Source organism: Pipistrellus kuhlii, unplaced genomic scaffold (assembly GCF_014108245.1).
Source record: "Pipistrellus kuhlii isolate mPipKuh1 unplaced genomic scaffold, mPipKuh1.p scaffold_m20_p_4, whole genome shotgun sequence".
NCBI lineage: Eukaryota > Metazoa > Chordata > Mammalia > Chiroptera > Vespertilionidae > Pipistrellus > Pipistrellus kuhlii.
The window spans coordinates 10,867,543-10,926,692 of NW_023425540.1; the positions used below are offsets into that span (position 1 = coordinate 10,867,543).

Here is a 59,150-nt window from a genome sequence, read left to right on the forward strand (position 1 = left end):
CACAATAGCAGTATCTTCAGACAGTGACACGTGAAGGCTCCTAGTGAAATGGCCACATTCCTGCACATCCAACCAGCCCCATCCATGCACCGAGTCCTGGTCACTTTTTAGTGCGCCACCTTTAAAGATGAACCACAGCCAACGATCTCTAGACATATGAGAAAAGCCCCTCATCTGTACAAAATCAACCATGAAATCTCAAGAGTGAAAATTAGACAAGAAAAAGAAATGAAAGGCATCCAAGTCAGAAAGAAGGAGATAGTCGTACCCCCAAGTTTATTACAGCATTATTTACAACTGCCAATAATATAAAAACAACCACACACATACACACACACACACACACACACACACACGGTTAATAGAGGCTTGAAAGCTTTTCTTGCTGTAGAAGTTTCATATAGAATATATTATATACATTATATATAATGGAATGTTATTCAGCCATACAAAAGAAGGAATTCCTGCCATTTGCAACAGCATGGTATATGGTGGGTGGAAGGATGGTCAGACCTTAGAAGCATTTCACTAAGTGAAATAAATCAGACAGAGAAAGACAAATGCCATTTGATTTCACTTACATGTGGAATCTAATCAAGGCAAGCTCATAGATACAGGAGTACAATGGTGGCTGTTGGGGAGACGTTGACCAAAGGATACAAATTTCCGGTTATAAGGTGAATAGGTTCTGGGGGTTTAATATAATCAACTATCATTGATAAAAGAATAAACCTTAAATGTTCTCACCACAAAAATAGGTAATTATGTGGGATGATGGAGTGATAATTAACACTATGCTGATAATCATTATGCAACATGAAAGTGTATCAATTATCACACTGTACACCTTAAACTTATGCAATGTTTCGTGGCAATTATACCTCAATAAAGCTGGGGGAAACCTACAAAATCTCAGTCATTTACCAAAACAAACATCTACAAGGTTATCTGAGAGGTTTAACCGAGTGGAAAGTTGAATAAAAGTTGGGAGGAAAAGAGTTGGTTGAGAGTGAGGAAAGATAATGTCAGAGAGGTAAAGAAAGACAGAAATAAGAGGGGGGGGAAATAATTCCTAATAGAAGGAACCAAAAAAAATGCACTTTACAGTGCCTCTGAACTACTGTAATATTCTGCAAAACATTTTATCATAGAGAATTTTTCACACTCTTGTGATTTTCCTAACTGCTCTGAGCTAGAATTCTTTGGATTTAAATAAGCTTTGGTTTTGACAAACACGGAGGGGACCATACATGGATCTCAGCCAGGAGTTTTTAAACTTTGATCTATGGGACCCTAGAGGAAGGAAGATGGGGTGTAGGAAGAAGAGGGGAGCAGCAGTTGAGGCATCTCTGCTTCCACAGTGTGGGTTTATTTTTATTTTACCTCCTAGAATTCTGCAAATGATTTAATATGAACCAAGTTCAAAAGCCACACACCCAAGTGCTATATTGGTGCCAGGCTGTCAGGAGAAACAGGAGCCACTCTGGGACACCTCCAAAGTTCATGGGCAGGTGCCATGCAAGATACCAAGAGCCTCAAGGAGACAGGCTCACGAATTCACAAATTTCCGGAGGATAAGCAAATGCAAATTTGGAGCAAAGGTCCCGTTGCAAGCTCGGTTCTTTCATTTCTCTCCATAACAACTCTGCTGCTTTAATTACAGGTTGTGGATGGTTATAGCAAGGAAGAGAGCAGAAAGGTTAGAAAGGTGCCTGTTGAGAGATGGGGGGTGGCAACCTATACAAAACCTCATCCAAATGTGCACCTTGCACCTGGGCTTCCAATATTTCACCACTGACCCTTAGGACGCAAGCATGGAACTGGAGGCCAAAGAAGTATTGTATCCCAGTCTCCACAGCTATCCCTCTCCGCGTTATTCCAGGCAGGAACAACTGCTCAATTTGCAGGACCAGAGCAAAATGAAAATGCAAGTTTACTTGTAAGAATTTGAAGACAGCAAGGGCAGAGCATTAACCAAGCACAGAGCCCTTGGAATTGGGTTGTCCTGTACTGAGGTCCAGGGGCCATGGCCCTGCAGTCAGCCCTCATTGCAGACCACAGGGGTACCCTACCAGTGATGGGGAGAGTGGCAGTCTGCTAGGAGAGTGCCTAGAGACTGAGCCCCCTCCCTTTTATACGAATATAATCCATCCTAGAACTTTGCTTAGCTTATCAAATAATTGCACAAAAATAGCAAGTAAATGTGAAGAATAAAAGTAACTAAAAGAAGCCACCTTTTCTCCTCCCGTATTTCAGAAAAATAATCAAATCTCTGCTGCCTGTGCCCTGCAGAGAACGTGCAGGGCAGAAAGGAACAAACTACCCCCAGCCTTTAGTTTTAAACTTTCTCTCTTAGGAAAGCCACCATCTCCCTTTAAAGAAATGCCAGGCACCTGTGAAAAACAGACAGGTATTCCGGGAGGCGGAGGGTTTCTCCCCAAAGAAATTCCTAAAATCCACATGGGCTGTTGCCTGCTTAGACCAAAAGGAAGGTGAATAGTTCACAACTACTTCTTTGTACATCCCCAAGGCTAGGTACATATTTAACTATAATGGCACAGTTTACGTGCGAACATGAATTTTTGCCCTTTGCTCATCGCCCATAGCTGAGAAGCTTGTGTTGGCGCTGGGTCACAGGGGCACAACTTCGGAGTGGCGAGGCCCTCCAGTTCTGGGGTCAGAAAGATTCTGTACTGTTCTACCGTTTTCAACCCTGTTCTACCGTTTTCAACCCGGTGATCTGAGTGAGTTGGTGGATTTTGTTGAGCCTCGGTTTCCTGCTCTGTACAATGGGGATAAGAGCAGGTGAAGCAGGTGAGGATTAAATGAGATGGTACATGTATAACTCACCCACACTCTGCACATCGGAAACAACTCACAAGTGCTGAGAACCAGTTCCAGCGTGTAATAATCACAAGAGTTTCACCAAAAGGGGGGTGAAGCTTGGGGAGCTCAACAAAGTTGAGCCACATGTAGTTTACCTGTTGGAAACGGCTACAAAGCATCTCTCCCAAACCTGAATGGGATTGTTAGCTGCCAGACAGCTCAGGGCATTTGATTGCCTCCTGTTGGCTAAACACCTGAACAGCTGTAGGCTATTCCCCGATACTGACTATCTCTGTAAACCATTTGATACTCTACCCTTTGAAGTGTACATTTCCATCTTGCCTTGGGACAAATTGTGTTTAATAAAAGCACGGGGTCCTTGGTCAAGGAGGACAGTCTTCTAGCTCCTTCAGCTGAAGCTCCTCCGACCCTCAATGCCTCTCAGAAATATCTTTCATCCACGGACTCCTTAATCATCTATGAGCAGCCCTTTCCCCAGATTGCTGAACCCTTTGTAAGGCTGGGGAAAAGGATCCCCGGCGACAAGGGCACTCCTTCTGATGTCAAGCTCTCAGAATCAACTCAGGAGCGAAAGTCAAACACCAAGTATCCAGGGCTCTGGGATGCTCAGTTCTGGCTCCAGGGACCCTACTGAGAGTCCTGACTTGAAACTTTCCCCTGGTTCCTCAGCCTCCCACCCAACTATATATGGAGATATATATGCATATATCTCCACTGGGCTCAGCCTGGACCTACGACACTCGGCTCAGGCTCCCCTGCTCTGTCCTCTGCCTCTCCAGGTCTCTACCAGGCCAGACTTCCCAAAACACAAGACTGCAGATCCATCCACAACCCTGTCTGTTCCTTATCGCCTTGGCCTGGTGTAAAGGGGCTTCCATAGCAGACTCCACCTGGTGAGCCGACCTTATTTCTTCCTCTACTCCTCTACTTCCTCATCCTCAAGCTCCCTTCCACAGGCTGGGCATGCTCCCTGCTGTGAGCACTCCCAGCACTCCTGCCTCCAGCACTGCCCCGCTGGGAAAGTCCTTCCCAGACCCCTGCCTGCCCACCCGGACCCACAACTGCTTGAACCTATGGGTGGCGCCTTTGGAAATCATAACTTCTAGAAAACATTGGAAAGAATGTCATTTAGCTTAGGGCCCTCCGCTTTCCTTTAATTCATGTGGAAAATATTAACTTGGATACCTAATGCACTTCATCATAACAAAATAAATTACAAATAGATCAAAGATTTAAAGTTCTTAAAATCTATCAGTGTTGTTGAGGAAAACTTGCACAAATTCCCTTATGTTCTCAAAGTAAGGAAGGCCCTTTTATGCATGACACAAAATTCAAAAGCTATAAATAAAAGATTTTTTATATCTGAATAAAGAGTATTAAAATTTTCTGTATGGCAAAAACCAGCAGTGCTGATATATGCTTGCAGCACTATGGCAAAGGGCTCCTATAAATCAGTAAGAAAAAGTGCAGCCACGTAATATAAAATAGGCAAAGAACATAAACAGACAGATCATGGGGGGGATTGCTTTTAAAACTATAAAAAATACCCAATATCATCATTTGAAAATACAAATTGCAAACTACAATTGAATATTATTCTCCATTATTAGTTTAGCAAAGATAAAATTTTTATATAATCATTGTGTTGGCAAAAGTACAAGGAGAGAGGCATCCTTGTAAATACCCTTTTATCTCATGGCTGGAGATGCAAACTGGTACAGCCAGCCTCTTGGAGCAGCAATTAAGCAGCAGTCAATTAAGATTTAAAGTTCTCATGCCCACTGACCCTGCACTCCTCCGCTCATTGCCGCTCTGGGTTGTCTGCTGTCAGCTCTTCATCACCACCGCCCCCTTCTAACGCCTCTGCATCACAGCAGAAAAGCAAGGCCCGCCAAAACCGGTTTGGCTCAGTGGATAGAGCATTGGCCTTTGGACTGAAGGGTCCCAGGTCAAAGGCATGTACCTTGGTTGCGGGCACATCCCCAGTAGGGGGTGTGCAGGAGGCAGCTGATCAATGTTTCTCTCTCATCGATGTTTCTAACTCTCTAGCTCTCTCCCTTTCTCTTTGTAAAAAAATCAATAAAATATATTTTTAAAAAGAAAGAAAAGAAAAGCAAGGCGCTCCATTCCCCAGAAGCCTTATCCCAGGTGACTGTGTTACTCCCCGGAGGAGAAGCCTTTGCAGACCAGACGCAGAGAAGAGCCGCTATTATGTTCCACACACAGGTGGAGCCAGACACAAACATGAAGTTGGATACCTAACACACTTCATCATAACAAAATAGATTACAAACCAATCAAAGAGAGAGGGACCATTGCTCCTGGTGAGCTCTGGAGAGCCACCCACACTATCCTGCACCCAGGGCCTCGGTGAGAGCATTGAGAGCCCTGGGAACTACAGGGGTTTCCCGGTGAGCTTGTGAGACCCACCCACTGTGGTGCTCTGGCTGAGGTTCCTTGACTTCTTCCCTGACCTTCGCTGCCCAGGATCTGCCAAGGATGGTTAAGCCCTCACTCCCTTCAGAACTACATAGACTGGTTTCTGCTTTCCTGCATCTGACACATTTATCCTTGAGGAATATATCCTATGGATGTACTCACCCATACATGAAACCATGTATATACTCCCCAAAATTAATTGTTTCTAATAGCAAAAGATTGAAAATAACCTAAAAGTATAGCAGTGGTGGGCAATTAAGGATATTATAATACACGCATATGGTAGAGGTCCATTTCCCATTAAAAAAGCACAGTGCTTCATGGATCCTTATGGACTGATCTTCAAGGTGAAAAAAATATCCAAATTAGTTTATATTGTATGCTACTATTTGAATAATAAAGAAACGCACAGAATATCACCAGGTATTTACATCATAAGAAACTAGTGACATGGGTACCCTTGAGGAAAAATTAAGGAATCTGAAATGGGAAGTAGAACTACATTACCCCAAGTATCCTTTTTATTCTTGAATATTCCATATATTTTAAAAAGAAACTGCTAATTAGTTAATATCATAATCATTATGAAATGCCAGAGAGGCATCAATGAACAAGACACCAATATTTCTTCCCTTTTCGTCTTCCTGTTTTTAATTTCCTCCTGAAATTTAAAACAAATTAGAAATAGGGAACTTGAGCTTTTTGTTAGCATACTTTAATATAATATCTATTTCACCTTTTTTGAGGATTAATTTTCTACATCCATCTACATCCATTTAGAATATAAAGCTCTTTCCTTGTACCCCAAAAGATGAAGTAAAAACAGGATTGAGATTTAAAAGTTTCCTTGTGTTAGTCTAATATAGGATTACTTAAAGTACAAATGCTTGCACTTTATCTTATTGAGCAGAAGTGACTACTGTCTTTTGGTTGATAAATTCTAGAGATTGATTTGACTGTTCTCTGATCTCTCTAATTAAAAAAGGATCAAGAAGAGGGGGCACGCTGACTGCTTGAAAGTAAAATCCACATTTTTAAGCTGGCCACCATTCTCACCCTTATCTAGAAATTGGGAGTATGAATAAATGCCTTCCAATGAATGGTAATTATTTGAATTCCAATAACACTACTGAAACTGGAACTCCAGTTCAGTATAATTAGCCCCAAAAATTCCAGCTTCAAGTCACGATTCACCAAATACAGTTGCTATTTTAACTCCTCCTTCTTTAGACCTCTGTTATATAGGGTGGGCAAATGTAGCTCTACAGTTGTGAGTACATGAAATGCAGTTTGTATTTGTATTATTATTTATGAATTATTGTATTGTTTTCTATAAGAACAACTATAAACCTACTTTTGCTCCACCCTGTATTATGTATAATTTCTATTATTATTTTAGTGTCATATCAGCATAAAAATTGGCCATTCACCAATATGTTAAAATATATTTGGGTGCCCTTTTTAAAAATTTTATTATTGCTATTATTAATTTCTGGACAGTGATAAAAAGAAACCTCCAGATACTTCCTGGTATCTCCACATGAAGACCAGGAGACATCATATATAATGTCTCCTATCTTCCCAGTTACATGTGTCAATAATTCCCTTCTCCCCATTTTTTACTTGAGCAGTTTTGTGCTGGGTTTCTCTGCGTTCTGACATTTTACAAGAGTCCCTACAGTGCTAATCACATCTTACTGCAGAGCCAATAGTATATGCAGCTTTGAGCCACGCTAGTAACTCTCCTCCTAATCAAGTATTTCCTCCTGACACTGATTAATCCTTCTACAACTCACTTCAGTGTCTCTTCCCTCACACTCACTCTGCCTTCCAGCCCTCAAGTCCTTTCTCCAGTGCTTCCCTGATTACCCAGGTGAAATTGCAAGAGTCAGAAATTACTTCTAAGGAATTTAAGAAAAAGATATGTTACAAGGGATTATGGGTTGAATTCTGTCCCCAGCACCTGTGAATGTGACCTTATTTGGAAGGAGGGGCTTTGCGGATGTGATCAAGTTAAGATGGTGTCATGAGGGGGAGCCCTAATCCACTATGTCTGGTGACCTTATAAACAGAGAACAGACACAGAAGAAGAGACAGGGCAAGAATACAACGTGAAGAGACACAGGGAAAATGGCAAGTAATGCCAGAGGCAGGAACTGGAGCTATGCATCTCCAAGTCTAGGAACTGCCACCATCACCAGAAGCTGGGAGAGAAGCATGGAACAGATTCTCTCTCTCAGAGCCCTCAGAAGGACTGGGTCCTGACAACACCTTCATCTTGGGCTGCTGGCCTCCAGAACTCTGAGAGGATTTATTTCTGTTGTTTTAAGCCAGCCAGTCTGTGGAACTTCTTGACGGCAGCCCAGGACACTAATACAAAAAGGCAGGATCACATGAAGCCAGGCCTCCTTCTTTGTGCCCATCTTCTCCCCTCTCTACACCTGCTTCATTCTTCCTTCTCTCACTACAGACATTCCAGAGGGACAAGACCACTCTGTCAGCAACTCCAGGCTTTGTCTTTTACAACCTTTGCCTCCTGAGAGAGACTGGCTCAACTCTAAGCCCTCAGTCAGAAATCCTGGGGAAGGGCCAGTTTGGGTCAAGAGCCACCTGTGGCAATCAGAGGATGAAGGATCACACTGCACAAAATGACTGATTGAGCAAATGTAGCCAAAGACAACTTCCAGAAGAAAGGAACAAAGCTTTGATTTAGACTAACAGTCCATCTTCCCCCTCATACGCAATTCTTTCCAAGAGTTTCTTCAAGATTTACGTTCTCTTACACACACACACACACACACACACACACACACACACACACACCCTTCAGAATCTCTCTTTTCTTAAATATTTTTAGAGAACAAACACCCAACCATACAATAGACAACACTTCAGTCTATACTATAAAATATTTTAAACTAGCCTTAACTCCCTATTATAACAATGCACCAGACAACACTCTTAGAGCTTCTCAATGAGTTATTGGAATTGCATGGGGTAAAAGTTCCTGGAAATTGCTTTATTCGGAAAGGCATGCAGCAGGTATTCCTTAGGTCACTGTACAACTGGCCCTTGAATAACACCATTTCATTCAACATCATTTCAATGTAACATTTCAATGCAACCTCTTGTTTATGTCAATTAGCCTGTGGTAAAACGGGGTTCATATACATTATTTCACTGCAGTTCCAACAGCCTATTGATGACATTAAGTGAGGACTTACAGTATCTTGATTTTATAAACATTTACAATCTCTGGGCTGCCCATCCTGTTCCTAGTTTGTGATGTACTTTTAAGCTAAACAAGATCTGAAGATTCGTTGATGATTCTGCTTTCTTGCTGTCAACTGTTCGTGCAGATCTGTTGCAGCACCAAGTGAACAGAACTGACATGGGTTTGAGGCCGAGGCTTGCTCTAATCCATGATTACATGTAACCCTTGCCTTACTAGAGGCAGCTGCGTAGAGAAGCATAATGGTTTTGCTGACAAATTACCATTTGTATAACCATTACCATTGCTGACAAATTAACTTAAAACATGTTCTTCCGACATTATTTAATAGCATCCCCTTTGAATACAAAGGACAAATCGGTGTTTAATGGCCAACTCTACTTTTTCATCTAAGAAAGGACAAGCTCCAATATGTTAGATTAACTGATCATATTACACAATCAAATTCTCTGATAATTTTGGCAATTTTCCCTACCCTTATTATTTATTGATTAGATCAGTCAAGATAAAAGAAGTTATATCACAATAATAAACAGTTTCCAAACTCTCAAAGGCTGAAAACGTTATTTCTTGTGACTATTGTTGATTAGCTAGGACCCTGCTCCATATCATCTACATTCAGGGACACAGTTTGACAGACTCTCTCCCATCTGAAACACCACAGATGCCTTGCAGAGGGAAGGGGAGTTGGCCAATTGTGCATTAGGAATCCTGCCTAAAAGAAGCACCTGTCATTTCTATTCACGTTTCATTGGTCAAGTAAGCCACATGACCATGCCTACCTTCAAGGGCTCATGGATGTACAATCCTACCATGCTAGAATATTGGCAAACTTCTAAAGAGTCCTAATAATAACTGGAATCCAACTCTCTCTAGTTGCCAACTAACCCTCTTCGTCTTTTTCCCCCTCAACAAAATTCACTTATTTCCTCCCCAAAAGAGACAGCTCAAAAGTTCCATACAGTCAGGGGTAAATACCTCTGGGCAATGCACCTCTCTTCATCAAGAGGTGCTTTGATCTGCTCAGGCTGGCATAAAAGAATTACCGGGTGGTTTGAACAACAGAAATTTATTACACAGAGTTCTCGAGGCTGGACATCCAAGATCAAGGTGCCAGCAGGATTGATTTCCCCTGAAGCCTCTCTCTTTGGCTTGTAGGTTCCACCTTCTCACTTTATTCTCACATGGACTTTTCTCCTGTGCATTCCTGGTATCTCTTCCTCTTTCTATAAGAATACCAGTTCTGTTGCATCCTTAGGACCTCACTTAGCTTTAATCACCTCTTTAAAGGCCCTATCTCTAAGGATAGTCTCACTGGAAGGTAAGGTTTCAACATTTAAATTTGGGGGGACACAATTAGTCCATAACGGAGGTTAACACAGTGACTAAATGGGGCTTTATGTGTTGGCTTTTATTCTGGAAACTTACAAACTAATAAGCAAATTATCTACCCCCTAAACACCCAATGTAAAAGGATGAAGGAATATAGGAGTTATACATCAGCCACTGGTCTTTACAATTCTGAAATCCCCTAGACAAATACCATGAAGTCTATCCTGGGTGTTGGGGGGATATCAGTTCCTAAATGTGCTCTCTGTGAGAAGCCTCATTCTCCATAATCTGCCGTGGCCCCTGGCTTCTTTTTACATTACGCTCTTTGACATTCTGATGTAGGCATCGGAGCATTAGCTTTGCTTGAAGGCTGCACAGCTTCCTGCCCTACATGTTTGGGGCCCAAGGGCCATTTTAAGTCTTTAATAGTTATAGTCTCATTTAGTTCAACCTAGTAATTCATTTGGACTACCCTCTTGTAACAAATTAGCCTCTTATCTATTTGATTGCAGAAAACTCTACCTGGCATAGTCACACTCCCAGCTACCTTTAAGACATCTTATTGATGCACCTTAGTTCTCATAGAGGGTAATGAAGGTGTGATAGCCAAGGAAATATAATCACTTGATTGGTTTTTAACTGATTAAAAACCAGGTAGAAAGGTCATGTCCTTTAAGATTCAGATTTAACTTTTTTTCTTATTGCCATAAGGCTCTCTTGAATTTATTTTCAGCTGTTTAGAATCTAAAATAAGTCAGCCTTCCCAAAATTTCAAAGCCTCAAATTTCCCATTAACTTCTGCTTAGACTCCAGCCAATTCTCTTCTGATCTTGTCTCTTATAATACCTTGTCAAATGCAGCCAACAGAAACCAACATATATCATTAATATTCTGTTTCCTTACCTCTTTCTCTAAAGCACATGTGTCAAACACAAGGCCCGCGGGCCAAATCCGTCCCGCCAGGCCTTGCAATGTGGCCCGCACCGCGCTGTCATCACTGCACTCCGCTGCGTTTCCATCACAATGACAGTTTATGACTGTTCAGTAAACCATTCGGCCCGCGATTTAGGCTGGATTTTAGATTTTGGCCCCTTCTCTGATTGAGTTCGACACCCCTACTAAAGCTACAAATTCATTAGGCCTTCCAAGTTACTGCGGGCAACAGTTTAACCAAATTTTTTGCCAATGCCTAATATGGGTTGTCATCTTTCCAGGCTGTATAACAATTTTTTCAACTGCCTACTACTTGTTCTTCATGTCCATAACAAATTATAATTTCCTTGCTATATTGGTACACCACTCCTGGTAACATATTCTATTATCAGTCACAATAAGCTGAATTACACTACAGTTAGAAACAACCCCCAATTTTATGGCTAGAAAAAAACAAATAATTATTTCTCTCTTCTATGGCATGTCCATTATGCATCAGCTAGTGTGGAGGCAAAGAGCAGGCTCTGTTCCATGTCATCTTCACCAAAGAGTGTAGCCTGACAAAGACTCCACCCACAATTTAGAACTGATATGACAGGAAGAAGTGAATGGAGTAATTAATGCATTAGATCTTATAGACTTCTGCCCACATTTTGACCAAACCAAGTCACATGGCCATGCCTAACTTCAAGGGTTTAGGGAAGTCCAATCCTACCATGTGCCTGGAAAAAAGAATACCAAAATAATTGTAACAGTCCTTATGATTATCACACTCATGATCAAGACACCTAAGAATAAGCTTCAATAAACTTTCCAAAAGACCACACCAAAAAAGAAGACACCAATTTTTGTTTGTTTCTATATGTGTGAGAGCACCTTAGGACCTTTCCCAGGCTGATCTTCAAATTGCAAGTTCCAGTGGATTTTAAGAGACGCTATGTGTTGGGGGGAAACTGTGTGTTCAAAAAATTTTTGAAAAAAAAATAGATTAAAAGGTTAACCGGTTTCTTCCCTGCAGAACTCAGGAGCATCGTGTACCATGAAATACACTTTGGGGGAAATGGCTTTTATTTCTAAAAATATAATCCAGTAAATGGATTTTGTCTGTGTTGTGTCTTAAGTTTTTGTTTCTCCGGTGAATTAACTCTAGGCTTGGTTATTTTAGGGGAAATGAGCCATGGAGTCCAATAATTCCCTGTAACTAGAGAAGGGTATCTCTATGTTAGGGAACCAGCTCCAGCATGCCAGAGTTTCACCTACTGCACTTCCATGACTTAGGGAGGCATCTGACAGTTCACTTGAAAAGACTTGATATTTCATATAGATAATTATCCTATCACAGATTCTCTCTGCTCTCAACTTCTGACCATTCATCAGGCAAAGTTGTGAATGAAGTTGTTCCTCTTCCCTTCTACACAATGGTCAGATTGCCCTTTTAGAAATTCCTTTCCCATAAAGCAGGTGTGGAAAACCATAAAAGGCCAGAGAAATCATTGGGTCTGGCCCTGCCAAGGCATTAGGGGTGAATTGATTAAATGTTTGACCAAATACAGCAGGCTAATTTTTAAGTTGATAATATTGTAATGCCCTTAAATGATGTTATAAATATCCAAATGGCCCTTGGCAGAAAAAAAGCTTCCCCACCCCTGTACTCTCTTGTCATTCATGTTCATTCAACTTCACTCATTTAAAAATAGAAGAAAGCTACACCTAGATTCTATAACCTCATGAGCCTGACTCAAACTTAACCTGTGCAACCTCATTGATTCTGACCCAACCACTGCTGATTTCTTTACTTTCAGCCACAATATAACTTTTATACCCATTTATATCTAGCTCCCATTGTGTTATGACTTCAGAAAGGCAAGACTGATTTATCTCCTGAAACCAACCTGCATTTTGAACAATTTAATGTTTGATATACTCTCAAGAACGAGTGTCCTCTCTTCCTGCTCTCTTGCCTTATTTACTTGGAAGAACACTGGAAGCCTACTGGAGAAGGATAATGCTCCGTGGTTATGTCTTCTCTGGGACTTGCAAACAAGACTCCATCAGCCCGCCAAGCATATGCACGAGAATTACAATTGAAACAGAAGCTCTAGTGATCAGTGAACAGAACAAACCACAGCTGCTAGTTTAGTTCTGGCTCCAGTCAGAAGCTGTGACTTATGCCATCTCCAAGGGCTGGTTAAAGCTCTGATTCATGCATGAGCTACCCAGTCCATATGGGGCAGACAACTCAGCCTGAGCTGAAACTTTCTATCAGAGTTTTATAGAGCTCAGGAAAACAGAGATTCTGAAACCAATCCATTGTCATTTTCTGATGATTGCTTGAAACCCATCATTTAAAGGCACACACTTTTAATCTCTAAAGATACAATCTGACTTGCTCATCAGTAAAATTTGTGGAGAGCTGCTAATAGTTATCTCCCAACCAACACCATCTCCATCTCTTTAAATGAAGGCATTAGTCTCTGGAAATCCCCATCCAGGCATTGCTATGCCTTCAGGAACAACTCATTAAGTCTATGCTTCTCACACTTCCCCACTAACAGAGGACAATGAAAATGTCCAGAAGGAGATACAGAAGAAATTTCTGGAGAGATGTAAGATTCCTTTGAAGAAGTTCCTGCTTCACCTTTTACATGTAAATAAATGTTGTGTTCTACTCCAGAGATTTTTTATAATTATTCTAATCTAACAATAAATACTGATTGAAGTACTTGTATCAGTCAGGGTCTGGTCAGGAAACAGAAATCCATCCCATTATTTTAACAGAGAATTAAACATTAAAAGTTGATAACCAGCTACTGGTGACCTAAAAAAAAAAAAAAAAAAAAAAGGTACACTGAGGTTCAGAGAGATTGTAATTCAGAAAACAATTAACACACCAGGAATGGGGGACAAAGGGAATATGTTAGGACTATTAAACCCTCAAAGCAGAGGGAGGAGCCCAATAAAGACCCAAGGTTTCGCCAAAACCAGTTCACTCAGTGGATAGAGCTTCAGTCTGCAGACTGAAAGGTTCCAGGTTCAATTCTGGTCAAGGTCATGTGCCTTGGTTGCGGGCACATCCCCAGAAGGGGGTGTGCAGGAGGCAGCTGATCGATGATTCTCTCTCATCGATGTTTCAACTCTCTATTCCTCTCTCTTCCTCTCTGTGAAAAATCAATAAAATATAAATTTTAAAAAAAGACCCGAGGTTTCTAAGGAGGGGACATGAACCACCATTGTGGGCATTTCTAAGGAGACCAATGACACTGGTTCTGGGCACGTGTGAAAAACTGCAGACTGAAAGCAATCGTTGCTATAGGGACATGTGATGCTGCAAGGTAAGAACCTTCAATGACATGAAACAAACCGAAGAAGCTGGTCCCTCCTCCCCCGCCTTGCAGCCACTCTGTAGCACTACCTCTTGGCAGAGTCTAAAAGGGAGCAGCTGACAAAGCAACCCAACACCACCATCCTGAACATGGCAGGATAAGGGGTGCTGAGCGACAACAGCTTAATCGTCACTGTACTTACTTTCCAATAATAGCTGTAGTGGCATTGATGATAAGATGTACCATATTAATTCACCCAGTGGCTTTGTATACTTGTGCAAAACATGTTAGGGACTTGGCAATGTGCCAGCATGGGCTTTTACCTGCCTAGTGTGAGTGAATTGACCAGGGATTTAGCAAAGTTGGAGACACCTGCATTCCCATTCCAGCTGAGCCACTCATTGTATGGCCTGGGGCACATCACTTCTCAATTACTTCTCATCTAACATGAAGGAGGTAGATTCAATTTCCTTAAATCCCATTCCAATTTTGTAATTACTAGAGATTATTATGGGAGAGGGCACCTTTTATTAGCATGGTTTGTGTGGAAAGAGGAATCTGGTGGGACCTCCAGAAGTAACTTGAGGGTCCAGGAGGAGGAGAGCCTTGGAGAAAGGAGATGAGGGAGGAGGAATGTGAAAGTGATGAGGAGATAAACATCTGTAAGGGATGCTAAGAGAGAGCAGACAGCCAAGCAGGAGAAAGAGCCTGGCATTTCTGTGACTCTGATTATTTGAATTTTCCTTGATCGTTCATTTTATGCTTTCTGACTTGTGAAATGTAAAAGTTTTGGTTGCTCTAAATCCCATGTGGAAACAAGATAGGATGGGCACAAGTCCACTTAGGGGAATTAAGAGTCCAAGGTTGCACACTTAATCCTCTTTTCCCTCCAGGACTGCAAAGTGGAGGGTGGGAGACCTGTGCATATTGCCATTTGACACAAAGCATTTCTTGACATCACACCACCTCCATATATATGGAATACTTTATGCTCTTGGCAGAATGGTGGTGCTATTTCTTTATTTTCTTCTTCTTTTTTTTTTTTTTTTTTTTTTTTTTTTTTTTTTAATCCTCACCCAAGGATATTTTTCCATTGAATTTTAGAGAGAGTGGAAGAGAGAAGGAAAGACAGAGAGAAATATCAATGTGGGAGAATCATACTTATTGGTTGCCTCCTGCACGAGTCCCAACCAGGGCTCAGGCCTGTCAGGAGCCTGCAACCGAGGTACATGCCCTTGACCAGAATCCAACCCAGGACCCTTTAGTCGTCTGCAAGCTGACACTCTATCCACTGAGCCAAACCAGCTATAGCTGGTGGTGCTATTTCAGTGCAATAAATGGAACTCACTTCCTTGCAGAGGAAAGAATTGCTTGTAATTGGATCACAGAAAATCCAGGTGAGTACCAACGGATAGGCAATGTTTGGGGCTAGTCCCTGTGTGTGTAGTGTTGATGTCAAATGCTTACAATTCCTCTATAACTCTCCCATGAATCTAGTTACAAATCACCCAGTAATTAAATATCCTTTTTGAGCTATCATGGCCAATTTAATGAGAGTCAAACCCATCATAACACATTTTTCATCTGAGCTGGTAGGGTTTTTTCCCCCATTGTTTCATTTTCAAAGATATTTTATTACGGCAAGATATTTGGTAATATTCTTTATTAGGCTGATAAGTTTTGAATTGCTTTTCATTTTATTATCACATTAGTTCCTTCTTAATGGTTTTACTAGAACTCCGAGGTCTCCGGAGTTTTAATAACCTCCCTTTTTTCAGTACTTATAGTCATGAAATTAATTGTATAAAATCATGATCCTTCACTGAATGTGTCACCCGGGCCAAAAGAAGAAAATTCAGTAGGAAAAATTAGACCTTGAAGAGTGATTGACGATTCATCCCGCTGCAGATTTTTCACTATGAGACTTTCATTTGTTTCTCAGTAGCACAATTTCCTTTCTTTCTAAGAATGTCCTTCAGATTGAGGAATACTTTGCAATTCTCTGAACTGGGGTTATTAAAATTAAACTTTTTAGGGATCAGTTGACTTTTCAGAGTATAGGAAAGACATGTTTTCATCCACTTAAGAATACTCTCTTTTTGGTTGGCTTTATTTAAGTTATATAGGCTTCAGGTGTACAATTCTATAATACATCATCTTCATATTGTACTAGTATTGTGTGTTCACCACCTCAATATATTTAATAAAAATTTTTTAAAAATCCAGTTTTTAAAAAAGGTAAAGATTTGAACAGACCCTTCACCAAAGAAGATACATAGCAATAAGATTACAAGAAAATGTGCCACAAAATGCAAAATGCTACCCTAGTAAGAAACCAATACAAACCTATTAGAATTGGAAGGAGAAAAACAGAGAAAACCAGGTCCTGATGAGGATGCAGAGAAACTGGAACTGTCACACACCACAGGTGGGGATGCTAATGGCACAGACAGAGTGGGCCGTCTCCTACAGAGTTAACATACAAGCCAGCAACCCTACTCCTAAGGATTCGCCCAACTTCAGCAAAAATGTATGTTTTCAAAAGAAAGTCTGTACACAAATGTTTATAGTGACTTTATTCATAATCATCAAAAACTAGAGGAAAATCCAAATGCCTTTCTACTGATGAATGATAAAGTCAGTTACATTCTGACAGCCCTGCTCAGCAATGAACAGTCACAAACATGCAACCTGGATGATCGCAAATGCATTTCACTAAGTGAAAGAAGCCAACTCAAAGGGTTACATTCTGCATGATTCCATCTACATGACACTCTGGGGAAGGTGAAATTATAGGAAAAGGAAACAGATCAGTGGTTGCCAGGGAGTAGGATAGGGAGAGGAGGTGACCCTTGTGGGTAATGAGATTATTCTATATCTTGGTTGTATGGTCGATATGTGACTGAATATATTATCAAAATAGCACTGTAAACTAAAAATGGTGACTTTTTCTGTATGCAAGTTATACTCAAATTTTTCAAAGTGTATAGCTTTCATACTCTACCATTAACACCTTCAAACATTACATTAAAACACTTCTGCATAGTGCTTATAGATAGTATCATAATCAGCCTACACCTAGAAGATATTTCTCTATTCTTAAACCAGAATACTGTTTTTTCTGAACAAAGGACTGAAAACTGAATGAAAAGTACATCAAACCCACTTTGAAACTTCCTGCTATGATGGGGGGGGAAATGTAAATAGTAAATCACTGTCCTTAATCACTGTCCCTCCACATACAAATTGAACTGTAAAATTCTCTTTCTCGTTGTAATTCCAGCAATAATTCATTTGATTCTGGGAAAGAATTCATCATGATCGGTCTGAATTATTTTTATCTTTGCTAACAGTTTGCAGGACTTGACCAATAGTCATATGGATAATTTGAAATATTTGTTTGTTTATGTCAGTCTAAACATAATCCATTGTGTTTTGTAGCAATGTAATTCTTTCATTAAAACTCGTTCAGGAAAAAAAAAATCTGAACAGATTTTAATGGAAATTTTATTTATATGGGATCAAAATTCATGTCTTAAAAAACACTGAGCAAAAATCTGAACAAATAATCAGCAAACTACTGAAGACACAAAATACTGACATGTGAACTAAACCATGAAGCAGAATAAAATGTAAATCCATCACGTACTTATCTCATCTCAGAGAACTGCTGAGCACTCAAGCTTTTTCCTTCCCTTTGCCTAACTACTAAGTGGGTGGAAATGTTTTCCTTTCATTTACTGGAAACAAAAGTGATGCTGCATCAGCAGATAGGTTACAAAATAAGACACACAAAAGCAAGATGACGCCTACTTAAATGTGAACAAAACAAAACAACCAGAGGCTTTATTATGGCGTGAATTTTGCAATTGAAAATTGTATTCAAAAAAACTAAATTGTGGAAGGAAAGGGCCTAAAGGCCCATCAAGGGCAGAAAGAACACATGGCACAAGCTGGACCCCTGGGGCCCAGGATGCAAGAGAACCAGGACAGCAAAAAAAAAAACAAAAAAAAAAAAACATGAAGGCCAATGTCAGGGGGAACAGGAGAGAAGTCAGCCCCGCGGAACTGATGAATAGGAAAAAACCTACAAAATGGAAAATATTTCCTATTTAGTAGTGATCAATGTGAAGTTCATTGTTCTATATTTGAAATTCACCATTCCTAAAAAACTTAGTTTCTAATTGACATACATGCATACATGCAAAGTTATTAGCCGAGAGAAATGTTCTCTCAATGAGTGATTATGCAAAGAGAAGACTTTTTCATTAAAAATTACAAGCTTCAGCTCATTTACTCAGGAAGAAACCAGCACTGTGAGAATTTCATAGGCATAAAATGCAAAAGAAAGCTTTAAAAAAAAAAAAAAAAAAAGAACAGATAATAAAATGTATTCCAACCTGGGTTTTTTCATCCACAGAGAAACAGCTATGTCAGTTAACTGTGCTAAATATAAATCCAATCTCCAAGCATGTTAGGATAAACTATTCCCCAGAAAAACGAGAAAAAATATAAATGAGACGGGCAAATTTTACTGTGGTATGTTGGAGACATTGTGTAGAGCTGGAATGGTGCCAGAGAGCTACAGTGGTAGGCAAACATTAGTGTGAGTCTTGAAAAGGTGAGGACAATCAATTCTGAAAACTAGACTAGAGCAGTTGATCTTACCTCGGGGGAAACTGGTCTGCAAAAAGGAAGCAGGGACTCCAGCAGTATGTGACGACATGGATGAGCCAGGAGGACTCTCCGCCAGGTGAAGTGCCCTGATCACAGAAGAAATACGGCATGGTCTCCCTTATATGAGGAATCTAAAATAATCACTCATGCCGAAACCGGTTTGGCTCAGTGGTAGAGCGTCGGTCTGCGGACTGAAAGATCCCGGGTTCGATTCCGGTCAAGGGCATGTACATTAGTTGCAGGCACATCCCCGGTGGGGGGTGTGCAAGAGGCAGCTGGTCGATGTTACTCTCTCATTGGTGTTTCTAGCTCTCTATCTCTCTCCCTTCCTCTCTGTAAAAAATCAATAAAATATATTTTAAAAAATAAAATAAAATAAAATAATCACTCATAAAAACGCAGGGTAGAAGGGTGATGCCAGCGGGGAGGAGGAGAAATAGGGAGTTGCTCTTCAATAGGTATGAAGCTTGAGTTGTGCAGGATGCTTGAGTTATGGAGATGGCTGAACAATTGTGCCCGCCCTAGAGTTAACACTTCAGTATTGTGTGCTTCAAAATTTGTTAAGAGGGTGGATCTTAGGTTAAGTGTTCTTTTCAACAAAAGTCGATAACAAACAAAAGAGCAGAAAGAAACTTTTGGAGGAGATGGATATGTTAACGGCCCTGATTGTGGTGTTGGTTTCATGGTGGTATGCTGTGTTCCAATTTATCAAATTGTATGTATGCATGGTTTAGAGGGTGAGGAGGTCTCAGAGCTCCATCTTAGCCAAAGTTTGTGGCTATTTCTTTCAAACGATGTGGGTGAGGACAGTGATGGCATGGTTATTAAAGTTGTGTGTGGCATTAAGTCCACAGAGACAACCAATGAGGACCCCAGAGTCCCCTAAAAACCAAAAGCAGCCGAAACCAGTTTGGCTCAGTGGATAGAGCGTTGGCCTGCGGATTGAGGGGTCCCGGGTTCGATTCCAGTCAAGGGCGTGTACCTTGGTTGCAGGCACATCCCCAGTAGGGAGTGTGCAAGAGGCAGCTGATAGATGATTCTCTCTCATTGATATTTCTAACTCTCTATCCCTCTCTCTTCCTCTCTGTAAAAAGTCAATTTTATTTTATATATATAAAAACAACAGTTTGGAAAATCTAACAAAATGTATAAAGAAATGTATTTAAGGTTCTTCTCTTACTTCATAAACTTAAAACTCACTTAGGTTTTAAAAAGTAACTCCACTGATGTGGTTTGTATTAGACTACAAGATGGGACAAATTACTCAGAAACATAAGTAAAAATTCTATGAGTCAAGAGCAGCTATGTCAATCTTATTTGAAGGCAAGTTCAAGAGCCAGAAAGAGGGTTGTCTGTTCTCTACTGCACTGGTCACCCACATTAGGGGTGGGTGTCTCTAGAAAGATACTTCAAAACCTACTTCTGTAAAGAGAACAATCAGCACCCAGGAGGATTGGATTATATGAAGAACTATGAAAATGGAGGACTCATTGAGGAAAATGAACTTCACATTTTTGTAGTTCCACACAATAGAGGAAGCATTAGGTTTGTTAAGGGTGGTTCCCCAGGGGTAAAATTAGAGCCAGTGGGTGGGAAGTGCTAGGGAGCCAGGTTTCAGCCAGGTATACAGAAGGCATTTCCAACTCTAGTGCGCCTGGGCAAAGCGGGCTGCCTTGAGAGTTGGGAGTGAATTGGGAGTCCCGGAAGCACTCACAGAGTGCTCCATAACCACAAGGGAAGTGTTCCCCACTGGGATTAGGGTGGTTATTTAGAGTCAATATCCTAAAGATTCTATTCAGCGTGTTCACATATGTCACTTGCTGTTCTACTCCATGTGTCCTTTTTTAGACAATATAAAAAGCAAAGGAGACTTTTTAAAACTTTGTGGCTTTTAACTTGCTGTCAAAATTTGGTGTTGGGCATAACCAGTCCTAAAAGTTAGCGGAAAAATTGGAGAAGGCAAAAAAGGACAATGAGGGAGAAGGCCAGGGGGAGAGGGGTGGACATGACCTAGAGCTGCAGGGAAGGAGAAGGGTGGAGGGAAAGACATCGCCAGGGAATCAGCGTTATCCCAGAGCTGCTCCCCGAACCCCTCATGCCAAGTCCATGGCCATGCCCCACTCACCGCCTCCTGTCTCTCACTGCCTTTCTAACTGGGTTCTTTAAGCTGCTGACCTAAGTCTCACAAGCCATGGGTTTCTTTCTTTCTGTTTTATGATAAAGACATACATAGGAGAGGAATGGGGAAGATTGGAGGTAGAAAAATCAGGAACCAACAATATTTAACAAACACAAGTCATTGAAATTCAGTTCTCCATTTTCATAAAAGCTCTGAGTGTGGGTGGATTTGCCCTGAAATATCCCAGCTCTCTGATTTTCCTATCTTATTTTCCCATGTCCACCGTCACAACAGCTCATCTCAATCCCACATCTTGGCATCTCATATGTCAGTCAAAACTAATCATCTGCCGAAATTGGTTTGGCTCAGTGATAGAGCTTCGGCTTGTGGACTGAAGGGTCCCAGGTTCGATTCCGATCAAGGGCATGTACATTGGTTGTGGGCAGGATTCATTCGTATTAAAAAAAATAATAATTAATAAATAAATAAATAAATAAATACCCTAGAGGCCCAATGCACAAAATTCATGCACGGGAGGGCAGAGGGGTCCCCTCAGCCTGACCTGCACCCTCTCCAATCTGGGACCCCTCAGGGGATGTCCTACTGCTGATTTAGGCCTGATCCCTGCAATCCAGGACTGACACCTGCCTGCCTGTCTGATCACCCCTAACCACCTCTGTCTATCTGCCTGATTGTCCCTAACCTCTCTCCCCTGCTGGCCTGATCACCCCTAACTGCTCTGCCTGCCTGCTTGATTACCCCTAACCACCTCTGCCTCATCCCCTGTCACCATGGCTTTGTTCGAAAGGGTATCCAGAAGACGTTCAATCTATCTGGTCTAATTAGCATATTACCCTTTTAGTAATACAGGGCTTGGCTCACTGGATAGAGTATCAGCCTACAGACTAAAGCGTGGCAGATTCAATTAGGGCACATGCCTGGGTTGTGGGCTTAATCCCCAATAAAGGGTGTGCAGGAGACAGCTGATCAATGATTCTTTCTCATCATTTGTGTTTCTATCTCTTTCCCTCTCCTTTCCTCTCTGAAATCAATAAAATTTATTTTAAAAATAATATATAATTTTGTGCCAAAACCGGTTTGGCTCAGTGGATAGAGGGTCAGCCTGCGGACTGAAAGGTCCCAGGTTCGATTCCTGTGCAGGGCATGTACCTGGGTTCGGGCACATTCCCATTGGGGGGCGTGCAGGAGGCAGCTGGTTGATGATTCTCTCTCATCGATGTTTCTAACTTTCTATCCCTCTCTTTTCCTCTCTATATAAAATCAATAAAATATCTATTTAAATATATATATATATCTTTATAATAACAATAATAATAATAATAATTTTGCTACCCAATTTTTCATCCTACAATTAGAGACAAAAACTAGCTTGATTCCTCCCTTCCATCCTTGAATTAAACCTACTGATCAAAATATTGTTGTTTGGTTTGTTTTTTTTTGGAAATTGATTATCTGGTATGACAAGAAGGCCAAAGATGAATTAGTGAATAATTGCCATGGTCAAGGACTCGGGGACTCTCTTTCTTGCTCTGCCATCCTCTGCAGGCTTGCAAGATCTCAATTGGTTGTTGCAAGATGATTCCATAACCTCAAGAGTCACATGATTCAGGACTTCTTTATATTCAACCTCCAATCTGTGGGAGAAGGAAAAATTTCCATTCTTTCTCCTCTTAGTTATTCTGAATGACCAGATGACCACCTTCTTGCTCTGTTATCATATGGTCCTTTTCTCCATGTACTATATGTGCCCTTAGTCAAGCTATTGTTTTATCAATCCTCCTTGATAAAACACCATAATATTAAATTAGAAAAAATAAGACATTAAATTTCCCTCACCTATAAAAGTTATGTGATTTTTTTTCATGTTCAATTTTCATCAGTCCATTAGGTCACAAGTGTGCCCCTTCTAATATAACTATGCCATCATTACAGGAACACTTCACTTTGAAGGAAGGAGCTGTTCTGCCTAAGAGACTCTCAGATGATTGAAGTTTTCTATCTGATTACAGAAACTGTGTTGTGTGATTTAGCTGGAGATTTCCCTACTTTAATATAAATATCCACTTTTCCATTTAAATATATATCTTTGGGGATAAGTTCCTTATGTTATGACAAGTAATATTTGCATAGGTATGTCATAAAATAACCTATTCCCTAGATGGAGTTCTTCAAGGAACATGAACTGGAACAGAATGTGATGTGGAGGTGGGCTGAGATGTTCTAGGGACAGTGACAGCTCTGCTCCTGCTGTCCTGGACCTTTGGCCCTGTTGGCTGTGGGTGAGGGTGGGTGGCAGGGTCCTACCCCCCAGGACTGGCCTGCTCTCTGGTCTGACGCCTGATCTAGAAAGAAACCTGACTGCTATTCTCTTGCCTTTCACAGCCCTCCAAGTTCCTCTGAGCTCAGCTTCATGACCTTCACTTCCACCCAGAAGTCCCCAATCTTCCTGTTCCCCAATTTAAATCCTCAACATGGACTCGTCACCTCATCTCTATGGCCTGCCTTTGGCTCAGATGCCCAACCCTGGCCCCACCAACTGAAGAGGCATCAGGGAGCTCTGGGTGGGACAGTGTCACTTAGGAGAAGAGGCATCCTTAGGGACATGTTTCTCCCAGGGCTTTACAAACAGTCCCTGGTTCTAATAAGTACAGGGGGACACTCCTCCTCTCTTGCAAAGCCCTCTGGGACTTTATACATTCCAACCTTCTTCTCCAAGCATTCCCCCTTCTTCACTGGGGTTTAGACACAGCTCGTCTTCATTCATCAGCTTCCCCAGCGCTCCGACTACACCTCGGAAATGTGGGGTCCGTCCCAGCCCACCGCAATAAAGTGGGTCTCCCAATAAAGTGAGTCGTAACGTTTTGGCTGGTCGAGGGTCTTGCCTTCAAATTGTAAAAATCACATCTGTGGAGCACAGTCAGCCCAAGTGCAGTAAAACAAGGAGTGCCTGTGCTGTGCTTTGCAGTTTCAGAGCCAGCAGCGGCCACAGCCTCCTCCTGTGCGGGGGAGGCTCCATCCTGCTGCAGTTGAACCCTTTACTGCTGAAGACAACTCGGATGCCTCCCAGGCCCACGGAGGTCGGCTGAAAGGATGCGGGCAGGCGGCCCTGCCCGGGTGGGAAAGCTCACGTCATTTCAGGTCGTTTTAGGACTCTGCACCTGCTTGCAGCAGATCCCTTCTGCAACATCCCCACCAAGTGGCTGCCCAGCCTCTGCTCCGGCATCTCCAGGAAGGCACTCACCAAGTGGAGGCAATGCTTCCTAACTTTAAATGACTTTATAAGACTGCACTTCAGACTGAGCCTAAACTTCATGTCCCTTTAGCACTCACCCAATGGCAGAGTTTACACCCAGAGCCGGTCCGAGCAGGTCTAATTGCAAGGAAGCAGGTGAGTGTGGTATACCCTGTGCTCTAGAGTGAATGAGACTGAACAAGGTGACAACCCTCCTTATTTCAAAACGAAATGAAGACAGTGCCTCCTCCCTGAGGATGGGAACAGGACACACCATCATGCTCATGATCCCACTGTTCTGCGTGTCAACTCTCCAACTACTGGAAGGCATCCGTCCTGCCTCCTTCCATCATTCCTCCACAGCCTCTGTAACTGTGCCTCTCAGGGTGTGGTTTCTGGGCTTTTTCCACCTAGAATTCATCTCACCTTTTTATCATGGCTCCGTCCGTTCCTTTGTTCCTAGTTTCTTATATCATGTTAGCTGAGCCAGGATGGGGCCAAGCGGAGATTGGAAGGCCTTCCCTTGTGAGCATAGTGCCAACCGTACCCCCACCTCAGCCAACTAGCCCCCACCATCACATCAGGGGAAGGCACCCACCTGCTTAGCCAGCCCATGGGAGAATCCTCACGAAGCTTGGCTCCCTCCCACTGCCTTTCCCAGTGCCGGCCCAGGAAGTGCTGGCTGGATTTGGGACAAGCTGGGTAGTGCTGGTGTGATTCTTCTGTGTTATTAGCTTCTCTTGGTCAGCTTGGCTGCTATAACAGAGCACCACAGACTGGGAGGCTTAAACAACATTTATTTCTCACAGTCAGGGGGCTGACAAATTCAAGATCAAGACACCGGCAGATTCTGTGACAATGAGAACCCACTTTCCAGATCAATGACCAGCTTCTCCCTGTGTTGTCCCTGCAATGGAAGAGGTGAGGGAGCTCTGGGGTCTCTTTTTAAGGGTTCTAATCCCTTGATAAGGGGTCTGTCCTCATGACCTAATCACCCAAAGGCCCCACCTCCTAATACTATCACACTGAAGGTTAGGATCTCAGCGTACAAGTTTTTCCAGACACTTACACAGTCCACAGTTTCCCTACCTGCCAAGGACAGTCTGAATGTAACTTCTTCCCCTCGTCTTCCTACTTCCTTACTAGCCCTGAGAATCAGCTCTCCCCATAAAACTCCCTGGGTGCAGGCATACAGCTGAGGCCCTGCTATTCCTCACCCCTGCCCACATCTTCAAGAACAGGATGCCCTCCGGGGATGACTGTGCCAACTGTGAAGGCCAGGTCCGAGTTCACAGCCCTCTTGACTTGATACAATTCCCCAAACACCACTCTGGAGCTACTCTGGGACATTAACTTCCAAATGTCCCCACCCCCAGAGCTCTCTGTGTCTCACACACTCCAGATGCACCTCAGACCCGGCCAACAGGTGCTATCTCCCTAGTGCTCTCCAGGCAGGGAGCTTGGGCTCACAGGGGCCTCGGCCAGCACAGCCTCACACCCTCCCACCACTGCGTGGGGCAAATAACACAACACCCAAGTCAAAGAAGCTTTAAAACATGTTTATTACACCACTTACAAGATGTCTTAAAGTCAGAGATTTCAGGTCAGTCCAGGAACTCAGTGGCATCATCACACACATAGAGTCTTTCCATCTTTCTGCACCACCAGCCTCCGCTCCTTGGCATTCACTTGCACTCTTCCCTGTGGTTGCAAAGTGGCTGCCACAGCTTCAGGTGTTACTGCTCCTTCAGTCAGCAACACCTTTCCCAAAGCTCCCAGCAGATGTCCCTCAACCCTCACTGGCAGGAACTGAGTCACATGCCACACCACCCACTCTGAGGCCCAAGAGATAGGACCAAACAACCGATAGGGCCAGTCATCCCTGAATGCCCTGAGGCCTGACCCCTGAAATCTGGGGATTCCCTTACTAAGGAAGAGGGGCGGTGACTGTTGGGTAGGAGGGAGCAGTGTCTGCACGTCTCTGGCAGGCCCGCTGGCATCCCCTGCTCCAGGACAAGTGGCCTGGGTCAGAGGCCTGCAGACACTGCCACTGTGGCCCACATGACATCAACGTGTTAATGAAGAGCGGGGCACACTGTGGCCCCAAGAGCAAAAGACACACCACACGACAAAGCTATGTGTTTTGTTTTGTTTTAAATATATATTTTATTGATTTTTTTTTTACAGAGAGGGAGAGAGATAGTTAGAAACATCAATCAGCTGCTTCCTGCACACCCCTTACTGGGGATGTGCCTGCAACCAAGGTATATGCCCTTGACCAGAATCAAACCTGGGACCCTTCAGTCCACAGGCTGATGCTCTACCCACTGAGCCAAACCAGTCTTGGCGCTATGTGCTTCTTATTTGACTGTTGAGACTTAAGTAGACTCCTATAGTCTACACAGTAATGACTTAGAGGTCTTTCCTGGAATGCACTAAGCCGGGCCCAAGCTAGGAAACTGGGGTTGTAGCACAAGCTTAGAAGACTCCGGGACCTGAGAACATCTATTTCTTTATAGCAGGTCTTTCAGACATTTGGCCATCCGAGAAGGTACTTTGGTAGAGTAGTACCCAGATATGTGGTTTAAATGTCCGAAATCTTCCTTTTTTTTTTTCTATTCTGTTTGGTTATAACTTGATATGGTGTATGCCAGTCACTCAGCAATGGTAAAAAGTTTATGTAGAAGAACCTCATTTCTTACATCTTTTAAACTTGGTTTCGCGTGCACATGGGGAGCTAAGCATTTCAAGGAATCTGAGTGCCAGTCTGGCCGAGGGTCTCCTGGCACACCTAGGTAACGATCCTGGGGTCATGATTTTGGAGAAAGACGTGTTCAGATGTGAATGAGCTCAAGTCATGGACCCGAGTGTGGCTGGGCTCTGCAGGCCTCTGTTCACAGGGCTCGGGTCAGGCAGCATCAGCCCGAAGCTTATTTCTACTTTTGTTTGTATTTTAACTTCATATTTTACCAGATTAGTACTTATCCCTGATTTCAATCTGCTGATTTTTGAACCCCATATTTTCCCTTTTCACTTACTATTTTTAAATCTTTATTGTTAAGGTTATTACAGGTGCCCCTCTTTGTCCCCCTTTTATCCCCCTCCACCTGGTTCCCACCCCAGGCCTTCACCACCCTCTGGTCTGTGTCCATAGGTAATACATATAGGCATATAAGATTTTTGGTTAATCTCTTCTCACCCTTCCCACCCTTCCCCTTCCCTCTGATATTAGTCAATCTGTTCCATGTTTCTATACCTCTGAATCTATTTTATTCATCAGTTTGTTTTTGAACCCTATTTTTGACATCAAACATGGTTGCTGTCATTCATACACTCTAACATTTACTCACCTATTTCTTTGTCTCCCCGCTTCCAGAATATAAATTCCGTAAGATTAGAGGCCTTGCCTGTCCATTCACCATTGAATGGAAAAGCTGATTACACAGGAGGCACTCAATAATATTTGCTGAATTAATTAATGAGTCCCTAGTTGCTTCTCGTTTAAATAATAATTATCAAATTGATCACATTTTTATCATTTTAGTAAAGACACAAACCATCTCACTTTGTCAGATCTCTAAGACAGTTTGGTACTTAGGTTACAAGCTGTATGGCTGGGAGTTCAATTATTTTCTGTGATAAGCAGAGATTAGCTGAGCCACTATTTGATATTAATTTTTCAGATACATGAAGCCTGTCTACTCAAATTCAAAGATGTTCCTTAACTTATCTTTATCTAAATCGGTCAAGCCTCTCCTCATAAATGAGAAATGTTAAATAAATGGCTGCTTTCATAAAATAAAAGAGTGAGTAGCAGAAATAATCTGCACCTTCTGTGAATAAGCTTTTCATTAGCATCTAAATTAATAATACTATGTACAGACCAAAGACTTTATGCCATGAGTCTTACAAATTGGTCCCTCTGTTCAGTACACCATTATACCAACTAGAGGCCCGATTCATGAAAGTCATGCAAGGGCCTTGGCCCCAGCCCCCAGCCGACCCGGCCGCGGGCCTCTGCCGCCTCTGCTGCGGCCCCCGCCCACCCGCTGTGGCTTTGTCCAGAAGGAAGGACATCCGGACTAATTAGCATATTATGCTTTTATTATTATAGATGATAAGGATACTCAGGAAACCAAGACTGAGAGTGTAAGCCACTGTCCAAGGCCTCCTGCTGAGAGTCCAGCAAGGATCTGAACCCAGGTCCGGCTCCCTCCAAAGTTCATGACCACATACTTTACTATTAAATCATTGCCAACCACTCCACTGCATCATGTATCTTCTCTGAACACCCTATTTCATCAACTCTGAGATCTACCAATGATAGCTGACTAGGTACAATGCTGCCCATCACAGCTATAAAACACCATCTGTTGGAAGAAAGCTCTCAATTTCAGAAACATTAAAATATGTATACACATACATATACATCTTAGATTCAATAAAATACAGTCATCTACTAGCCTAGGAACAAAGTATTCCTAATAAATGTTATAAAATATAAATGCCTTTATAAATCCCTTGTAAAATTAATTTTGTCATGATGTATAAAGAAGAAAAACAAATCTTGGGTATGAGTAAAGTTATAGGAAATTGCAAACATTTACTAATACATACCTCTTTAAAATTGTTTCCTCTCATCTGTGGCATTAAATCATATTCTTTATCATGTGAAGAGCTATCCATATCTTTCCCACCCATCAACATCTATCACTTACACATATTTTCACACATCCAAGTGCATGAAAAGCTGTAAGCACATTTTTTTTAAATATACCATGAAAGGGAACTTTAAATATACCTGCTATTCTTAACTTGTTTGTTTTCTTCAAAAAATTATGGGAAGAAATAATAATTTCTCATGCCAAACAAAAATATACTCTTCGCTAAACACACAGCTGTCTCTATAAAATCAAAGACCACCAACACTACAGAAAAAGGCTCTCAATAAATTTTATATTCGAATGATCGACTGGAAATGCATCGATCTTCAGGGCCTCTCCTCTTTCCCTCTAAACGTATTCATGTCATAAACCCACACAGTGTCTATCCCCTCTCCGGTGACCTGGGCTGGGGTCCAATGTGGGAAAGGGAACCGGCAAGCGATGACTCTAGCATCCCTCTCAAGTTCAAGCTCAAGTTTCTTCTCCAACTGCAGCATCTGTGGAGAACAGCAGTCACTATTGATTCTCAAATCTCCTCTGTATTTGAGTCCCTGAAAATACCCATGCAAAACTTCTAATTGTAATAAAGATCACTTCAGGGCAGAAGTACATTATCAAACAATCCATCAGAAAAAAAAAAAAAAGTCTTATTGATAACAGTTGTAAAGACATCTTCTAGTATCAATTATAAAATATGCCATTTTTAGCAGATAGGTATCACAGATTTCTCATTTTCTAACTAAAATCACAATGTGGCAATAATTAAAATGAAAGCAGATTTATTAAACTAAACATTTCAATCTACTCTGTCTCAACTATTTAATCTATTTTTCCACATTTTTAACAACTTACCATTGACATTGTCTTAGAATTATAATTGGCAATATTTTTTCTTTCTCAATAGCAAAAAAGCACCTTAAAATCAATAGCATCTAGACTCAAGGAAATATAGAATTATAAGACTATAAAAAATACACATTCTACCAACTTGAAATATAATAAAACATCTCATACCTTTTTAAAAATATATACTTATAATTGATTTCTTGATAGTCAACATAACAAATAAACTGTAAAATTCTCTTATCATTTTATTGCCAATCTACCTATGGAGAAAGCATTTTATTGTTTGCTAAAAATAATAACATTGTAATTATATCAGCAAATTAAAGTTTATCTTTAGGTCCTAAAAACAGATTATCACCTTCACCTCTGGAGAATATTTTTTCACTATCCTTTTAATTTATTTTGAAATAATTTCAAATTTACAGAAAAGTTGCAAGAACAACTTGTCATATTTGCTTTATCTGATTTGCCCTCTTTTCCTCTCCATAAACATGTCTCCTAAATGGAGAATAGGTTGCATACACATGCTCCTTTATTCCTTGACTAGAGGCCCAGTGCACAAAATTTGTGCACAGGTGCAGGCCCTAGCTTGGCCGGCCATTGAAGCATAAGCATCTGGTATGGAAGGGCAGGTCCCAGCTGACCTCTGGGCCCAAGATAGACCTTAGGTAGCACCTGGATCCCCAGGCCCTCACGTGCCCCCCTCCGCCTGAGTCACAGCGCCTGAGTCCCCATGCAGAGATGTGGTGAGTGTGGCCAGACGCCACAGGCTGGGGCACAGCATGGGCCTCTGGGTCTTCCCAGCAGTGCCACACGGAAGCTGGGCAGGCAGCATACTCTCTCCCAGCTGGCCTCACAGAGTGGTCACTATTTTTCCTCTATAATGAGTAATTTGTGGGGAAATACCGTGAGTGGACGTACATATTCTATTATTCATCAAGCTGACCACACACTATTCACTGATGATTCTGGCCTGAGCCAATTTTTGCTATAATGGTCGCAAAGTATGGATTTGCTAATTACATCATTTCTTCTAGATGAAATTCTACTTTCTACTGCAAGAAACAGCTTTCCCTTCTCTCTTTCTACCTAGCTAGCTATCACTGTAAGATGAACCAGATTATTTCATTCAATGCATGATAATCCACTACTGTCCTGTTTATTCTAGTGCTCAAATCATCCCAGTTTGGCTGTTCTTTCTTTTGGAGATGCCCCATTTAATATCTTGAGCACTTCCTTATATTCGGGCTCAACAAAAATGTTCTGGGCTTTTGTATCTTCCCTTCCTCAGTCTTGGGATCAGCCATTTCTCAAACACTCCTGGTTCCTCTGAGTGGGAAATGGTATTTAGAAATCAAGTTCTAAAGTAAGTAGAGACAAAAAAATTGACACTACTTCTATGAAGGTTTTATAGCTTGGAAAAACTCCTCTACATGATGTATGGCTACGTGAGCCAGAATTTAATTCTTCATTAGCATCAATACCAAGATAACAAAGAATAAGTTCCATTAAGGATGAAATATTTCTATTCTTTTAACAGCCAGGAAAAAGTGAGTTTAAAAAAAAAAATAAAGTTTTGTTCCTTGTGGGAAAAATTAAATAAGCAAAGAATCTTTTCTCAAAATATCAGGGGTTTCTTATGGTAATTTTGTTCATAAAAAGGATAATTGTAAACGTATTCACATTATCATTATTCTTTTCTCTTTTATTTCCAAATGTCATATGCTAAGTCAAGATAAACCTAAAAATGAAAAGGAGCTATTTCAATCATAAGAAATTAACTGACTAAATTACACATAAATATGCAACAAATCAGGGTCTTGATATCACACACAAAGAGAAGCAGTGATATGTCATGTATGTCTAATGAAATTCAAACTTATTCATACAATTATAGGCTTCAAAGTGACACGAACTCATCATATTCTAGTCTAATTACATCTTCAAAACTTTAAACATAAGTTGAAACCAGCGCAAAGGCCTATCAGACAAATTAGCACGGCCACAGGCAGCTTGGAGCCCCTCGTCACCCCTCTTCCCCTCTTCACTGGCTTCACTTGCCTCCCAGGGGACAGCCCCACCCTCACTTCCAACCTCCGACCCCTCCCACCCCTCCTTGCCAGTCCTTTGCTGAGGTCCCCTCACCTGTCAGAGGCCAGCCAGGGCTCAGGCCTTGGATGGCTCTGCCTCTTCACTGAGTGACCTCAGCCACTCCTCTGCTTCAACTCCCTCTGGCTGCTGAAGCCTAAAAACCTGATCTCCAGCCCTCCCTCCTGAGCCCCAGACCCCTCTACCCACCACTACCAGGCTGAAATTCCCCCACACATCACATGCCACCCGGAATTCCGATCCTCCATGCCACTCCTCCTGCACCTTTCCCAGCTCACTAATGTCAGCCCCAAACTTCCAGTTGCTCAGGCCAAAAACCTGGGCACCGACCTTGACTGCTCTTTCTCACCCAGGGCAGCCTGTGATCCTTTTCAGCCCCAGTCCATTCTGATCCTCCACAGCTCTGCTCAAACCCACGATGGCTCCCACCCTTCAAGGGCCCAGGGTTCTTCCCATCCCAGCTCTATTTTTTCTGATCTCACCTCTCCCCAGCTTCCCTCACTCACCCTGCCTCTGCCATACCTGCCTCCCTGAAGCTCCTACAACCCAACAGGCACACACATCCCAGCTTCCCCAAAGTGGCTGTTCCTGTATGAAATGCTATTCCCTTCTTCCGGACAGACGCACAGCTCCCTCCCTCGCCTCCACATGTCCTCTTTTCAGGAACATTGTCTCTGCCCCATCCCTCTTCTGCTTTAGCTTGCCCCCCAGCACATATCCCCTTCTGTAGCTCGATATATTTTATATAAGCATCCCAATCTCTGCTCTCCCACTAGCATATTAGCACCTGTGGGCCCTGAATAAATACTGGTCAAATGAATGAATGAAGAATAATTCAGTCATGAATGATTTTTCTTCATCAGAACACACTGATATTTTCATTCATCAATTCAAAACGGGATTCACAACTAAAATTAAATTAGTCATTCTTTGAAGTTATGAAATTGAATAGCCCACTGGGAGAAGTGTACTCAATGGGTATTTATGCCATATTTACTCATTCATTTAACAAATGCTTCTGGCTGGGTGATTACTCTCTGCTGGGTGCTGCCATGCTGGAGGACCAGCAGCAAAGACAGGCCAGCCTCCTTTCGAGCCGGTAGTACAGTGCCCACTGCAAACGCTGCCAGAGCCATCACATGGGAAATGTGCAATGACTCACGTAAAGAGAGGGGAACAGGCACTGTACGAGTGAAAAATAGAGGGCGCTGGAGCTCGGGCCATGGGGTGATCAGGGACCATTCTCAGTGGAAAAGACACTGGACCACAAGTGGTCAACAGGTGTTCATCAACTAGGCCCAGAGCTGGGGGACTGGAATCAGAGGAAAGACAGAGCCCCACAGACAGCGGGGCCCAGGGCCCGAGAGGAAAACGGGGGCTTGGCACAGGCAGCTGAGGGAAGCTGGGGCCACTCTGGGCCAGGCCTCAGGGCCACGCGAAGGGTTTAGGCCTTATCCTCACCGCTTTTAAGCAGCAGGAAGCCACACAAGGGTTTTAAACAAGGATACGCATGATCTGTTCCACATTTTCAAAAGATTCTCTTGGTGGATAAGCCAGTCTTAAATGTGGCAATTTACAGCCTACTGCAGGATTTACCAGGTCCAATGGGATTCTTCACTCCCATAATTCAGACGCACACCAGTGTTGAAATGTTAGAGCTCCGCTAATTTCGGGCTACAACTGCGAAGCGCTGCTGGGAATAATCAGTCTGCTTTCAGAAGCAGGCTGAGGATTTATAACACTGGGGTTTCTACTTCCGAAGTTCCCTAAGGGTCCTCCTGGCTCCCTCCTGACCTGTGTGTGCTTCAGCTGCCCCAGGAAACATTTCACGCCACACTGGCTGTGTGGAGCCACCGGGGCATGACCAGAATACTGACCAGTGCTCGGGGAAGGGAAATGCACTTTAATAGGAGAGTGAACGATAAGACCCAGGTAGATAAAAGGACTTTTCAGGACTCGCTTCACTGAGGGCAGACCTGGCCCCAGGCTCCCCAGCCAGCCCTCTCCCTCCATCCTCCACGTAGTAAGCAAAGCTGGATAAGGGCGGAAAGCGGGGCCTCCACTCCTGAAATTGGGCCTCCAGGCCCACAGATGCCACCTGGGCCCTCTGCACCTGTGATTGATGCACCTTCATGAAAACCTGCTAGGTGGCCGAGTTTCTGCCATTCCAGGAGTGTGGGTGCTGCCTGCATTTCAGCTGCTCCCAATTTTCTTGGGAAGAGTGCAATACTACAAGTTCCTTACTAAGAACGTCTCTGAGTACAGAAGAAAGGACAGTAATTGCAGAAGCATTCATCAAAATAATAGGACTCTTATTTCCCCTGAGTGGACAGCTCCAAAAACTGACCATACTTCAAATATGTCAGAGAAGCCCACAGGTGATGCCGTGACAGTGACTACCAAAGGCCACTGCTGCCCCCTACAGGGACACAGCGGCTATGGCTTCCTAAGTCCACATCTCAGGCCATCATCAGCCTCTCCACACCGCATGGAAGCCGAATAAATATCAATTTCTATTTTTGGAAAGCTTGTATTGCAAATTAAAGTTATTTGTCTCCAAATGCTAATTATTCTGAAGGACTGCCCAAACATCGTAACTAGTAAATATCAAATTCCATAGCAATTCTATGGTCCTGAATAGTTTTGGTTTGCTGTTTTTAATGGCCAAGGATCATGCCCTTCTACCTCTTTTCCTTTCTATAACAAACCTGTAGACACCCAGGTTTCAGCTACATGTAGGTTTGCCGAAAATTTACAAACAAAATAGAATTCTGTTGCTTTCAAGAATATACAAGCCGATACCGGTTTGGCTCAGTGGATAGAGCATCGGCCTGCAGACTGAAAGGTCCCAGGTTCGATTCCGGTCAAGGGCATGTACCTTGGTTTGCAGGCACATCCCCAGTAGGGGGTGTGCAAGAGGCAGCTGATCGATGATTCTCTTTCATAGGTGTTTCTAACTTTCTATCCCTCTCTCTTTCTCTCTGTAAAAAAATCAATAAAATATTTTTTAAAAAAAGAATATACAATAAAACCCTTCTAAATCGACTTCAAAAAATAAAAGAAAATGGCAAACACACACACACAAAACGAAAATGGCATTGCACTAAAGGTTCTAGTGGTGAGGATAAATTTCTTAAGCATTAAAACTTCTTGTACAATTAAGATGTAAATAAAAAAATTAAAAAACACCAAAAGGAAAAAAATCTCCAGTTCTTTTAACGGAAAACTATATCAGTTTTATAGTGTATTTCAGGAAACATCCAATTTCACCAAGACTATTATGGCTACAATTACAGACTTTGAAAAGTGTACCGGGATTTCTTTCCATGGTCTGTAAACCAACAATTACAACAAACGCATCCCGTCCTGGTCATCTTTCCAAAGGCTAAATTTAGGGCCATTTTCAGTGCAATGCTGCAGTACTTTCACTTTTGAAAGTAGATAATCAAAGCTCAGAAGGAATCAGTCATCTGAGGTCAATTGAAACTAGTCAGCGCTCATCAGCCCTGAAAATTATCTGAGTGCAAAATCAGAGAGGTGATCAACTCAAAGGGAACATCCCATTAACTTTCCCGAGTGATTTCAGCTGGATGGAAGTGAGCAACCGTGAAAATCTCCAGCCACATTAGATGCTGCACGCCATAAAGCAGTTTTTAGACTGGAATTTTTAGGGCTTAGATGGATAATTGAGATTTTATCTGAAGCAAGAGTTTAAAAATAACACTGACTCTTTTACAATTAACCTTTTAACCAATAAACTGGAACCCAGTGTCCCCTCAGACCATCTGGGAGGCAGTCATCGTGCATTTGGGTGAGCAGGCCATAGCAAGGTGGTCTGTCACAGCTGTCAGGGCCTTCATGACCCAAAACCAAACATACATGGGACAGGAGAGTGCATACTCACCATCTGGGGCACCCCAAAAATAACGACGTTTGAGTACTGTGAAAAAGTAACCTAACAGAGAGAAAACAATTCATAGATTAATTTTTAAAAGCCTAACACCCAGCTTAACTTTTGTTTCAAGGTGAGTAGCAACTTTACATTTCACCAAATAATAGGTTTTCACAGAGTGGCCCCCTTTTACATTTCACAATGGAAAAACTACCATGTACACACTTTTGTGCATTTTAGTTCAATCCATCAGTTTTCCAAATGCTTCCCCATGAGCCATCTCCTCCTCTCAGCAACTCCATGAAGGGCCTGCCCCAGGGGTCAGCTGTCCTCCGTCAGAAAGGCTGGTGACTCACCAATGACCAGCTGGTGGCTGAGCCAGTTGGCCCTGGGCCCTCTGTGCCCCTGTTCCACACTTTCCTACTCTACTCTACACCAGAGTAGCTTTGCAAGAACTCAAGGGATCTCAGACCACTGGTTTTTTATGTTGAACCATCCTTAAAATTCTAGTCCCAATCCTCTTCTCTAAAATACTAAGTGAAAAAAAGCAATAAAGTAGTCTTTAGTTGGAAAGCTAGGGGGAAAAGTGCTTTGCCAGTCAAAACTCTTATTGCCCTATAAAAGTCTTATTTACTCTACCGAGAGATCATTTATGTGTATATGGTATAAAAAAAGGCAAGCAAACACTCAAGTAAATTTTTATAGGCTACTGATGACACCATTACAAAGGAAAATTCTTATTCAAGAAAGAGAATTTTATGGAGCATTCCTAAAACAAAATTACAGGGGAATTTTTTTAGAGTACAAATAAACTTGGAAGTATCTTGTACTTTATAAAGACCAGGATGATCCATAAGAGCACAGCTAGTAGATTCTTTTCTTTGCACCTCTCTCTACACACACACACACACACACACACACAAGAAAGTCTATCATTCACCAAGAACAACATCAATAAGTGAATGCCTATGTTATAATTTATTAGATTTCCAAATTATATTTTAAGAATCTCATTCTGTAATGAATAGAAATAAGGACTTTTTTTAATTGAGCAAGTTCTTGGAATACACATTATCTATCCTGTCATAAATCTTAAGCTTATACTCTAAAGTAGTCAATTTGCAAATCTATCCATTTAAAAGGGGTTCATATTTCTTTATGCTAAAATACACACCTGTATTTTCATTATTTTTTTAAACATTTTTTCAGTTGAAATACTAGTTATGAATTAGAAAGTTTCGGTTTGAGTTTCCTAGGACTGCTCTCTGCCATACATACCTTCCACAAATCTGAAATATAAAATTTGGCCAAGTGCTGTACCCCTTCTCGCCATGCACGGTATCTGGAGTACCAAACTAGCCATGGGTTTAATTCATAGCCAACAGCTGTGAATCCTTCCTTTGCTGCTGCTATCACCTGCAGAAAGAGGCCAGTATTTATTCAAGAGAAAAAGAAAAACATCCCCCAAACACAGACAACAGGGAAGTGAAGATCTGAGGGAATGGGTAAGGGCTGGGCAGAGGTGGGTAGAGATGGCAGTAATACTGTCAACAATAAAAATTCATACATTATAAAAATAAATTTTAAAAAGAAAAATAACTTACCTGGGAAAATTATATGAATATTTTGTTTATGGTTTATAATCATAAAAAAGACAAATCAAAATGCACCTCCTTTGTTCAAGACACCATTAAAAGACAGACCATTTTCTGAGAAACAATAAAGATACTATTCCCATATGTAAAGCATTCAAATCTGGATTTTAAAATGTCCTTCTGATTAACATCTACATCTCATTTCCTAAAATCACAAGGCACTTTCTAACCTCTTCCTGATTATTCCAGGTCACCACGATGGAACTGCAGGGCCTCTGTGGTCAGGGGCTAGTGAAAGCATCGTGGCCTGCTCGTCTCCACATTGAATGTTTCCAGAATACCAGCCTTGACTACTGCCCCCTCACTTTTCAGCTCACCACTGAATAGAGGCCTAAATCCTTAGGCACTGCCTTGTCCATGGAGGAGCTTGATTTGGGACACCTGTTTGCCAATCCGTGGCCTTGGGTAAGTTAAACAGCTTCCCATGGGGATGGGGGGGGGGGGGAGTGGAGGGCAGGGATTGAGGTCAGTAAAAGGCTGATCTTTCCCTTTCAAAAAGTGAGGGTTATTTTAACTCTATGTTACCCCATAGGAATTATACACGTGTAAGTATAGGTAAGTGCAGAAGCAAACATTTATAATGCAAAATGTGAAACTCCATGTTCCTTCTAGTTATGCCACCTCTATTGGCCCGTTTCTTAACAGGCACTTGCTTTCATAATTACCAATTACTGGTTCTTTTTTACCTGGCATATCTACAGAGAACTTTCTTCTTTAAAATAATAAATAAATAAACCTGAGAAAATGACATTCCAAATTCATGCTGAAGGGTTTGATAGTTCAGCCAAACAAACACAAAATGAAATGACCACTTTATTAAACTGTCAGGTTTAGCAAGTTTTGCTTAAACCCCATAAGAAATGGGAAAGAGAAATACTAACAATTCTGATGCCAAACCTTAAAACGTCTTAGCATAACTCACAATCCGACCGTCGCCACTGCCAATGTCCACCAGAGGTCCTCTTCTGCTTTGCAACATTTTCACGACATTTTCGATCTGCTTTGTAGTTGCAGGTACAAAAGGCAAGCAAATTTTTCGGAGGGCTGGTGTTATAAATGGAGTGGCCACAGCATACACAGCCACCAGTGTCCCACCAACAAGCCCAGTAATTAAGAAGCCCCATCTGTTCTTCTTCAAACCATTGGCTTCAAGACTTGTAGGTAGAGCATATCCTGGATGACCTTCTTCGTTAAGTGTTTCCTGGGGTTCACCTATTGAGAGCAAGCAGTGATGACAGTCAGCTGCTATTATTATTTCAATATCATCATGGGGGGGGGGGGAGATCAGTAATTTTTAACAACTTTCTTGAGATGTAATTCATATAGCATATAATTTAATGTGTACAATTCGAAGGTTTTCAGTGCATTCATAGACATGTCAGTCAATTTTAGAACATTTTCAATACCACAAGAAACCCCTTCACCTTTAATCACCACCCTCTATTCTCCCTCTCACTCCCTAGCCCTAAGAAACCACAAACCTGCTTTCTGTCTCTACAGCTACTATTCTGGACTTTCATAGGAGTGAAATCATATAGTATGTGGTCTTTTGTGATGGGCCTCTTTCACTTAGCATGCTTTTTTTTAAAAAATATATTTTATGGATATTTTTACAGAGAGAAATGGAGAGGGATAGAAAGCTAAAAATATTGACGAAAAACATTGATCAGCTGCCCCCCGCACACCCTCCACCGGGGATGTGCCCGCAACCAACGTACATGCCTTTGACTGGAATCGAACCCGGGACCCCTCAGTCTGCAGGCCGACGCTCTATCCACTTAGCCAAACCGGTCTCGGCCACTTAGCATGCTTTTAAGATTTATTTAGGTTGTACCATGTATCTGCACTTTATTCCTTTTTAGAGACAACTAGAGGCCCAGTTGGCCTTGCCTGCGCCCTCTCACAATCTGGGACCCTCAGGGAATGTTGGACTGACAGTTCCGGCCCAATCTCCTGCAGGCCAGGCCAAGGGACCCCACCGTTACATGAATCCGCGCACTGGCCCGCTAGTATGTATATAAGATCTTTGGTTAATCTCTTCCTTCTGAGATTCATCAATCTATTCCATGTTCCCATGCCTATGCATTGAGCATCAGCCCCCTGGTGATCAGTGCATTTCATAGCTACCAGTCAAAAGGTCAGTCAAACACTTGTTTAGGCATAAATATATACACATACATACTAGAGGCCCGTGCATGAAACTCATGCACGGGTGGGGTCCTTAGGACTGGCTGGCAATCAGGACCAATCAGGTTCCCTACCTCCCACCTCCCCACCTCCTCCTTCCCTCACCCCCCGCATCTGCCACCACCCATCCCCAGTCCCTCATCCAAGCCCCGGGCCTGGCCCCAATTGCTTGATCAGGACCTGCTGGCCAGGGAGGAGGAGGAGGGAAGAACCAAAAGGTTGGCCAACAGGTCCCAATCAGGTTATCAGAGCCTGCCAGCCGGGGGAAGGGCCAACCACCACCACAGCAGGCAGGTGGCAGGCTGATCGGGGCCTGCTGGCCAGGGGGAAGGATGGGGGAGGTATCCAGGAGGTTGGCTGCTGGCCCCAAGGAGGGAGCCAGCCCTCAGCTCCCCTGAGAAAGGGGCTGCATCTGCCGCCACCCATCCCCGGTTCCCTGTCCTAGCCTGGGGGTCCGGCCCTGATCAGGCAATTGGGGCCTGCTGGCCAGAGGGCAGGGGGGACTAGGTGGTTGGCCGGCAGGCCCCATTGGCGATTGGGGCCTGCAGGCTGGGGACAGCTCCTACACTGAGTGTCTGCCCTCTAGTGCTCAGTGCACATCATATTGACCAGTCATTCTGGTCATTCCATTGTAATGATCACTTATGCTTTTATATCCTATATAAATAAAAGGCTAATATGCAACTGAATAGCAGAATGACCGGTTGCTATGACACATATTTAGTCATAAGATTATTATGATATAAATGACAGAGACTTCTACACTCTGCCACTCCATTAGAGAAGAGCTATAGTGGCCACTAGCTGTTTTTGTTGAGCACTTGGAGGGAGTCAATCCTTGAAAGTAAAAAATTCGCCCAGCTGGCATGGCTCAGTGGTTGAACACTGACCTGGGGAGGTTATGGGAACATACCCAATTGCAGACTCAATCCCTAGTGTGGAGACTGCAGAGGGCAGCCAATCAATGATTCTCTCTCTCTCCCCCTGCCTATCTAAAATCAATTTTAAAAAAAATTTTTTTTAATGCCAATCTACAGATGAGCAGAAGAGATAAACATTTTTTTAAAAATATATTTTATTGATTTTTTACACAGAGGAAGGGAGAGAAATAGAGAGCTAGAAACGTCGATGAGAGAGAAACATCGTCCAGCTGCCTCCTGCACACCCGCTACTGGGGATGTGCCCGCAACCAATGTACATGCCCCTGACCGGAATCGAACCTGGGACCCTTCAGTCCACAGACCGAAGCTCTACCACTGAGCCAAACCGGTTTCGGCGAGATAAACATTTTTTTAAAAAAGAAGAAAGTAAAGATCTCAAAGAGATGAATTTTGGTTGCCCCACACTTGCCTAATTACTGATTTCTGATAATGGGTGAAAAAAATGTCCAGGGACAGATCTGGGTCACTTAACGGTAGAGGTAGTGACTTACACGCGCGCGCGCGCGCGCGCGCACGCACACACACACACACACACACACACACACACAAAAGGTAGACAGGATATTCATCCAAGTTCAAGCAAAGGGGAGAGGGCCAGAAAAAAAGAATAAGTCTGTTTGGAATGGTGACCTGCCACATGTGTTTAAACTGGAGTTTATATATAAATGTCACAGTGTTTGAGGCCTGTAGTGTATTTATATTCATATACCAGTCGAAAAACTACAGCATATACTTCATGTCCCTCTAACATACTTTTTGGTCCTTAGGAAGTCTTTCTCCTACTGGTTTAATGTCATTTGTATCCTTTGGTTAAATCTAATGATACTAGAAAAACCCTTTTCCCCTGGTGTTTTAATAGGAAGCAGAAAATGCAGAATTCACCATTTTGAATAAGAAAACGTTGTCTTGACCAAGTTAAAGTGAACTGAGACCTAACTCCAAAATCTAAAATGCCCTTGGATCATCACTGTCTTGAGGATACGTGAGCCACGCATTAGGAGAGGTTAAATGACCACCAACCCTCCAGTGACAAAGCCAGTTCTCCACTTTCAGGCCAGGGTTAACCATGTACGAGTATAACTAACTCACTCATTCATGCCAGCATTTGAGTATCTGATGAAGACTAGGACTAATACAATAAAGGTAAGTCTGTGTTCTTTGGCAGTTGGGGTGGGTGCAGGGAGGGTGGAAACCTGTCACAAATAATCCATAAAATATTGAGTCATGATCAGTGCTCTAAAGAAAAAGCAGTGTAGGGAGGTAGAGGGCCGGGTACCTCTAGGGTTGAGAGAGCTTTCCGAGGCAGCAAGGCTGTGCCATTTTGCTTACTAGCCAGTTGTGTAACGTAGAGCAAGTTACCGGGCCATTTCCACAAAACGGGCAAACACTTAGACAGAGCTTGCTAAGATCCAGGCACTGTCCTCCCTGAATCCGTGTAGCAGCTGCGAAAAGTAGGTGCTACAATGTCATTGCCATTTTTGCAGACAGGGAAACTGAGGCACAGAGATTAAAATCACTGCCCCCAAAAACACAGCAGGGGAAATGGCAGTGGTGCGATTCCCACCCGAACAGCGTGACACCAGGACCGCTGTCACTTTAAGATCGTACCAAGCACCAAGTGAATTATTCGCCCTAAAGCGCTGAGGACAGCTCCTGGCACCTAGATTCCAGCAAAGGCACCCGCTGCCCCGACCCGAGACCCGGGGCTCCCGGGCAAGCCCCGAAGGAAGGAGGCGCGCGGGGGGCACCCCGCCACAGCTGCCCCCACTCCCGCGGAGCTGGGTGGAGGAGACCCCGGCCCACCAATCGTGAGCCCCACGGCGCGCCTGCACCTAGGCCGGCACCCAAAGAGCCCGCCATGCCTGGCCAGCCTCACCTCCTCCTCCTGCCATCGCGAGACTTCCTGCAGTGACACAGAAACCCGGAAGTGGGTTATACCATCTTGAAGTCGGGGGAGGAAAGTGGGAAGAAAAAAAAATATGCTCTAAGTAAAATGAGCTCTTTGTTGGCATCCACCACCAGGAACTCTCAAGTGTATGACTACACGAAATTACTAAATTCTGTCTACTCTCGACTTGCGGGTTCCCAAGTTCCCGCCGGTGACATCGAGCGTCCCCCCCACAGCTTCCCAGATAATAGGCATTCCCGAAGGCCGCCGATTCCAGAAAGTACTGTCTGGCGTGAAACTAGTCTCAGGCGAAAAATAAGTCTCGACCGGGCTGCTCTGCGCACGCGCGAGCGGTTGAGCCCTCCCGCGAGCGGAAGGCGCGGTCTCAGTTCCGGAGTGGTCTCCGCCGGTTGTGGGCAGGTAACCCTAGCTGCAGAGCCATGGCGTCCTTCGGGACTCTCGCCTTCGATGAGTATGGGCGCCCTTTCCTCATCATCAAGGATCAGGACCGCAAGACTCGTCTTATGGGACTGGAGGCTCTCAAGGTAACGGGACGCACGGACGCTGGGATGAAGGAAGTGGCCGAACCCTGGTCTCTGCGCCTGCGCAAGCACGGGAGCGGGTCTGCCATGTGCTTTGGGAAAGGCCGAGGGGATCCCTCTCGTGTGCAGCCCCGCACCCCGCAGGTCTTAGGGGTTGGGGGGGAGCAGCAAGCGCCTTTCCGAACTGGGTGGGGCAGTGCTAACTAGGTCACAGAGCTAGTGAACAACAGGCCATGGGTAAAGCCCACTTCTGTCTAACTCCAAAACCAGGGCGTCTAGATTTGGGTTTCTCAGCCTTGGCATTGTAACATTTGGGGCCAGATCATTTGTTGTAGTGGGAGCTGTCCTATTCGGGATGTTTAGCATCATCCCTGACTGATCTCTCTACCTATTGCCAGTAATAGCCGCCTCCCCATTTTTTAAAAATATTTTTTTTATTTCAGAGAAGAAGGGAGAGGGATTACGAGATAGAAACATCAATGATGAGAGAGAATCATTGATCATCTGCCTCTTGCACACCCCCCCACTAGGGATTAAGCCTGCAACCCAGGCATGTGCCCTGACCAGCAATTGAACTGTGACCTCCTGGTTCATAGGTTGATGCTCAAACCACTGAACCACACCAGCCAGGCTCCTTCCCCGGTTTGACAATCAAAAATGTCTTCAGGGATTGCCTAGTGTCTTCTGGGGAATGAAAATATCCCCTGCTTTAGGGACTACCTCCCTACAGTTATTATTCTTTAAAAATTCCAGTATATAGACACTAGAGGCCCAGTGCATGAAATTCGTGCATGGGTAGTGTCCCTAGTGGCTCCTGGGTGCCAGCTGGGGCATCCCTTAGCATTCACCTTGGGCTGGTGCAGCCTGCTCACCTGCTCCAGCATCCCACCATGGTCCCACTCATTGGGGCTGGCAGTGCCTCCACTGCTACCTACTGCCAGTGCTGCGCCCTGGTGATCAGCACATGTCTAATTCCCAGTAGAACTCTTCCCTGTAGGGACAATTTGCATATTAGCTTTTTATTATATAGGATAAGTCAAAGTATATTTTTAAGAATTACATTTTCACAAATCTAATGAACTTCGTGTCTTGTTCTCTGTCAGATGGGGTAACCGGGGAAGGAAGGCCTTACAGAACATGTGCATTTGAACTGCTTTAAAAATTGGTCAGGGTTTTGGTGGCTAGTGAGAAGGCCATAGTCAAGGAGTCAGGGGCCATGTTTGGGGGAACAGGCATAGACAATCCTCACTGGAAGGAACTAGGTCTCAGATTTGGTAGTGAGGAGGCTCTGAAAAGCTGAAGCTTTTAGACCTGCATGTTGGAGCAGGGGCCATTTAGGTTTGGGGACTGATGAGGGACAGAGAAATGGACGGATGGCTTCAATGGATGTAGGACGAATCTGAAGGTTAAGAGGTGAGATATGAGACCCTGGATTTCTGTAGGGTCTATGGATCTGAGTTAGGTTATGATAGCAAGAATAGAAAGGAAACCAGATATGGAGGGAAAGTGGACCTAATTATGTGTGGAACTAGGAACAAGTGATTTTAAGCTTCCGTTTTTCAGTATTGATACCCTTGGCAGGTAACAGCAAGGATGACTTTTTGTACAGGTTGTTTGTTGGCTAGACCATTTGAGAGAAGCATGTTTCTGCAATAAACCATCATGTGACTGTTCAAGGTGCTGAATGTCTATGGCTGGACTCTCACATGAAGTCAGCATTGCAAAGTGTACTTATCATCAGTCATCAGCTGTATGCTTTGAACTATTAAAATTATATGTAACTTGAATATTTGCTTTTTTTCTGTTTCATTTAGTCTCATATAATGGCAGCAAAGGCTGTAGCAAATACAATGAGAACATCACTCGGACCAAATGGTAAGAGACTAACATTCTGAGTTTGACAAAAATTTTAAATCAGAGACTAAACAATAAAACCTCTTGACAGAAGAGGAGAATGGAGGGGGCCAACCTACTCCCCGAATACAGCCAGAGTTTTTGTAAATTTCTTCTCTAAACATGGTGATAGTCATAATGTATGTACAACTTCAGGTCAGATGTTTTTTAACATAGCATTATTTTATTTCCAAATCATGTGCATATGTTACGTGCATTTGAGTCAGCTATGACCCCTGGCGACCCTATGCATAGAGTCATGTACGCAGTGTCCTGTCCTCACCTGCTCTGCTCGGCTCCTATGGACTCGTGCCTATGGCTTTTATGGAGTCTGTCCACCTCATAGGTCTTCCTTTTTTTTTCCTGCTGCCTTCTATTTTGCCCAGCATTATTATCTTTTCCAAAGAACTCTGCTTTCTGATGACATGCCCATAGTAGGACAGCTGCAGCTTTGCCATTTTTGCCTTCAGTGGTCTATGTCAGGCTTAATTTGCCAAGATAAGCAAAATCTTTAACAATTTCATCACCAATTGTATGCTTTGAACTATTAAAATGATATGTAACTTGACTATTCGCTTTTTCCTGTTTAATTTAGTATCATATAATATATGGGTGTCGAACTCAATCAGAGAAGGGGCCAAAATCTAAAATCCAGCCTAAATCGCGGGCCGAATGGTTTACTGAACAGTCATAAACTGTCATTGTGATGGAAACGCAGCGGAGTGCAGTGATGACAGCGCGGTGCGGGCCACATTGCAAGGCCTGGCGGGACGGATTTGGCCCGCGGGCCTTGTGTTTGACACATGTGATATAATAGTAGCAAAAGATGACAGCTTTTATTTATAATCCTGCAGGACCCAATGTCTTCATTGTCTGTGTTAAAGTTGTACATTTCTCCAGTGGTCATAATTTTTGTCTTCTGGATGTTCAGATGCAGCCCAGCTTTGGCACTTTCTTTCACTTTCATCAGAAGTCTTTTCAAATCATTGCTGCTTCCTGCCAGTAGGATGATGTTATCTGCATATCTTAAGTTAATAATATTTCTCCCACCAATTTTCAGTCCTCCTGCCTCTAAATCTAGCTCAGTTCTGCCTGCAGATTAAACATATAGGAAATAAAATGCAGCTTCTCTGACACCTTTGCCCATAGAAAACCATCTGTCTCTCCACATCCTGTCCTGACAGCGTCTTCCTGACCATAATACAGATAGTCCAGTGCTGAGGTACACCAGTTTCTTTCAGAACAACCCCTGGCTTTTCATGATCCACATAATCACGGCTTTCCTTAGTCTATAGAGCACAGAGTAATCTGAAATTCTTTGGAGCACGCCAGTATTCAGCGAATGCTCACAGTTGGATCTCAAGTACCTGTTTTCTAAATCCAGCTGGACACGCAGCATTTCTGGCTCCATATAGAGTAGAAGCCTTTGCTCCATCACCTTGAGGGTGACTTTGCTTGTGCGGGAAATTAGAGCAGCAGTCCTGTAGTTACTGCACTTCTTGGCATCTCCTTTCTTTTTTCTTTTTTCTTTTTTTTTTAAATTTATTTTTATTGATTTTGTACAGAGAGGAAGAGAGAGAGAGAGAGAGAGTTAGAAACATCGATGAGAGAGAGTCATCGATCAACTGCCTCTTGCATACCCCCTACTGGGGATATGCCTGCAACCAAGGTACATGCCCTTGACCGGAATCGAACCCGGGACCCTTCAGTCCCCAAGCCAACGCTCTATCCATTGAGCCAAACGGGTCTCGGCAGGCATCTCCTTTCTTGAACACTAGGATATGTATTGAATGTTTCTAGTTGGTAGACTATTGTTTTTGATGTTGGCGTATTATTGTTAGGATCAATGGAAAAAATACCCTCAGGTGAAGATTTAAAAAAAAAAAAAGGAATGGGGGGGAATGCTGGAGTGGGCCGTTGGCTGCTGCTGCCCAGTGTGTGGGGTCCTACAGGATTACAAATCAAAGCTGTCATCTTTTGTGATACTACATTTAATAATGCTCCATAATTTTTCTGCCTAGTTTCTCTGGTTTTAGCCATTTTACATTGCTTGCAATGCTTTATTTTGTGTTGGCCAATCTAAAATGTCTTTTATATGTTGAATATTTTTGATAAATTCCTTGATAGGACCTGGGTCAAGACTTGTTCTTTATTGGCTGAATTCCCTCTTCCCCCCAAAACATTCTAAACACACCTATCTTTTTAGGGCTTGATAAAATGATGGTGGATAAAGATGGTGATGTGACTGTAACTAATGATGGTGCTACCATTTTGAGCATGATGGATGTTGATCACCAGATTGCCAAGTTGATGGTTGAACTGGCCAAATCACAGGATGATGAAATTGGAGATGGAACCACAGGAGTGGTTGGTAAGAAAGGGCAAAATAACTTCTTATTTAAGAGGTGTTATTTAGCATCATATGGCTAACATCCCTACTCAGAATGTTTACTTTGAATCAAATTATGAGGAGATGAACAAATTCAAGTTGAAGGACACCCTACAAAACAAGTGTCCCAGACCTTCCAAAACTAATCAGTACCATGAAAGGACAAGAGGGGGACGGTAGTTAGATTAAAGGAGCTAAAGAGAAATGGCAACCAAGTGTAATGCAGAAAACTTGATCAGATGCCAGATTTTATTTAAGCCGTGAGGGAGGTTGGGACATTTGGGGGAATTTGATTGTAGATTATGTGTCACGACATAGTAATTTTTTTTTTTCAGTGTTAAGTTTCCTGAGTGACAGGTACATTGCATTGATGTAGAAAGTTCCCTGGTTCTCAGTTGTGTGTTCAAATACTTAGGGGTGACATTGTCATGGTTTCAACAATTCTCAAGAGTTGAACAGGAAAAGAGTGCATATACAGAGAAAACAAATCTGTGTCACAAAATGTTATTAATAAAGAGTGTTCAGTTTACTCTTCTCACGTTTTTTTTCTCAAGTTCGGAAATGTTAAAGACTTGGGGAAGATTAAAGAGCTATTTTTTAATGTTACCCTTTTTGTAGATAAAATTTTAATTCATTTATTTAGAAATCTTAATTGGGTATCAGACATTATCCTACATGTGCTTAGAGTGCATGAATTTCACAGGGTAGAAATCCCTGGCCCAGGAAACATAAAATTTTTTTTCCTTTATAAAACGTTTTCACATTATATTCTCTAGTTACATTGTTTACATCATAGACAGTTGAACACCCATCTATTAGTATAATGGAAGACCCGTTAGACCTTTGCTAGAACTGAAACAAGAAGCTCTCCTTTTAAAAATAGATTAGATCGTCAGCCTATAAGATGCTTCCAGCTTAATTCTAGAACTTTCAGAGTTTCAGGGCAAAATTTTAACGTTTCCTGAACCATTTGTGCATTATCTTGTCTGCAGTCCTGGCTGGTGCCTTGTTGGAAGAAGCCGAGCAGTTGCTGGACCGTGGCATTCACCCTATCAGGATCGCTGATGGCTATGAGCAAGCCGCACGCATTGCTATCGAGTACCTGGATCAGATCAGCGATAGTGTCCTTGTTGACATGAAGTTAACTGAACCCCTGATTCAGACTGCGAAAACCACGCTGGGCTCCAAAGTGTATGTTCTCAGTGTTATGGGTGGCAAAGTTTGCTTTGAGGTTAAGAATCCCTGTCCCAGACTGTTGACAGTACAGGTTCTGATGGCATTCCTTTCTGAGACTCTGAGCATAATTTTATAAAACATTTGAGTTGCAATATATTATCTTATATTTGAGTTTCCATATTATATAGTCTACTTTGGTTTCAGTAACTGTTAAGTGAATATGAACGGTTTGTTTGCATATTTTCATTAGGGTTAACAGCTGTCACCGACAAATGGCGGAGATTGCCGTGAATGCTGTTCTCACTGTGGCTGATATGCAGCGCAGAGATGTTGACTTTGAGCTCATCAAAGTAGAAGGCAAAGTGGGAGGGAGATTGGAGGACACTAAACTTATTAAGGGCGTGATTGTGGACAAGGATTTCAGTCATCCACAGATGCCAAAAGTAAGTCATTGCGTTTCACAGCTTCATCAGGCTTTTTATTGTAACTCTTAGAGCCACCAACTCAGATGATTCTGTTCTTCCCCATAGGCAGTACAAGATGCTAAGATTGCAATTCTCACATGTCCATTTGAACCACCAAAACCAAAGACGAAGCATAAGCTGGATGTGACCTCTGTGGAAGACTATAAAGCCCTTCAGAAATACGAAAAGGAGAAGTTTGAAGAGATGATTCATCAGGTAAGTCTCCCCATAGCTCTTAGTGACATTGCAGCTCCTGAAGGATGCTGTTAGGCAATTGTAGGTAATAAAGGTGTGTGGCATTACCCTATACCAGCTTAACACTTCATTGTGTGACTACAAATAACATTAACAGTATAGGCCCCGTCTTCATTTTAAATTCTGAAAGTTACAAATAATCACAAGGAGAACAAATCAAAGTGATAAGGGGTAAAGAAGTCTGATTTTGTTTTAAAATGGTCATATGTCTAGGGTATCAGAAAGAGTAGACTCAGTTATGTTGAATTGTACTTACTCCCTTGGACACATTTAACTAATAAGTTTGAAGTTTAGACAATTTTATCACATACTTTAGACCTCTAAATATAACTCTTAAACAAAGAAGTTCCTGGGTACCTGGAAATTAAACCCAAATGCAATCATAGAAATCCCAGCTCTTTGCTTATATAAGTTAGAGTATTATTTTGTAAATATTTTCCCTCTTCCCCTTCTGGCTATTTTCTTTTTTTGGTTGTTGCTATTTTACATGTATCTGCTCTGTGGCATAGCAGTCTTCTTTGGCAATTTAAAACAGTAGAACTCAAAGATAGATGAACATGGACATCATAGCAAGCAAAAACTGGAGGTGTTTGATTTTTTTTGTGTGTATTAAATTTAATCCTTCATAGTATATTTCTGAGTGCCTACTTTATGTCAGGCACTGAGATAAGAACTGAACAAAGCTGAGCTCTTGCTCTTAAGGTGCAGAATAAGGGAAAAGAGGGAGAGACTGTGTTACAGACATTGGCAGGTGAAGAGAACATCAGAGCTGAGTTGGAGCATGCTGGCAGGAGTTTGTAAATACAGGTCCCTTACAAGGTGGTCATGGGAATGCCGGCCAAGATGCAGTGGAGGAAAAGCATGGGAACTGAGGCCAAGGGAGTTGGATGGACTGTGTTGGTAGATGTGTAGGTTTCCAGGAATGATAATGGGAATAGTGAGGTTGCCAGATGCTCATGTTTTAAAGAATTTGAGAGAGTGACTTAAGAGAAATAGGGAAGCTGTGAGGAGCAAGAAGGATCCCTCTTTTACTCTGAGCACATGGAAGAAGAAAATAGCCAATTGAGTGGAGTGCAGGGGACAGCCAGGGTTTGTTCACAGCAAGAATGTAATGGAGACATTGCAACAAGGAATTTTCTGTTAATGTGCTGAGTTCCAGAGAATTGGAGAAGGAAGGAGAGGTGGGTGAGGACAGAAGTGAAATGGAGGCTGTGACTATAGCTCAGTTATTGCAGGTGATCACTGAGGGAGGGAGGGAGAGAAGGACAGTCGGCTGGTAATCATGCCGCCTTGGGCCGAATCAGGAGCCATTTGCAAAGGGTGGAGGATCTTGTTAGAAGCAGGATCATCTTTGTTGGTCACTAAATAGGTCTACCCATGAATCCACAAAGGACAGCCCACTTAGGTGAGAAAAGCAAGTTGCGCAGCAGTGTATATCTAAAATGTCCTGTTGAAACACAAGTGAATGAAACTGCTTCATAGGTATTTGTGACAGGGCAGAGCTGTTACCTTGATTTCCTGGGAGCTATTGGGGTATTTAGCTTTGTTGACTCTTGTTTTGCTTCACTATAACAATTGAGGTCAATATGAATTTCTGATTTTTAAAGCTTAGTTTAAAAGTGAGGTGATTCAGCACTCGCCAGTTTGGCTCGGTGGATAGAGCGTCAGCCTGCAGACTAAAGGGTCCCAGGTTCGATTCCAGTCAAGGACACGTACCTTGGTTTCGAACACATCCCCAGTAGGGAGTGTGCAGGAGGCAGCTGATTGATGTTTCTCTCTCATTGATGTTTCTAACTCTCTATCCCTCTCCGTTCTTCTGTGTAGAAAAATCAATAAGATATATATTTTTTTAAAGTGAGGTGATTCCCATTGACATATGCTCATTATTTAGGATATGGAGCTGACCGAAAGTAGTTGTATGTTTACTTTTCTGTGCTTTTATTTCAGTTTACCCACCTAACTCAACTATGTATCTCACCTTTTTTAACCTTTTTTCAAACATTAGAGCACAAAGAATACTTATTTTTTTCTCACTCTTTCCTTCTCCCTCCCAAGAATACTTTTTCTTAACATGATTGTGGCATGTCTTTTCCTAGATTAAAGAAACTGGCGCTAACCTAGCTATTTGTCAGTGGGGCTTTGATGATGAAGCGAATCACTTACTTCTTCAGAACAACTTGCCTGCGGTTCGTTGGGTCGGAGGACCTGAAATCGAGGTAAGGAAGCTCTGTGGAAAGAGATGTATGAACTTAGGGTCGGACCTTACAATGCATTTGTGTATCTTGGGGTTGCTTTGATAGCGCTTGTCTTAAATTACCAATTCATGCTAAAGCTTTATAGATTCGAGGAGGATGGGCTGGGAGAGAGAAAAGTGCTAGGATCTTTTTTCTGGTTTTACTAATAGTGCCATCTGTTTCCGGTGTTCTGTGGCGTTTGCTTTCCATGGATCACCTTATTTGGGCTTTCCTTGGCTCTCAAGGGTGGTCTTACCCACTCTGTGTCAGCCGGATACTGACAGCCATCCTAGACATGCTCTGTACCTGGACAAATGGCCTCATTGGTCCTCGCTGCATCCTGGTTTGCAGAGGGACAGCTATGCAGGGCTCTGATTCAGAGGTACAATCAAGAGATGGGGGTCAAGAACTGCAGGGTGACAGACCCAAACCAAGACACGGCTCCTCACAGCTTTGTTCATTTATCAAGGTTTTGTTGTTGTTGTTGTTGAACTTGAATTTTTTTTTTTAGCCAGAATGGGGCAGCAATTCTAGTGAACAAGCTCATTTGTGATCCAGTTGTGAAAGTTTAATGTGGACCAACATTGTCTTCCTTCTCTGCTCATCCCATCCCAATAGTTGATTGCCATTGCAACAGGAGGGCGGATCGTCCCCCGCTTCTCAGAGCTCACAGCTGAGAAGCTGGGCTTTGCTGGGATTGTAAAAGAGATCTCATTTGGGACAACGAAGGACAAGATGCTGGTCATTGAGCAGTGTAAGAACTCCAGAGCTGTAACCATTTTCATCAGAGGAGGAAATAAGATGGTGAGAATTCAGTTACTTGTTCTACATATTTTGCAGTTTTGATGTATGGTTTGGCTTTGCCCATAACATATTAACAGAGAGAGACACCATTGCCATAACTAAACAGGATCATTTTTCTGAAAGAAACAATGATATATTGTGGTATTAAATTATTGAAAACCATGTTCTGTTGTCAGTTCTGCAAGGCACATTTGCCTTTCTTCAGTCTCGTGGGTAGAAATAGGGAAGCTAAGTAAATAACCATTGATCTCTCCATTTTCCTACAGTGGATTTTTAGTGCATCATAATAAAGGACTCATTGTGAGGTTTTTCTTTGTCTGTTTTGTGTGACCCCTTCGCTTGGTTGTGTGTCTTGGAACGAGTCACTGGCTACCTGTTTCATGTGTTTTGACTATATTATAGGGAAAGGAAGTAAAAATAGAAACCATGTAATAACATATTCTGGCAGGCTCTCTGCATTTGTTTTAACCAAGCTGGTTTTAATGGGGGAGATAGGAATATTTTCAGCAAGCACTTACGTTAAACCAGAGGTGCCAAGTGTTTGGCTCTAAAATGAATAAATCAAGACCACATTAATTCAGGCAGCACTGTTTCCCCAGATCATCGAGGAAGCAAAGCGATCCCTTCACGACGCCTTGTGTGTCATCCGGAACCTCATCCGTGATAATCGTGTGGTGTATGGTGGAGGCGCTGCTGAAATTGCTTGTGCTTTAGCGGTCAGCCAAGCAGCAGATAAGGTAAGGTGCACCTGGGGCTCAGGAAGGACTAAGACGGTTCTGGTATGTGAGGAAGCGGTGCTCCGAAGCAACCGGGTGCTAGACTGAAAGTAAACAAGAGCATCAGGTTTAATAGGTGTTCGATCTGAGAATATTCTCATGCCTGTGTAGGCAAACTTAGTTACCATCAACTAGCATTTCTCAGTTCATTCCAGGTCATTCCAGCCTTGCCAACTACTGTTTGTGTAAATCTCTACACTTAAATGTTATTTGACATTCAAAATTAATTATATAATACAAACAAACCAGTAAGAGCTGATTCTCAGACTTCTCTCACATGTATACCTTCTTCCTTACTCTGTGGTGACATTTTAACATTTTGATAAATTAAAAGTAGATCAAATAGCCTGTGCTTAGAATTCTTTGTGACTTTGTTTATGTGGGTGTTTTTTTTTTTTTCAAGATATGTAATTATGTTTCTAAATTGCTCCTGGGAGTGTTTGCCAAGCACACTTACATTAATCCTGTACCCTCTAGTGCCCAACCTTGGAGCAGTATGCCATGCGAGCATTCGCAGATGCCCTGGAGGTCATCCCCATGGCCCTAGCGGAGAACAGTGGCATGAATCCCATCCAGACGATGTCAGAGGTCCGAGCCAGACAAGTGAAGGATAAGAACCCTGCTCTTGGGATTGACTGTATGCACAAGGGTACAAACGGTGAGGAGCTGTTACACCTGTGGGTGGGGCTGTGTTTTGATTTAAATTGAGTAGTTACATACGATGTAATGCTTACTGTGAGGTTACCGCAGCTTTTTTAAGACTTATGCACTTAAAGGTATTCAGGTCCTGAATTTCAGATACTGATTTGGTTGCGACTACAGTGTGGTATTTATACCAAAGATGGCTTCCATTTTCATCTGTTTTTAAAGAATCTTACTTTTTTTACACAAATGTCTGTCCAAGTGCTTTGGTTCTGAGTCTTTCATAAAATAGCCATGAAACTGACTTAACTTATAGCTTATTCTGTGCTTGTATCACATAAATTAAGGGGTGTTTTATAAGTGGGATGTGCTGTGGCCACGTGAACAGTTTACTTGCTGAGAGGTAGTATAGCATGATCTTGTTGAAACAGTGGTCCCCACGCTTTTTGTACTGCTTGTGCTGTGTGAAGTTTTGCAGAAATGGACAGTTTATGTTTTCACTTAGAGGTATAGATGTGTTTTGCTCTTCATGTAAAAGCCCAGGGATGTTATAACAGCAACAACTGTCAGGTATTTAATTTTTTAAATCTGAATGCTTGGTTGTGCTTAAATTTATCATTTTTAGGTCTTGTAATTATCTTACACTTCAAGTACAGTCAGATGTCACTTATTTCATGTTTACTAAGTTATGTAATGTTGGATAGTCTTGGATGAGATGTCACTGAAAGGTTTCACTTACTCACCTAGCATTTTAGCTTAAAACTGAAGAGAGGTGCCCTCTGTCCCCACCTTCACCCTAGCTTTCTGGTAATAACTAGGTTCAAATTCCAGAATGTCCTTGGCAGTAATGAAATTTATTCCTCAGAATTTAACTTGCTTCTAAATTTGTAATTTCCGCCTTTTAGTCTGATTTCATTAATCAAAACAAGTTTTCAAAATTAAATGTCTGATATTTTAGGATAACCAACTTACTTGTATTTTTCAGATATGAAGCAACAACATGTGATAGAAACCTTGATTGGCAAAAAGCAACAGATCTCTCTTGCAACACAAATGGTTAGAATGATTTTGAAAATTGATGATATCCGGAAGCCTGGAGAATCTGAAGAATAAAAATAAATAAATAAATAAAATGTAGTAGTAACAACCACTACTGAATTAAATAAAAGGGTGTCTTATGATGCATTTACGGTTATTTATTTTGTTCTTTTTTAGACAGTGTAGATGCTATAATAAAACTAGTTGTTTAGTAACTATAGTTTCACTTGTTCAAAGATGTGTAATTGTAGGAACACTTTCTGACAAGCTTTTGTATTCGTTATATTAAAGGGGTTTCTTTAAAAACCACCTTTCTGCTTTTGAAGTTTTGGTTGTTGTTGTTTTTTAATTTTTATTTTGTTAAGATATATATATATATCTTTATTGATTTCGGAGAAGAAGGGAGAAGGAAGAGAGAGAAACATTAATGATGAGAGAATCATTGATTGGCTCCTGCGTGTTCCCTACTGGGGATCAAGCCCACAACCTGGGCATGTGCCCTTGACCAGAATAGAACCCGAGACCCTTCAGTCCATAGGTTGCAGCTCTATCCACTGAGCCAAACCAGCTAGGGCTGCTCTTGAAGTTTAATAGTATTCACTATAATCAAATATTGCCTTCATTCAAGGAGTTATTTGTTTTAATAAGCTCTAGGAACTAATTTAACAGCTTAAACATTAAGATTGTTCTCAAGATTTAACATTGAGAGGAATATGGGCTTGATCCTCAAGTATATTTAAATGCTCCACCTACCTCAATGGGTGGATCTTTTGATTCTAGAGATCTGTCATAGATGGGTGTTTCTACCACAAAATTCTGGGCTGTCTTAAGTGCTATTAGGTTACATTGACATAACCTAGAATAGTGGTCAGCAAACTTTGGCTCTTTGGCCCCTTGAGTTTTTAGCAAAGGCCAGCTTATGAGTACCCTAATTAAGTTAGTAACAATGTACTTACCTATATAGTTTAAAAAATTTGGCTCTCAAAAGAAATTTCAGTCGTACTGTTGATAGTCGGCTCTGTTGACTAATGAGTTTGCCAACCACTGACCTAAGATATTATAGTGCTAATGAGACCAGCATTAAAAGTTTAATCTCCACTTAATCCCTACTGGTTTGTGTGTGTGTGTTTTGTATGTGTTTTTTTGTTGTTGTTGTTGTGCTGGACCTCCCTGAATGCAAACCATTTTGTGTAGAGAGAAGCCACCTGGGCTCAGACTCCTACAGCACCTGCAGATACCTAGAACAGCGAGTGAAAACCCATTTGAGGTTATCAGGGCAGAACAAGTGGAGGGCAGAGTGAATTCTAGAAAATAAGAGAAATGGATCCAGTGGGAGGAGGTGCGTTGGCAATTGCCATGAATGGGTACATTGACCTTGGCTTAATTCTGTACTGAGATACACTGGCCGCTGCAGCAGTGGCTGCCATTACCGTGGGCCACCCAGTAGCCCGTTCTGAAGATGAGTTCAGCTCAGTTCTCATCCTGTGAAGGAGATGCATTTCTTATTCACACCCTAAGGTGGGATTCGATCACTTGCTAAACATCTCGTGGCCTGTAAATTGTAGAGCCAGGAGGCTATTTTGCTTGAGTATGTTTCTGTGTTTTCTAAAAGAATGTTTCTTACAGAGAATCATAATAAAGTTCACTTATGTGCTACTGTTAGGCAGGAAGTTAGACATGAGCGGATAGGGTGGGACCTGCCCTGGGGTCCTGAACAAGGTTCACTGCCTCTGGGCAGCCTAGCAGCCAGCAGACCACCAGTGGGCAGGTTCTGAACCAGCTGATTCCTGGCACAAGCTCAGAGGAAAGTGACATGTCCTCAGTTGGACCTTACTAGGGTTCTGGACTAATAGTAAAATTGTATTGCACTTTTTACATACACACACACCCGTGGGTTTTTTTTATATGCATTATGGGTAGGGGCATGCACCGAAGAAATAACCTTTTTCCGTCAATTTTTTTTATAAGATATTTTATTGATTTTTTTTTTTTTACAGAGAGGGAGAGGGATAGTCAGAAACATTGACGAGAGAAAAATATCAAATCAGCTGCCTCCTGCACACTCCCTACTGGGGATATGCCCGCAACCAAGGCACATGCCCTTGACCGGAACCGAACCTGGGACCCTTCAGTCTGCAGACCAACGTTCTATCCACTGAGCCAAATCTGCTTCGGCTTCCGTCAATTCTTGAATGCAAACGACAGTTTCTACCTAGATAACCCCTTATTTAAAGCATATAACCAAGGACTTTGAGGCCATTTCTTTCGACTGTCCCACTCCTTACTTGGAGTGTATCTTTCAATAAGTCCCACTTCACTTTCATTTCATTAAAATCTTTGTGTCAACAAGAATTGAAGTCCCAGCCACAAACCCCAATCGCTAAAACCACCAGAGATAGGGGCTTGCTGATAAGGCTTGTCAAATTTCCTAAAATTAGAAAATTATTCTTCCTGACTAAAGTATCAGGACTGCCTTCTGTGAACCTGGACACTGACCAATCTTTTTTTTTTTTAATATATTTTATTGATTTTTTAAAATATATTTTATTGATTTTGTACAGAGAGGAAGGGAGAGAGAAACATCGATGAGAGAGTCATCGATCAGCCACCTCTTGCACACCCCCTACTGGGGATATGTCCGCAACCAAGGTATATGCCCTTGACCAGAATCGAACCTGGGACCCTTCAGTCCCCAAGCCGATGCTCTATCCATTGAGCCAAACCAGTTTCGGCGGACACTGACCAGTCTTAACCATTGAGTCACTGTGTTTTCTCTGTTCATGCATTGGTTGTTTTTGTTGTTTTTTGTTTTTGCATTGATGGTTTTGCTGAACAACTATACTGTGGATTTTGGAATAAGTGCTAATATCTTCCTAATTTTAGAATGAGTATTTCATCATACAATGAATTATGAAGTCACACTGTTATAATTTGTGCTACTGTATGCTGGGTGCCACTTCAGGTTGCATCTGTTCTGAGAGCAAGTTCTCATCAGACATAGCCCTGCTGAGAGAAGTGGCTGGTAGTCCTGATGAACTGGCTGACAAGGACTGATTCCAGCCTGCAGGGAGCAGCTTGCTTTGGACCAGAGCCTGGCCTGAAGGGGTTCATGGTGGTGTGAGGAGAGCCACTAAACTGCTCTTCCCTTCTGAAAATGAACCTCAGAAATGTCCCTGGTGCTTTTTGTGATTGAAAAGAAAGTATGAGGCCTATGAATCGGAAACCCATATAGAGAGGTAGTTTCACAGCTGTTGACTTTATTTCATTAAAAGCCCCCCTTCGAGGCAGTGTTGCTTTATCTTCAAATCCCAAATCACTTGTCAAGTCTCACACCCCTTGTACTTTAGATGACTCCCATCTCATGCCATGTGTGGCAAGAGCAACTAAAGGAACAAGACCCCAACGTGGACTTACTTGATGTTTGTTAAATAGTCTGGTTGTTATTAACCACCACTCAAAAGTGCAAATGCTGCCCAGTTGGCCGGTGTGGCTCAATGGTTGAGCATCAATCCCTAGCATGGGGCCACTGATCAATGTTTCTCATCCATCTTTCTATCTCCTTCCCTCTCTCTAAAACCAATTTAAAAAACTTAAAAAGTACAATGCCTCTGGAAGGGCTGAGAGACTAGTCTGTTACATGTGACTTTATTTCTTTAATCCTTTTGTGTCTTTCTCTGTGAAGTAGCTCCACCAAAGGACTGAGAGTTTAGGATTGGGGGCAATGGCGGTAATTAAAAAATAAATTATTAAATTATTTGTAACACGGAAAAGTGTTCATCCATTTCAAGTGATCTCCCAGGCACCCTTGCAAGATGGGGCCATCTAAATCACTAGTAAAGAGGGTACCCAAGACAGGAAATGTGCAGGGTCGGCAAAAGCGGGGAGAACCTGACAGCAATAGTAAATGTTAAACGTTAGTTGTGTCCTAAGTGCTATTGTTTGTGTTATAGGTATTAACCGTGGGTTTCAAAGTGGCCCATAGGCCTCTTGGGGTCCTGGACCCTTTCAAGCGGCCATGAGGGCGAAAGTATTTCCTTACAAAGTTTATTTAGCTGGTTCACTGTAGCACTGACGGTACAAAGGCAATGGAGGGTAAAATTGCTTTTATGTTTACATGAGTGGCCAGTTGCAGATGGTACCAGTGAGTAGTCATGTTCTTCACCCCCACACACTAACAAAAGCATTTTCACTGAAGGATGGCCCTGATCAAGCGATACCGGTTACCGAGTCATCAGCTCTCAGCCCTCAAGTGCACGGCTTTCCAGTGTTCTGTGATCCACGTGTAGAGACCCGTGCAGCGAGCATGGTGGTTGTCTCAGCTGACCTAGGCCTTTGTGAGACACCAGCTGTACTTCAAAGAATGACTGGCGCACCGGTTACTCAGACCTGGCTATATAACAGACGTCTCAAAAACATGAGTTACTCTACTAATCTAAATGGCACAGGCTGAGGGCTTACATAATAAACATTTCTTGCAGTTGTGGAGGCTGGAAGTCCAAGATCAAGGAGCTGGCAGATCCATGGTCTGGTGAGGGCCTACTTACTAGTTTGTACACAGCTCTATTCACTGCACCTCACATGGCCCAGAGAGGGAGGGAGC

At 42.4% G+C, this 59,150-nt stretch overlaps 2 protein-coding genes across 3 annotated transcripts; one reads left to right on the forward strand and one right to left on the reverse strand.

Annotated features, from left to right (window-relative positions):
- Positions 1-29,092: 29,092 nt before the first annotated feature.
- On the reverse strand, positions 29,093-42,347 carry ATPSCKMT (ATP synthase c subunit lysine N-methyltransferase). The gene is made up of 5 exons (XM_045571290.1): positions 42,325-42,347; positions 38,244-38,535; positions 36,945-37,082; positions 35,679-35,729; positions 29,093-29,316 (listed from the first exon to the last, which is right to left on the reverse strand). The coding sequence occupies exons 1-5, from the start codon at positions 42,339-42,341 to the stop codon at positions 29,146-29,148; spliced, it is 669 nt and encodes a 222-aa protein (XP_045427246.1). The 5' UTR covers positions 42,342-42,347; the 3' UTR covers positions 29,093-29,145.
- Positions 42,348-42,695: 348 nt separating this feature from the next.
- On the forward strand, positions 42,696-54,692 carry CCT5 (chaperonin containing TCP1 subunit 5). Of its 2 annotated transcripts, XM_036409767.2 has the most exons (11): positions 42,697-42,882; positions 44,694-44,754; positions 46,979-47,143; positions 48,154-48,352; positions 48,588-48,780; positions 48,868-49,017; positions 51,153-51,272; positions 51,909-52,094; positions 52,694-52,831; positions 53,348-53,528; positions 54,498-54,692. In XM_036409767.2, the coding sequence occupies exons 1-11, from the start codon at positions 42,778-42,780 to the stop codon at positions 54,623-54,625; spliced, it is 1,626 nt and encodes a 541-aa protein (XP_036265660.1). In that variant the 5' UTR covers positions 42,697-42,777; the 3' UTR covers positions 54,626-54,692. The 2 variants fall into 2 exon arrangements, with proteins under 2 accessions (XP_036265661.1, XP_036265660.1); XM_036409768.2 differs by lacking the exon at positions 52,694-52,831 and having other exon boundaries at positions 42,696-42,882.
- Positions 54,693-59,150: the final 4,458 nt, after the last annotated feature.

Bases quoted from the DNA above. Each gene is read 5' to 3' on its own strand.
- CCT5 (XM_036409767.2), top strand. From the start codon at position 42,778: ATGGCGTCCTTCGGGACTCTCGCCTTCGATGAGTATGGGCGCCCTTTC. The intron at 47,144-48,153 runs GTAAGAAAGGGC...TCTTGTCTGCAG, and splicing joins TGGAACCACAGGAGTGGTTG to TCCTGGCTGGTGCCTTGTTG. The intron at 51,273-51,908 runs GTAAGGAAGCTC...CCATCCCAATAG, and splicing joins TCGGAGGACCTGAAATCGAG to TTGATTGCCATTGCAACAGG.
- ATPSCKMT (XM_045571290.1), bottom strand. The intron at 37,083-38,243 runs GTGAGTTATGCT...CTCTTTCTGCAG, and splicing joins GCAGTGGCGACGGTCGGATT to GTGATAGCAGCAGCAAAGGA. The intron at 35,730-36,944 runs GTATGTATGGCA...TCTCTCTGTTAG, and splicing joins ATATTTCAGATTTGTGGAAG to GTTACTTTTTCACAGTACTC.